The sequence below is a fragment of the Amaranthus tricolor genome, chromosome 3, assembly GCF_026212465.1.
Source record: "Amaranthus tricolor cultivar Red isolate AtriRed21 chromosome 3, ASM2621246v1, whole genome shotgun sequence".
Lineage (NCBI taxonomy): Eukaryota > Viridiplantae > Streptophyta > Magnoliopsida > Caryophyllales > Amaranthaceae > Amaranthus > Amaranthus tricolor.
This window is the reverse complement of record NC_080049.1, coordinates 26,395,232-26,457,602: the sequence shown is the minus strand read 5'-3', so window position 1 is coordinate 26,457,602 and position 62,371 is coordinate 26,395,232. Positions and strand designations below refer to the sequence as shown.

The 62,371-nt window shown below is 34.3% G+C and overlaps 8 protein-coding genes and 1 non-coding gene across 11 annotated transcripts; 4 read left to right on the top strand and 5 right to left on the bottom strand.

Moving 5' to 3' along the window:
* The first annotated feature begins 8,103 nt into the window (after positions 1-8,103).
* Positions 8,104-9,575, top strand: LOC130807894 (protein ACCELERATED CELL DEATH 6-like). Its single transcript, XM_057673276.1, has 2 exons — positions 8,104-8,244; positions 8,917-9,575. Exons 1-2 carry the CDS (start codon positions 8,181-8,183, stop codon positions 9,360-9,362), a joined length of 510 nt encoding a protein of 169 aa, XP_057529259.1. The 5' UTR covers positions 8,104-8,180; the 3' UTR covers positions 9,363-9,575.
* A 6,323-nt stretch (positions 9,576-15,898) lies between these two features.
* Positions 15,899-18,043, bottom strand: LOC130807893 (UPF0496 protein 1-like). Its single transcript, XM_057673275.1, has one exon. The coding sequence runs from the start codon at positions 17,554-17,556 to the stop codon at positions 16,357-16,359; it is 1,200 nt and encodes a 399-aa protein (XP_057529258.1). The 5' UTR covers positions 17,557-18,043; the 3' UTR covers positions 15,899-16,356.
* A 156-nt stretch (positions 18,044-18,199) lies between these two features.
* TRNAD-GUC (transfer RNA aspartic acid (anticodon GUC)) lies at positions 18,200-18,271 on the top strand. The gene has a single exon. It is a non-coding gene; the product is annotated as a tRNA-Asp (tRNA).
* A 334-nt stretch (positions 18,272-18,605) lies between these two features.
* Positions 18,606-20,682, bottom strand: LOC130807786 (geranylgeranyl pyrophosphate synthase, chloroplastic-like). Its single transcript, XM_057673119.1, has one exon. It carries the CDS (start codon positions 20,346-20,348, stop codon positions 19,209-19,211), a length of 1,140 nt encoding a protein of 379 aa, XP_057529102.1. The 5' UTR covers positions 20,349-20,682; the 3' UTR covers positions 18,606-19,208.
* An 826-nt stretch (positions 20,683-21,508) lies between these two features.
* On the bottom strand, positions 21,509-31,980 carry LOC130807785 (dolichyl-diphosphooligosaccharide--protein glycosyltransferase 48 kDa subunit-like). The gene is made up of 13 exons (XM_057673118.1): positions 31,581-31,980; positions 31,328-31,467; positions 29,296-29,421; positions 29,125-29,178; positions 28,902-29,015; positions 28,031-28,086; positions 27,887-27,928; positions 26,727-26,802; positions 26,562-26,633; positions 26,360-26,485; positions 26,157-26,261; positions 21,987-22,070; positions 21,509-21,901 (listed from the first exon to the last, which is right to left on the bottom strand). The coding sequence occupies exons 1-13, from the start codon at positions 31,888-31,890 to the stop codon at positions 21,854-21,856; spliced, it is 1,353 nt and encodes a 450-aa protein (XP_057529101.1). The 5' UTR covers positions 31,891-31,980; the 3' UTR covers positions 21,509-21,853.
* Positions 31,981-34,637: 2,657 nt separating this feature from the next.
* On the bottom strand, positions 34,638-35,586 carry LOC130808628 (GCN5-related N-acetyltransferase 1, chloroplastic). Its single transcript, XM_057674082.1, has one exon. The coding sequence runs from the start codon at positions 35,378-35,380 to the stop codon at positions 34,784-34,786; it is 597 nt and encodes a 198-aa protein (XP_057530065.1). The 5' UTR covers positions 35,381-35,586; the 3' UTR covers positions 34,638-34,783.
* Positions 35,587-37,419: 1,833 nt separating this feature from the next.
* On the bottom strand, positions 37,420-42,236 carry LOC130808627 (uncharacterized). 2 transcript variants are annotated; one of them, XM_057674080.1, is made up of 4 exons: positions 41,801-42,236; positions 39,798-40,406; positions 39,211-39,386; positions 37,420-38,268 (listed from the first exon to the last, which is right to left on the bottom strand). In XM_057674080.1, exons 1-4 carry the CDS (start codon positions 41,803-41,805, stop codon positions 37,649-37,651), a joined length of 1,410 nt encoding a protein of 469 aa, XP_057530063.1. In that variant the 5' UTR covers positions 41,806-42,236; the 3' UTR covers positions 37,420-37,648. The 2 variants fall into 2 exon arrangements, with proteins under 2 accessions (XP_057530063.1, XP_057530064.1); XM_057674081.1 differs by having other exon boundaries at positions 39,798-40,498; positions 41,801-42,198.
* A 1,164-nt stretch (positions 42,237-43,400) lies between these two features.
* Positions 43,401-44,915, top strand: LOC130808503 (uncharacterized). Its single transcript, XM_057673970.1, has 2 exons — positions 43,401-43,620; positions 43,705-44,915. The coding sequence occupies exons 1-2, from the start codon at positions 43,401-43,403 to the stop codon at positions 44,913-44,915; spliced, it is 1,431 nt and encodes a 476-aa protein (XP_057529953.1).
* A 3,859-nt stretch (positions 44,916-48,774) lies between these two features.
* LOC130807859 (pentatricopeptide repeat-containing protein At2g01390) lies at positions 48,775-60,026 on the top strand. 2 transcript variants are annotated; one of them, XR_009040670.1, is made up of 4 exons: positions 48,775-49,074; positions 52,880-53,721; positions 54,995-56,170; positions 56,295-60,022. XR_009040670.1 is itself a non-coding variant. In XM_057673232.1 (3 exons), exons 2-3 carry the CDS (start codon positions 52,953-52,955, stop codon positions 55,996-55,998), a joined length of 1,773 nt encoding a protein of 590 aa, XP_057529215.1. In that variant the 5' UTR covers positions 48,775-49,074; positions 52,880-52,952; the 3' UTR covers positions 55,999-60,026. The 2 variants fall into 2 exon arrangements, 1 of the variants encoding a protein (XP_057529215.1); XM_057673232.1 differs by having other exon boundaries at positions 54,995-60,026.
* The last annotated feature ends 2,345 nt before the right edge of the window (positions 60,027-62,371 follow it).

Genomic DNA, 62,371 nt, shown 5'->3' with positions numbered 1-62,371 from the left:
CTTATTTGCAGTGTAAGCAGTTTCTCACGAAGTACCTTGGAATATATATAGATGGTGTGTATATAAATAGGTAAAATGGAGAAATGTATTAGCAATTTCACCAATATTACATGTAAATTACAAGGTCTTTTCTTTTATAATTAATATTTTTAATTACATCATAATGTCTTGCATCACAATTGTACTTTTTTAAATTTTTGATCAATTTCAAAAAAAAAATTATTTAACCATGAGAACTCAAGATTAATTAGTTATTAGTCTTTAAGATAATATTATTATGCCCCATAATTCAAACCAACTTAGAATCTTGGCCTAAGTTCTTCTCCGCTACTCATAAATTCTGTGATGAGTTTATTGATTTATTGACCTAAGGTCTTTACTTTACTTTTATAATAAATATTATATTGATTATTTATAGGATATTTTGCTAACATAATAAGTAAATTGAAGTGATAATGAAAATTATTTGTAATTTAAACTTTGATCTTTTGGTAATGAAATTTTAATTGTTATTGAGTTTTTTTTTCCCAATTTTTATTATTATCTAACATCATCTTACAATATGATGAAGAGAAGTTATAACAAATTTGCTAATGTGGCATTTGTTTGTTATGGAGGTGGAGGAGTTTTTGTATTGCTTGGTGAAGTATACCTAATAGATCATTATCCTAATTATATGGTATTGTATGCATTTTCAAATAAATTTTTAATTATGCAATAAAACTAATTAAAGTATAACAAACACTACCATTAAATTTGTTAATATCAAAATTACATTAGCTTTCTACTCCTATTATATTTCAACAATAACCGAGAGAACTTAGCTGTATTTTATTCCCTCTGTTTTCATTTTTCTTTTCGCAAAATTAAAAGTCAAATAATTTTAATTGCAAGTTTTAAAAATTTCTAAAAAGTTAATATTTAGAAAATATATATTGAGACGAATCCATCAAACTCGCACATGAATGTGTTTTTTTCATATAAATTAATGAGAAATCATAATCAAAATTTGACTTTAAACTTCATAAATTTTATTTGTAAACATATGAAAATGGAAGGAGTACTAATTAATGTTCAAATTTTTGTGATATATCGTATACCATAATTTCATTACTACACAAGGATTTTACAATCTATGTTTACTTTTTATTTTAAAGATTAATTAAATTCAAATTTTAATAGTTATAATATATTGAAATGTTATAATTTATGTTAATTTATTTTGAATTTTTTCACAAGGATTTTGCCAACTGAATAATTTAATGTCATGTAATTATATAAAATTATATAAAATTATATAATATTTGCCAAATTTATAAAGAGATATCATTTATTATTTTATAATTTTTTTATTATTATTTATGATTCGTCAATCTATTCTTTTATTTATATAATAAAATCAATATTAACGCAATTTTATTACACGTCAATTTAAATTAAGTCAGTTAGCAAAAGACACGTGTCCATTAAAAATAAATGCAGTTCTAACTCCCAAGTTTTAACGGCGTCTAGGTGATGTTTACTTCAGATCTCCTACGCTTAACACATCATTTTAATCTGTGAAGGACTAATTTCTACTGAGGTTGACTTTGACCAGCTTTATGATACTAGTGCTGGTATTCTTTTATGTTGACCTTGACTTAAGTTAATAATAGTCGAAGGAATAATCTATTTTGGTTTGGTAAATATCGAGTTACGTAAGCTTTGGTTTCGAATTTGTATTTACTATTTCAATTGGATTTATTATGGATTTAAATTGAATTCGGTCAAAAAGAACTTGATTGGTAATTCGTTTATGGTTGTCGGGTTGTTTGGTTCTTAACTTTTTGATTAGTTTTTGTTTTTTGGTTTATTAGTTGGTTAAACAGTTAAAAAATATATTTGGTAAATGACTTTTAAAGTAATTTTTAAGCCAAAATAAAAAAGTTGTTCCAGTTATCTTTTGTGGTTGGCTTTTGGCTTCTTGACTTACTTTTTCACTAATAAAGTACTAGCAGCCAATACTTAAATTTACCAAACATCTCCACAAATAGTTAATTTTTTCAGCTAACTTAAAAGCCAAAAAAACAGTCAACATTTTCAACTGGTCAAACAAACTAATAAAAAAAAATCAACAGCCAATTGCCAAACACCCCAAAAACATATTCTAGCCGGATTCAAAATTATGAGTCTATGTTATGTGAAAGACTTTGAGTACTAATTTGGTTTATGCTAAATAGATCAGTAGTATCATTTTCAAAGACAACACTCCAAATATAAAGGGTAGTCCAAGTCTTGATATATATAACAATTAACAAATAAATATTATTAAAGATATAACTAAAATATTTTGGTTACAAATCTTAATTTAAATTAAATTTTAATTAGTTTATGAACTCGGGTTAGATTGGATTCATATCGAATAAATTAATGGTTTGGATCACTTTAAGCATATTGGTTTGAGTTAATTATACGTGATTACTTTTCTTTTGATTCAAGTGTCTAATTTTTCTTGTCACTATTAATTCAAGTAGGTTCAACAAGTAGTTACTTGAATTAACTTTTTGATTAATTCTCGAATAACAAACAATTGAATTGTAGATTGAAATTCAGGTCGGGTCCAACTCAAATTTATACAACTTTGACAATAAAGATATTTTCTTACAACATCATCTTCATCAGAAGCATCATCGAAAACAGTATATCTCATTCTATACCCAGAATATTTTTTACAACATCACAACAAAAAAATAATGTCTTCCAGGATATTTTTTTTTTCTCACTAGAAAGTATTAATACTAAGAGGATAGAAGTTTTCTTTCATCTTAGATTTTTCAAGATAAAATTTAACTTTTGAACAAAAAATAGAAAATAATTTCTCTAATTGTACATTTTTCAAATAATAAAAGACGACCTAATTCATGAAATAAAACAATGGTCATAAATATCAATTGGAATGCATGTAACCCCTCAATTCCTCTTAATTTACACTTGATTAGAAGAAAGTAAGAATCTTCCACTAGACATGACCCTCTAACCAATTTTGTTGTTACTTGATTTTTTCTTTTATCTAATTTAATTTTATGCTTTTAAATTTTTTGATAAATTTGATGTGAATATTTTTTAAAATAATTATGTAAATATCTCTTTGCTAGTTTAACAACCTACCCCATCCATTACTCCAAGTTTCATTTTCTTCATTTCACACTATTCGTTCTATAAAAAAATATCCTAAATCTTTATTGCTACTTATTCTCTCATATATGGGTTCATTTGGGTCATCGATCATTGGGTCAATTCGGGTCACATGTTTTGCATTGATTTAAAATCGAATTTTGTGTTCACGTTGATTTTTACATTATTTTAAATTTATTTTGAAATCGGGTCAAGTCTAGTTCGATTTTAAGATCCGATATACATATAGTGAGAAGATTTAAACATAAATTTTATAAATATAAAAAGCTAAAATATATATTTATATGACATCAGATTATATATATTTTTTATATTTTTATAATAATATATAAAATGTACTTATAGATATAAAGCTCAAATTATACTTTAATTCTAACCTAAATCAAATATAACCAATATTGCGAAACACATAAAAAAATCATTAGAAAAATCAAGGCAATATAGTACTTTAAGGAAAAAAATACCATCTCATCACATTAAGTTGACCATGGCTTAGCTTGCTACAGAAGAGGGTGACTTCCCTTCACGTTGAAATTTAAAAAGAATTGTAAACTTTTTATAATTATACAAAGTTTAAATTAGAGTATTTTACTGTAAAATTATTTTTATTGAGCTGATTTAATATACATATATTATCTTAAAGTGATCACTTATAATTGTGGAGTTATCACTTATAATTTTAAAGGTAATTATTTATTATAGAGTTAAAGTGATCACTTATACCTTTAAAGTAATCACGTGACGCTTATAATATTAAAAAGATCAAGAAAAAGGAAAATTGTCATGAATAATCTCATGTGTTTTTCATCTGTTGTGAATAATCCCTACTATTAGTTATTTCTAGATAATCTAACTTTTTATACTTTGTGTTGATAGCACCCCTTGCCACATTTTAATCGGCTACTGTAGGTACCTACCACCAAAGAAGAGTGGGGGTAGACCAATGAAGAAACATAAGGAGAAAAAAAAAGTGAGGGTAACGGCTAGTAGGTACATAAATAGCGCGATTAAAATGTGGCAATGGGTGTTTTCAGCAAAAAAAAAAAAATACTCCACAAAGGTTGGATTATTTAGAAATAATCAATAATAGAGATCATTCACATCAGATAGACGATAGGTAGAATTTTTCAAGGACAATTTTTCATTAGATTGAGCTAATTATATGGAGATGTTTCATAGTGTGTTTTTTTTAATAATGCATGATCTATTAATAAAGAATCATATAACATCTACATCAAAGTTAAAAATTAGCAAATACATAACAACTTTAATCAAATATAATTCAAAATTAACAAAATTACGATCGTTGTATATGTGATCTGACAATTCTGAATATTCTCTTCCACATCACCGTTTGATACAACCTTTTACGAGGGGGTTTTTTGATTTGTTGTAGTCTTGAGATAGAATTGAATTTGATGTAGTTGATAGTAATTGTAATTTGGTGTCTGCTGCATTTTCTCTTTAATATCTACCAACAAATCAATTATAGACCAAAATTCATAACTCCAAACTAACACAAGGGGAGAGATCAAAACCCATATATGGTTAGAATCAATCCAATGAATGAGTAGAATAGTTGTTTTGTAGGGAGAGGACAAATATTTATTATAATCATATTCAAAAAGCTTAAAACGGAAAATTAGGGGCTTACCATCAACCAAAAGTTTGATAGTAGCCCCAAACAACTATAGAGATTAAGAGTTGATTAATAGTGTGTAAGATGATCTCATACGAGACATGCTAAATTCACATTTACTTTTCTCCTTCCCTGTTTTTTTTTCTTCTAAATTGCAACTTACATCGTCATATTTTGTAAGCCTACTTAAGTGTTTAGCACATACACTATAGTAGTTTTTTTAACTACATATATTTGTACGTACGTATAAACTGATTTTAAAATAAAAAAATACTAACATAAACTCTTGTGAAAGATCATCTTTAATTAGGTCGGCTTATAATAAAAAATATAGAACCTTAAGAATACTGTAAGTAAGCATTTAAAGTATTATAAGTATTATAGGCTTAATCAGTGGAGATTAGGTAGGTGATAATAAAAATAAAAATAAAAACCATGTGTTGATGACCTTGTAGGATTGATTCACAAATATCATTTGAGTACGTTAAAATAGTGGTCACTTTAATTACTTGTTTTTAGGAGTACTTAGAATAATGGAAATAAGTCATAAAACTGTTCGGTGTTTGGCTTAACCATGAAAAATTTTGATATTTTAATTATGTGTTGGACGAAATTCCTTATAGTCCATAAAATTAAATTTATGCTGAACGCATAAATAATTTTGAAGTTTGTGTTAGAGTGTTACTAGTCATGAAGTCAAGTGTGTATTCATAGAAGACTGCTGGTTAAGCGTTTGTATCGTGCTAATTATTTATGGCCATAGGAATTGCGTTTTGGCCATACGTAGGTCTAATTGGGATCTTAATGCATGTGCATTATCTACATAAAATGCTTAGTTCGTGAAGTATTGATCATCAAGTAGCAGTTGTAAAACTTATTAATACTTGACTTTAACTTATAATTTTAAATAGTAGTGGTATAAGTTAAGTTAAATCAAGTATTGATGATCATTGATCAAACAATAGTTAAATCAAGTATGCGATAGTCAGTATTTGTGTTTAATATTTGCAAGTCATTTAATAATATTAGTACTTTTATACTTTTAACGGATCGTTTGGTTCGTTTGGTTAGTGATATTAAATGGTGATAATGAGAATGATCTATAACGTAAAATTTCATTAAAAGTTCTATATCATTCCAATGGTAATGAAACTTTGATTACAAAAAAGTTTTTTTGTTTACAAATTTCCATTACCACCTAAACCAACTCTACCAATGGTAATGCATTGGATTAAATTTTATGAAGAAAATGAGATGATTGAAGTTGAATAAATATGGTCATTAAGGTAGCCAAAAGATTTTTCAACCAAAATTACACTAGTTTTTTGTTTCTATTTCCACCATTTATTATCATCTACCAAACAAACCATTAGGTGTCTAGTAATTTTCTTCAACAATTATGTTCAGAATATTCGAATCAAAGGAGTGATAGATTGATTCAAAAATACTAGTTATAGTCCAAATAGTGATTACTTTAATTGATTGTTTTGAGGAGTATTTTAAATAGTGGAAAAAAATTGTACCTAATAACGTGTTCATTGGACACCGAGTTAAGACCCAAAAACAAATAAAAGTGTTGGGAATAGGCTATGATATTTGATGAAAAATAATGAACAAACTAATGTAAAGTAAACACCTAAAAACAAAGCAAGTAACAACAATGGCAAAACACAAGAATATATGAGGTATCTAATGATACTTCCCCCTCAAACAAAGTATCTTATCATTAATATAAGCAAGAATACATTAATGACTCATCTTACAAAGCTTTAAAAACAATCTCCCAAAGCAAAGATTGAACCTTTACTTTAATCTCTCACACGTATGAAAATACAAAGAGGAAGAACTCTTATGGTGTGAACCCTAGTTTTACTCTCTTGTATATGCCTTACTTAATCCCTTAATGATGCTCTAAGACTTCTTATATAGCCCTAAAACATATTAGAATAGCCTAGGGCAAAAGTTAAAAGCCCAAACAAAACCGGATACAAAACAGAATCGCGAACTGTGGGCTGCTGCACATTGCTCGACCCAAGCTATATTGGCTCTACCAGTCGAGCGCCAATTCTGAGCTCACTGGACAGCTTCTGTTTTGTGGCTCGATCGAGCTCTTCATGCTCGACCACTCGAGCCACCTTCGAAACCTTCCATGAGCACTCCCTTGCCTTCATCAAGGCACACAAAGCCTCCCACTTTGATCACTTCATCAAGTGATCCAAAACATAAGTTTCCATACCCCTTTGCATACACACTATCACCCTCCAATGTGTAAGCCAATGAATATGCTACGAAGTGATCGAACTCACCTCTATCATGTTGAGATTTGAGGCTTGACTCAACAAAAAGGAATAAAAGAAGTCAACTTAATTGATTTTAAAAGGAAGTTTCCAATTAATTGTATTTGGTGTGTTTGTTTTATGGCTTTTTGCTTAATTTTTTTGATTGTCTTCTGACTTTTGATTTTTTAGTTGGTTAAACAATCAAAAAAATATTTGGTAAATGGCTTTTAAGCTAGTTGAAAAGCCGGCTTTTAAGCCAAAATAAAAAAGATAACCGTTAACTTTTTTGTTGGTTTTTGGTTTGTAGACCCACTTTTTCTCTACTAAACAGTCAACAGCCAGTACCTACATTCACCAAACATCTCCATAAACAACAAGCTTTTTCAGCTAGCTTAAAAACCAACATTTCCAGCTGACCAAACAAACCAATCAAAAAAGCCAGCAGCCATCAGCCAATTGCCAAATGCCCCCGAATATAATATATTATGTGGATTCAACTATCAGTAAGCTAATGGTTCACACCTTAAGCATAGGAGATTTTGAGCATGTTTAACCTATTCAATCGCACAGAGCCTTGAGAAATTAGGGGTCTCAATATTATATTGCTTAGTATATGTTAGGTGTTTAAAGATACAAAATTGTTAGAAAAGTATTATAATTTTTAAAATTGCACATGACCTTCATGGAATTTGTTAATTTTTGCTCCACCGCTGACCCCAAGATATATTATATCATATGAGGGGGGACGTGCTATAGTGTATAACATATCTTAGGGTCTCAAGTCTCTACCATCAACGTAAACTTTTAATTGAGTTGGTTTTTTTAACGGTCTTAAGCTTAAGTCTTGACAATATTGATTTTATATTTAAGGTTAGCATTTTTAATGTAACTTCCAGTGCATTTCTCTCCCTTGACAATATTGATCTTATATTTAAGATTAGCATTTTCCATGTAACTTCCAGTGCATTTCTTTCTTTTTTAACACTGCTATTGCTATTGCTATAAATAAAGGATTATATCTTATGAGTAAAACAACACTGAGAATTCGTAGTAGTACTACAACTAATTAAGGGAAATATACCAATCAAATGGCGTATTCAAACAATGGAGCAAACTCAATTGTATATGAGGCAATTAACAATCGAGATGAAGGTAATAAATAACTTGCTCCTATCCTATGTCATACAATAATATTATTTAAATATTCGTTTGGTTGTTTGGTTCTTAATTCGTAATAATAAGAATGATTTATAGTTTAAATTTTTATGAAATATATGTAAAATATCATTTTCATGGTTATTAAAAGTTGATCATTAGAAAATAAGATAATTAAAGATTAAGCGTGACTATTAAATTTGTCTAGAGTTTTTTGTACAAACACAAAACTTTCGACGACTATTCATATCATTTAAGATCAATTACTGTTAGAGTATATAACATATCATGTGGCCTCAACCACAAGCTTAAGCTTTAGTTGAGTTAATTCCTTGACATGGTATCAGAGCCAACGTGACAAAAGGTCACGAGTTCGAATCTCATAACACACCCCTCATTTAAAGTAGAATATTCAACGCAAAGTATGAGAAAGGCATGTGTCGCATCCACACATCTAACTCAAAGGTCACTCTTGTAAAGGGACGTATTAGAGTATATAACATATCATGGGGCCTCAACCATAAGCTTAGGCTTTTAGTTGAGTTAGTTTCTTGACAACAACCAATTGGGTAGCGACAGTTTTTAAATAATCAAACACAAAAAACTAATTACTTCTCATTTACATTTTTAGTGGATACATATGTTAACCAACTGCTTGTCAATTTACAGGAGGACTACAAAGCATACTAGAAAAACAGCCTGATTTACTCAAGTCTACCGATGAAAATGGATTAACTCCTCTATCTTATGCTGCCTCTAAGGGTTATGTTGAAATGGTTGTCTTCCTTCTCAAAAGATTTCCCGAATCAAAAAAACACCTAAATAAAGATTATTCATATCCAATTCACAAGGCATGTCTAGGAGGTCATATTAACGTCTTAACGGAGTTCTATAATAATTCCGGCAAATCGATATTTACTTGTGATGGACAAGGGCGAACAGTTCTACATTTAGCAGCTAAAGAACGCGGTAATAAGTTGAAGGAAGTAGTCATCTACTTGTTGAGTCTTCCGGAGAACAAACAACTTAGGCTCATACGAGATGAAAACTATAAAACTCCCTTGGATTTGGCTATAAACAGTGCAAATCATGTAGTGGAACAACTTTTTAATTAATAGTGCTATCTAAGTTTTATTATAGAGCATGTTTTGGGTGTATTAATCTTTGTTGCTGGTGTTTTTGTTTTCGTCTCTTGTATGTTTTATTTAGTGCTTCCACTATTATTAATTAAAAAAAATTAAAAAATAAGATTGTTGTTTTTAGCCTGTTTGAAAGTAAGAATTGAAGAAGTGATGCTCAAATGCATCAAAGCGTTAATTATTTGTTTTGATGGTTTAAATTTGGATTTTGAGATTTTAATTTGAAGGAAATTACGCGAGTTGGAATTTTGATTAAATGGAGATTGAAGAAAGTTGTATTTTGATCAAGTATAAAAACTAGATATGAATAGAACGACGTGTAAAGAAGAAATATATTCGATTATTTGATGGGACGCAAATTAAAATTCCATGCTCATGAGAATATAAAGGTAGGATTTACTAGAGATTAAGTATGTATTTTAATTGTGAACTAAAATAGGTAGGACACAAACTCTGGGAAGGCTCCTTGCCCCTTGGAGAAATGTTACTTCACAAATAGTGAAGATTTGAAGATACTGGTATTTCTGTTTTATGAAAAATTACAATTGTTGTGTTGTATTATGGAGTAACTCCTTCTTTATATATACATAAGTACTATTCTATTTTAGGAAACTAAAAACATCAGTTATTACTCATGGAGATAACTGTCTAATATAAGGTAACTGTCAATATATTCTATAACTGAGTGATAAACGTCTTCGTTCCAATACTCCCCTCAAGTTAGGTCGAGGAATCACCGATGCCTAACTTGCATAAAGTGCTATTGAAGACCTCTGATGAAACGACTTTTGTGAGAATGTAAGCTAGTTGATCTTTCGATCTAACAAAAGGAAGACGAATGACCCTGTTTTTTAGTTTCTCCTTGATAAAGTGTCTATCAATCTCTACATGTTTCATTCGATCATGTTGGACTGGATTCTCAGAAATGCTTATCGCTGCTTTGTTATCACAATATAAAGAACTTACCTGTGTCTGGTGAAAGCCTAGTTCCCCTAGAAGTTTTCTGATCCACAGAATCTCTGTAACTCCTTTTGCTATTCCTCTGAATTCGGCTTCTGCACTGGACAAAGGAACTACCTTTTGTTTCTTGCTTTTCCAAGTGACTAGATTACCCCCTACAAGGGTGAAGTATCCTGAGGTAGACTTCTTGTCGTCCCGATCACCAGCCCAATCTGCATCTGTATACCCAATAAGATCAAGGACATCATTCTTTGAGTAGAAAACGCCTTTATTACTGGTTCTCTTTAAGTATCTCAGGATCCTTAGGACTGCTGCCATGTGTTCCGCTTGAGGTCGATGCATGAACTTACTTACAATCCCTACTACATAGGCGATATCAGGTCTCGTGTGAGATAAGTAGATCAGTTTCCCAACCATTCTTCTATAACGATCTTGATCTGCCTCTTCTGCCCCTTCAACAATTTGTAGACCGTGATTAGCTACCATGGGAGTCTCTGCTGGTTTGCAGTCTAACATGCCTGCTTCTGCTAAGAGATCTAAAATGTACTTTCTCTGATTGATGAATATCCCCTTCCTTGATCTTAGGACTGCTATTCCAAGGAAGAATTTCAGTTGTCCCAAATCTTTCATTTCAATCTCTTGGAATAGCTTGCTCCTGAGTCGATCAATTTCCTTAGAGTCATTTCCAGTAATCACCATATCATCTACGTAGATCACGAGACATGTAATTTGGTTTCCACTCCTCCTGAGAAATAAGGTATGGTCTGAGTTGCTCTGTTTGTAGCCAAATCTCTTCATTGCTGTAGTGAACCTCCCAAACCACGCCCTAGGGGATTGTTTCAAGACATATAGAGCCCTTTTAAGTCTACACCCCTCTCCTTGACTAAACTTATCTGAGTACCCGGGTGGTGGCTTCATGTATACCTCTTCTTCAATCTCTCCATGTAGAAAGACATTTTTTACATCAAATTGAAATAGAGGCCAATCTTTATTTGCTGCTATTGAGAAGAGATTTCGAATGGTATCAATTTTAGCCACAAGAGAGAATGTTTCTGCTATGGACAGGATCATAACATCAATAGCCCTTCTGTGTAGTGCCATACCCAAGGAACACACATTTGACTGCCCAGGGTTCAAATTTTGTCCGAACCCGAGATGGAAGGTGGACGTACACAACACACCCAAATATGCGAGGAGGAAGGGAGTGAGAAGAGGGAACAGGAGTAAAGGTATTGAGGGTGGCAAGTGGAGTCTGGAAGTTGAGGATTTTAGTGGGGAGTCGGTTTGTGAGATAGGTGGCAGTAGCAATAGCCTCAGGCCAAAAATGGGCAGGTACATGAGTGTCAAACATGAGAGCTCGGGATATCTCAAGAAGGGTACGGTTTTTACGTTCAGCAACCCCATTTTGTTGCGGAGTGTCAGGGTAGGTGGTTTGATGAACAAGGCCATGATCAAGAAAAAATTGTTTCATTGCATTAGAGATATATTCACCACCATTATCTGAGCGAAGGATTTTTGGTTTTGCATGGAATTGAGTGAGAATCATGTTATAGTATTTCACAAAGACATCAAAAACCTCAAATTTGTGTTTCAAAAAATAAACCCAACACATTCGAGAACAATCATCAATAAATAACACATAATATGAAAAACCATGAAAGTCAATATGTGGGGCTGGGCCCCATACATCAGAATGCACGACATCAAATGGTTTTGGAGCACGAGTATTACTAGAATAATAAGAATGTTTATGACTCTTAGCTAGTACACAAGTTTCACAATCTAGGGATGTAGTACAACTACTAAGAGAAGGAAAAAGACGTTTTAGATAACCTAAGGATGGATGTCTTAAACGACAAAGCCAAGTCCTCAATTTGTGAGCAGGAGATCCATGAGCAAGCATTGCACCACTATTTTGAATCACCTCATCGACATAGTACAATCCACCTCGTTCAGTACCATGCCTAATGATCTTCCCCGTCTGAGCATCCTGCACAATACAATGGTCAGAGGTTAAAAGCACAGTACAGTTTAACTCCTTGGTTAACTGACTAACCGACAATAATTTATGAGACAAACTGGGAATGAACAAGCAATTTTTGAGATGAAGGGAAGGAGAGATATGGACTGGTCCAGCTTGGTCAATTGGTACAGATTCCCCATTGGCAGTTTGGATGTGGAGTCGGTTAGAATGATGGGTGAATAAAAGATCACGAGGTCAAAGGTCATTGTATCCGTTACCCCGCAGTCAAATATCCATTGAGAGTGACGTTTGTGGCTAAGAAGACTTGTGGAGATTTGGTGATGTGGGCTTGAACAGGTATTGGGCTTTATATTTGGGTTTAGGGTTCCTTGATAATAAAAATTTGGGCTTGGGCTTAAGGGTTTTGGGGGTGGGTTGAGGGTTGCTTGATTATAAATAGGGGAAGTATTTGTGTTTGTGTCTCCCTCCCAGACGGCTAGACTTTCTCTCTCTTCCTCTTTCTGATTTTCGTCATTGTAGTCCATCCCTTATGTGGCTACTGTTTCTTTAGCTACTGTTTGTCCTTCCCCTTTGCACCAGTCACCTCCTTTACCTGATTTGCTACATGATGTATCGGGTTGGTCGGCAGTAATTAGGTGGGCCTTGCCGCCGGTCCGGCTTGCCGGTACCTTGGTGGCGGCCCGCCGTTTCTGTAGATCGTCCCACCACTCAGGGTATCCCACAATCTTGAAGCATCCTTCCTTTGTATGCCTTGAACCACCACAATGAGTACATTAGAGCTTTCTCCGATCATCTTCTTCTCGGCTTTTCTGGAAGGCTTTGTTTCTTGTGGCCAAGCCCGATCCAATCTCTAAGGGATTTGTTCCCAGTGATGAGACGCCGTGCATAATCCTCCGGCGTGCTATTTCCCGTCTAATTGCATCATATGTCGTCTCCATCGTTGGTAAGGGTTCACTGTTGAGAATTTCTCTCCTTTCTTTGTCAAGACTATCATGAATCCCAGTAAGGAATTGGTAAAGTCGTTGTCTCTGTATGTATCTATTGAACTCTGTTATGTTGAGCATGTCATGGGGTTTGGCATTCTCCGGTCAATCTCTTTCCACAGCATGTTAAGTTTACCATAGTAAGCTTCTATAGTGTCATTATCTTGTTTCATCGTCGCTGCCTTGGAACTGAGATCAAAGATCTGAATTTCATCCCTTCCACATCCCAAAAGGCTTTCGATTCCTAGCCATAGACTTTGTGCTGTTGTATGATCCAGGAACTGATTGACAATTTCTCCATCTATATTCTCAATAATCCATGATAGGATTCTGATGGGGGTGGAGGGACGGCAGTGAAGTGGCTGAGCCGCCCTCGACCTCGATGGCTACGTGCATTAATTTGCACCATTTGTTTTATTGAGTTTTTGAAACATTTGAAACATTTGTTCCAACTGTTCCATGGACATTGGGGTATTGTGTGTTTATTCTTCTGGAAAATCGGCCATTTGCAGGTAAGATATGGTAGATGATGAGACATTCCCGAATCTAAACCCTAAGGCTCTGATACCATGAAGATTTGAAGATACTGGTATTTCTGTTCTATGAAAAATTACAGTTGTTGTGTTATTATGGAGTAACTCCTTTATATATACATAAGCACTATTCTATTTTAGAAAACTAAAAACATCAGTTATTACTCACGGAGATAACTGTCTAATATAAGGTAACTGTCAATATATTCTATTACTGAGTGATAAACGTCTTCGTTCCAATGATAGAGCCACCAATTTTGTGTTTCAGATGCTGTAGCTTATTTCATTTGGATTTGCAAGGAAAGATAGAGGACGAGAGTTTATATCGACAGCGACATGATCAATTACGAGTTATGACAGTGGAAACTTCGGCTACCTGAGGAATTTAGATCATGAAATAGATGTATAATAACTGACGAGGAAAATATGTCACGAGCAGGAAGGCTTTGCGAAAATCTTAGGTACGGAGCAGGAACTTGCAGTATTTTCGCATCCTGCAGTTTGCACATTCATAAACATAAGAAAAATTTAACGATGTGGCCGGATGATCAGTTGTAATATGTGGGTTTTTACGAGTGTCTTGTAAGGTGTTTGGAATATGAACAAAGCTATAGAATTTGAAACATAATACCGGTGTCTGGCTGAAACTGTTAAATGGACTATACGGAAATGAACTAATCGACAGTGCCGCATCGAACTGAAACTGATTTAAGTATAACTTTTCCATCGACGCACTTGGGGAAATGAGACTACACAAACCGAGAGTGGTTTTCTGTTTTGGATGCTACAGCTAATGCACACTGTGAAAACGATGTTATATTAGAGTTCGAACAATGTGTTTCAAACTCCAATATTGCCAAGATCGAATGTATGAGGTTTTGTGACAAACAAATTAAACTATCAATGATATCGATGTTTGTAGGAGAAAGAAATGCAATAAAACGACAAAAAAATTTAACGAGGTTCACCCAACTTAGGCTACGTCCTCCGGTGTGTAGTATCTCTTATATTATCAAAGGAGTTCAAAGAACTCTCAAATATGGAGAATTACAATAGAGAAGAGATATAGGCTAGTGTTTGACTTGGGGTGTATTTTGTGAATCATTCTTTATGTGTGAATGAGAGCTCTCTATTTATAAGAGAGATCTCACTAAGTAATATTAAGTATATTAAAACTATAAATAAATGATAATGAAACATCCCCAAGTACTTGAAGAGTCAAAAACAGCATCCTAGGAGCATCAAGAATTAAACTTTTACACTTCTTCATTAAGTCCCATAACTCCAATGAATAACTCGTACTTCATTACCTCATTAATCCATACTTTTAATCACCATCATAAATCACAATCATCAAGACTCAACTTAATACATCTCCATTAACATACTCATTGGATTTCAAACCCAAGAGTAACACATGAATGCACACACCAAATGTGCACTCAAGTCACACCATTTATAACACACTGAAACCCACCATACAACAAGCCCTTCTACATCATCTCCAAGCATTACATTACACAGCTTCGGACAGCAAATTATGTGCACTTTGGTTTATGTGAAGCTGCACAATCTTTGCTACCAAGGCCAATCTGATATAACCTCTTTATTGTTACAAACAAGAGTAAGATTGCGTATATCAGACCCCAAAACCCCGCCCTAGGCGGCAGCCACTTAATGGCGTTGGGGCAATGAAATGGTTCTTTCATCTTTGGGCAGCCAATTATGTGCAGTTTTCAAGCACTTAATAAGTTGTATTTTCATCTTGCAAATAATTGATGAGAGGGTTTCAATGGAGTCCGGACGCTCACATCACTCTACTGCCCCAACTTTACTCCATCAGCAATTACCTATAGTATTATATGCTCTCCGATTCCACCCTACCAAATCCTAGGAAAGAATAACACACTAATCGACCAAGAACTTGGGGACAGAGCCACTTCAAGAAACTTATTGGCAAAATCCATTGCATACGAAGTGAATATCAAGATAACCCGATAGTTCCTCTATCCTATATATATAACAAATCGGAAAGTAAAAAGAAATAATAAATTTACTAGATAAATCAATTCTATGATTGTTTTATTCAGAAAATTTTAAACCCAACTCCAAAATAATGAAACATTTTTAGAGCCAGAGAGTTTACACTTTACAGTGATACAAAAAAGCATCACATCTACACATAATTGTATTCTTGAACCACTCCAATTGAACATATTGTTATAAGCAATTGAGTAAGCATGAGTATAATTCAAACATAATTATACAACTATGCATCAACAAGAATGGATAGCATTGTACCAAAACATATGCATACCAGAGACAAGCTGCCTCACTATCCTCTTGCTAGGTTTGTACCAGCAGGCAGCATAAACGCGCTCACTTCCCAAAATACTCTCACTGTCAACCAAATTTCTATATTTAGAAAAATATGACATTTTTCCTGGATTCCTGCTTAATCTGTGTAAAGCGTTGAGCTTTTGAACAACCCATGAAGCAAATCAAGTTACTTAAATAGGTGCACTAGGATACTTTATAATTCTATGCAAGATCACAGTCCTAGCCTGTCTAATTCCCCTGCTATATTTATCAGAATGAGCTGTTATTTGATCAATTCCTTCCATAAACACATTCAGTTTGTTCTTAATATCATCCATCACTAATGTCAAAGTGTCGGCATCCCTTATCGCAAACTCAGCGTTCGACAATAATGAATCAATCACAATCTCCAACCTCTCGACCAAAACCCGAATGCTATCCAAGTCCTTAATAGTTATATATGTTCCAAGCTGCATTTCAATGATCCAATCCTTTTCCTCTTTCAACTCCCTCTCGTACTTTTTCCATAACGAATTGAACCATTTCCCCACCCCTCCGATTGGGGCAGAAACAGCGGCTGCCAACGCCGATGCCACAGGCGGCGCAGCAATTGCTGCAGCAACAACAGAACAAATCACAACAGCTACAAAAGCAGCACCAAAAATGATGTTACAAACCTTCCTATAAACCTTAACTGACTTCATTTTCTTATCGAGTTTTCGTTTTCTAAGCTGTAATCTCCTCAACATTTGGACTTGTTGGGTATAAACAGAATGAAATATTGTGAAAAATTCCTGCCCAAAAGGATCCCCAGCCTCCTTAAAACTCCTCAATTCCCTCAATGTATTGCAGAACTTATCATTAGCATCATTACAATCATGATTTTCCCTCATTTCATCCTCGAATCGTCGTATAGCAACTTGCATAATTAAATGGCGATCACGAGCCCTTTTGAGGCATTGATCAAGGGCAGTGAAAAAGTCTAATGTTTGAACACTATATTCAAAGTAATCCTCAACAAGTGAAAGCAATTCCTTGTTCTTCCAAATATCCTTTTTGCAATCAAGAATAACTTTAACAACCTCATGATTCATATCCATAAGACTACCAGTAACTTGTCTTAGGGAGTCAAAGGAGAGAGAACTAACCTGTTGACCAAACCCACTATTTTCAGAACCAGTAAAAGTGTTGATAACTGCAGTAGCATGTTGTTGTAGCTTAGAATCAAAGATTTTCACATCTGGGTCATTTTGACAAGCTGCTAAATAGAAGTTCAAATCATTGCTTGTTACTGAATTCGATCCACTGCTGCCATTGCTGCTGCTACTATTATTGTTGGATATTGATGGGGTTGTCGGAATTTTGGATCTTTTGCTAAATTTGGCACCCATTAATCATAAAACCCTAAAAAATGAATTGGGTGCCAAAGATTTCAGCTTTCTTTCTTACCCAATTGAATTGGGTAATTATTTACACTTGGGATTGCTTTCTGATGCAAAAATAGATCTGAAATTGTGATTTTTAAGTGAAATTTAGCGTATAGAAACTTGATTTGAGAAAGTGAAAAGTGGGAAATGATCCAGAAAAGAAAGCAACAGATGAACAGCCCAGTAATAAAATAAAGGACTAAAGAAATGGATTGGTAGCAAATGTGTTAAAAATGAAAGGTAATGAAGGATGAGATTTTTTGAACATGATATGGGTGTTGAATGTTGAATGTTGAATGTTGAATGAGATTGTTGATTGGAACTTGTAAGGTCAATCAATGTTTGATTAAAGAATTGGTCTAATATTCTAAGAGGATGATAAATCATAGAGTTTTGGATTGTTGTATAAATAGAGCATCAAATTATTATCACTACCATAAAATGGTAAGAAAAGTCATTAAAAAATTGGAGTTTAGGAATTGCAATAGTAAATTAGTAGAAGTATAAAATCCAGTAGTTGTTGACTGACGGCTGCACGTTCATTCAAGAAATATCAAACATTTTATCGTGAATTTTATAAAATCTGAATAGCACTATTAACAAAGAAGTCGTTGTAGTATAGTGGTAAGTATTCCCGCCTGTCACGCGGGTGACCCGGGTTCGATCCCCGGCAACGGCGCTTTTTGTTTTTATGAACTCGTTTGTATGGGAAATTGATGATTGAAAAATAATGATAATTGTGAAGAGCTTATGCCTTATGGGATAGAGTATTCATGAAACGCTTTTGTTGAATAGCATAACTTCAAAAGCAACAAAACTTATCAGATATATCAATGATGATATACAAACAATACTTTTTCTTACCATGAAGGTATCAGCTGGATGATGAGATGAAATCAATGGCAAATTTGATAAATATTTTAGACACACACGGAATTTATATTGGACCATTATAACATTCATATAATTACAAATGTTTATATACATGATACATTCTATATTTATAATTTTGTGAAACGCTTGCTCCTTACCTATACATACTAACACTCTAATTTTTTGAGCTCAGTGTCTCGATACTTACTTCCTATCTTTTTGTAAGCACACTTCCATACAAGCATTTCAAGTTGTATTTATAAACTTGTTTAGTAGATGCATGTGTTATCATCCTTTTCTAGTTTTCGTCATCCTTTTCTAGTTTTCTTCATCTATAGTTCTCTAGATTACTCTTACTTTATCTTCCAACTCCACATGGGGCTGGCAGTGCTCAGCCTCTACGGCCTAGTTTGTCAACCCCTAAAGATTTTTCGATTATATAGTGATAGCATTCTTCATATACCTTGTCCCCTCAACTTTGACTTTCTAATTTGGCTTATGGATGAGACCCAAGTCTACAAAATAATTTCTATAATTAAACAAACAATGATAATATCCACTATGTATTAAAATCAGTAAGAAAGTTAATGCTTGTACATTGGAGATTTCATAGCAATTGTATCCTAAATTGAGCATCTAATTGTTCCTCTTTTCTAAACAAAATTAGTCAAATTTACTACAACTATAACAATAAACAACTTCTTCCATAAGTTCCAAAAAGACTCAAATTTAAATATGTTCAATCAGTTCTGTCTATTAGCAATATAATCAGCAAGAGCAATCAATGGTTTTGCCTTCTCTAGATCAAACCCAACAAGCTGTTCTTTGGCCTCTTTAACCAATCTTTCAGCATACTCCTTTGATTTTTCAACCCCCATCAATTTAGGGAATGTTACCTTATCTGCTACCAAATCTTTCCCTGCAGTTTTCCCCAATTCCTCTGTTGATTTAATCACATCTAATATATCATCTACAACCTGAAACAACAACCCAATTCTAGTTGCAAATTTCCTTAGCTTCTCCACCTCTAAATCACTTCCACCACCAATAATAGCTCCAATTACAACTGAACCTTCAAGAAGCTTGGCAGTTTTATGCATATGGATAAACAAGAGCTGATCGAGGCCGACATCGACAGCCCCTTCAGAATCGATGTCGACCACCTGACCCGCCACAAGCCCTTCTGCCCCGATAACCCGAGCCAGTTCGCCTACAGCGCACACTATCTGTCCCGGGGAGACCTGGCTCAGTGGGGTGGCTGTTGTCAGGTGCTCAAAAGCAAATGACAGGAGGGAATCCCCTGCAAGGACAGCAACACCCTCACCAAACACTATGTGATTGGTGGGTTTTCCCCTGCGGAGATCGTCATTGTCCATACAAGGAAGATCATCGTGTATTAATGACATGGTATGAATCATTTCCACAGCACAAGCGGCAGCCATTGCTGCCGATTGATCCCCTCCTACGAGCTCGCAGGCTGCGATACAAAGAATTGGTCTGACCCTCTTTCCTCCTGCAAGCAAAGAATATCTCATTGCTTCATGGATTTGTTCTGGGTGTTTTAGGGTTACAGCCATATCCAAAGCTTTATTCACAGATCTGGCTTTTTCAGCCATGTATGACTTGAAATCAAAGGGGGAAATTGTTGGCATTTCGTGGGATTTTGTGTTATCAGATGGATTATGAGCAGTTTCTTGTTTTGTGAGGATTGAGGAGATTGTGGACATAATTTTGGGAGTTTTTGATGAGGAAAAGGAAATTGGGTTGTATAAGGAAGGGATAATAATACTAAGATTTGCTTCCTTTATAATCATTCTCTGATAAGGATGATCTAGATCTGGAATTAGTATTATATACTGAAAATGCCCAGATTCATAGTACATCTAGTGCAAGATATTTTGTGCAGAGAACAGATTCATGACATAACTAGTCTAGTGCAAGATATTTTGTGCAGAGAAGAAAGGCAGTGACAAAATTTTGAAGGTAGAATTTTTGTTCTTTCTGCTATTAGTACACAAAAAACCCGACCTTTTTTTCTTTATTCTTCAGGGATTGTTTTGACAAAAGAGAAGAGGATTCGCGAGACTTGGCATGAATGAGATTTGGATGATAACTTCAAAACAAATGTCCCTAATATTGCTCGTATATTCATTCGATTCCGAGATTGCACCATAAAATTTAATCATACCAAAATTTGTAAGTTTTATATTGTAAATTTGAAGAGACAAAAGGCGTAATATTTTGGACATGCCACTGCATATAATACCTAGATAAAATTCTGGTATAAATTATTTATCTCTTCTATATTAAAATTTATATTTTACTTCACCAAAGTCGCCTATACACGGTATACCGCACCAAATTAGACATTTTCTCTTTTTTTGGTTTATGTGCAAACTTCTAGAAGAGCGATCTTAGGAGGACAAGACTTGAAAGAGGAATATGTCATTTTCTTTAATTTTTATGTCTCATCTCAAATATTACCTTTTCCAAAACATTGTTGGGAGACTTATTTATACCGATTTTTAAAAATTTACATTCGAATCGATTTTTAGATGTTAGCCACGTGTGGATTAATTGAACACCATAGTTGTGAAACATAATATTATGCACACTCGCAACAAGAAAAAATTACGTGGGGTTTATGCTAATATTAATCGAACACAGCATCAAAGAATCACAATTAAAGCATATAAGATGAAAGGTTGGACGCCTTTGGATCACTGCCTCATACAACGGTCAAGCAGGTATGTGTCGTGGACTAATCCGTTGGCTCTTCATGGTGAACCTGTTAGTAGGTTGAGAGTTTTATGCTTTTTATGGCTGATGGCTCCAACGTTGTAGGTAATACTCCCTCTATCCCTAAGAAAATACACCTAACACTTTTTTGATGAAATTTAATTAAATGAAAAATTGGATTAAAGAACAAGACAAAAAGCAAGTGGAAGATAAATATAGGAGTAATTATTAAAATTGAGAGAATTAACAAATTTGTAATTGAGATTAAAAGAAAGAGAGTTGGACCATTACTAAAAAATAAAAGGGCACAAAATAAGTGGAACAAACTAATATGAAAAGTGATGCAACTGAGAGGGACAGAGGAAGTAATAGAAGTACATAATAAAGTCAACAACCCAGCTTAACAGCATAACAAAATCCTTGCATTCATTAATACAGCCTCTTTAAACAGTTATCTTCAGATGTTTCTTGGATCAACTATTTCTAGGGACCTTGGCTATACAGATAATTCTGCCTAGCCCTGTAATTACCTAAAACATCATGTTGATGCAACGGAAGGTGAGAGGATTGCGAAGAAATCCTCACAGCACAAATAGTATGCAGTATTGCGAATTAATCCTCACAGCACAAACAGTATACAGAAGGGCCTCTACTTGTGATACAGGTAAAGAACACTGAAGATAAAGAAGGCGGTCATCTGCAACCATTCAAACAGACAATCAGTTTTTCGAGTATCAGCATATAGTTTGAAAAGACGTGTCGTGAAGGAAGTTTGAAGATACCGTTGAAAAAGAAGCTCCATAATAAGGAAAAGCCACTGGTATAAATCTTTCATATTCGTCATGCTTGAATGGTCGTACTGGAATCTACAGTCAGAAAATAATCAAGTGATTACCAGATAAAAACACAAGATTTCTTAAATCATTCAAATTTTCAATACCATATCCTTAGTGTCAGCAGATTTCACACATCATTATGTGAATTACGTCTGCAGGGTATTTATATTGTTGTGCGACAACGGAAGCAAGATCGATAAACAATAATGAAACAATAAAGAAATTCAATGCAAACAATAAGAAAATGACACAAGAGATTTAACATGGTTCACTATCAATGTGATAGCTACATCCACCAGCATCGAGATCAAATATTTTCACTATGATCGCAAAGAATTTACAAGATAATTCACAATAACACTCACAAATAATAATGGCTCCCTAGTGATCTCTCTCAATTTGTGAATAATGAACCCTAGTACTAATAAATGGAGTATTTATAATAAAGCCTAAATGTAAGATACTTGGGTACCAAGTAATCACCAAAAACCGGCCAAAATAAATGGTAACCGTCAAAGCCCATGAAGAAAACTGCTTCGCGTTTTTCCCGAATGCACCGCCGACTCGGCTTCGTCTTCTGGATCAAAAGCAAAATTAGACAGAACCTGCCGCCGAGTCGGCTGTCCTCCACACACCATGGACGCTGACTCGGCGTTGGCCACTGTCTCCCACACATCAATATCAGCCCTTGACTCACCTTACTCCATTGATGACACTCACGTTCGAGTCACCATCATCAACATATATCAAACAAAAAAACCTTGAAACACAATTACTGTACTGGTATTCTTGGTAATCTATCACTAGATCATGGCTAGATTGAAAGTAAAAAGTAATTAAAGAAATGAAGATGAGTATAGGTCAATATGAAGGAATTTATACGGCAGCAAAAAAAATGTAGTTAAAACGATGTAGGAAACTAGATTGTTTCTTCCTCGTTTAGGGGGAACAATCCCCCAACTCCTACTAGGGTAAATATTTACCCCTAAGGGCTTGCTTGGATTTAAAGTAAATATTTAAAATGTAAAAACTAATATAACAAAAGTAATTAGATATGCAAACAAAGTAATTGAAATAATTGTAAAAGTGGTAGAATGAGAGTAAACTTAAAAAGATGAATAAAAGAGGAGGAGGATTTCCCTCATTTGGAAGAAAAGATTTCCCCGCCCTTCTCTAGGGTAATTTATACCACAAGATGAGAGAACTAATTGCTATTTTATCCAATTTTCATTACTTTTTAACCAATTCTTCCACCTCTCTAACAATCAAATTTCTTTAATCATCTCTCTAACTTTGTTTTTCTACTTTGATTTTATTTACCCTTTAAATATTTACACTCGATCCAAGCGTATCCTAAAATGAAGAAATTATTTCTCTTTCTTCTCCTTTCCTATTACTTCATTTTGCAACTCTTTTTTTCCTTTTCCAACTATCATATAAGCGACAGCGAGTAAGCACTACATCTGTGACAAATTGGCGTTCTTTCAAAAGCAAATGTTTTGGCAAAATGGTTGGGCGAATGCAGGTTAGTTTTGTTTCCAAGAAGTGAGTTGTGTCAAATTGTTCCTTTTGACGTAGAATATTCCATCTTTCATGTTGCTTTGCATTTAAGTCCCACTTTGGCATTATTAAGCAGTTTTTGGATGACAATTAATTGACGAAACATCAGTTTCTTTCGTGGTTTTCTTCGTGGTTGCAAGCAAAAAAAACATAACCATTCGTGAGAGTTGTAAATTTGTAATTGAAGCAGCAATCTTGTACGTCCAAATTTCCTAGTTGTGAGTGAAGCATTCGAGATTGAATTGAAGAGGGTAAGAATTGAGTGAGAGCTAATCACATATAAATCATTCTTGAACCGTTCATTTCGAACTCCAATGTTAGGAGTTGAGTATTCCTTCTAATAAATATCCTAAAGGTTATTTCTCTTTATCGAGTACTCTTAGCCTTAGGGGTTATAGCGCATCTTGGTATCAAAGCTAATTCGAGATTTCTTGGAGGAATTTGTGCAAAGTTCGAGTTTGTAGAGAAATTTCATAGTTTCAACAAACAACAGAGGGAAGCTCGTATGACTGGGTAATTTTGGTATAGCCTTGCATCTTCAAGGTAAACATCATGAACACTCCTTTTACTTACTAATAATTGATCTAGGCCATCTTTTTTCGACATACATTTGAGGGGACTGATGGTTTTGAAAAGAGATGCAATGTGGCTTTGAAGTTGAAAGGACAGTATAAGAGGGATACTGGTACTTCAAGAGCATTAAATAAGGTACAGAACATGATAGCAGAAACACAGAATACAAGAGCTACTTAGCAGTTGGCAAATTAACACTGGGGGTAGTAGTTTGGCTAGTAGCTCCAAACTAGCCTTAGCTAGAGCCGCAAACAAGGGCAAGCCAGTGGAAGACATTAGTTGCTTCAAGTGTCATGGTGTAGGACTCTAAAAAAATGTAAGGGAGTGGAAGAACGTTTGTGCTACTAACAAATGCAAGCACAATGAAAATACTGAATGATACAGAGGAGGTGGAAGAAGCATGTGATGTCTTGGATGAAAATGGAAGAAGAGAGACATACAGCAGCGGTAAGGAGGAGGTTGAACGCACCTATCCAGAGGTTGTGGGATTGCTGAATCAGCGGTACTATAATACAACTATGATTGAGAAGTCTAACAATCAACGGGAAAACATTTTTCGGAATAAGCGTGGGATGAATATGAAGTGTGCAACGTAATCATTAGTTTGGCAAGAAAGTGTTGGAACCTACAAATGAGATGTCCAAGACAAGCAATGAAGTCATTAAGGCATAGGAAGCTTGGGCGTACACCATTTTAGAGAGGGTGATCTGGTTTAAGTCTGTATCAAACATGCTAGTTCAAAGAGGAAGCATACACGGTAGTCGGTATCTATTGATGAGGGTGGGAAAAGTGGTAAAAAATGCATACAAAGTGAAGATAAGGTGGTTGTATGGTGTGTTGACGACCTTCAACGTTGATGATTTCCCTCTTTATTTTGATGACGAGGAATTGAGGGAGATTTCTTTCAGCAAGGACTATATTCAAGTTCAAGCAACATCTATATGCTATAAGTTGGCATATGATTTTCTATGGTTAAATATTTATGTAGTAGTGTTATGAGTTCAAAGTAGTTGCATGAAAAAACTCTGCTAAAGCATCCGCTGTATATTTCAGTGAACAGTGATGGCAACGAGTAGGCTCAGTTATGGTATGGGTCGACATCAAAGTACATTTGTGCACAGCAATACATTAGCTATGACGAGGTGTTACATCCATGATGATACAACTCTTGTTCTAGCTGAAGCATGGCATTTTAGCGCAGCGGTTGGGCAAACTACAACATCAACAACAATGACAGAGCCTTAATTCCAAAAGATTGGGATCACTACTTACATGAACTAAGATATCAGTTCTAATGGTCATTCAAATGGATTGTTCTTCTCCATTTATTCAACCATTTCAATATGTAAGTCTGTATCCTTGATATCATTTTTCAATCTTACCCTCCAAGTCATTTTCGATCTTCCTCCCCCTTTTTAAGTCTCCCTAAGCCCCAACTTTCCATCTTCCTTATCGGTTCGCTAATAACTCGTATTTGCACATGCCCAAACCATCTTAAACGATTCTCTTTCATTTTTTATTCAATATTTGCAACTCTAAAACCTTATCTCATATCTTCTACTCGAATATTATCCCTCAAGACATGCCGATTCACCCGGTGAAACATTTGCATTTCCACTACTCCCATCATCTTACCCAGATTTTTCTTAAAGCCCAACATTATGAATCATATAGTAGGGCTAGTCTAATGGTCATTCGATAAAAGTTGTCTTTTAGCTTTAAGGGAACACCTCGATCGCAAAGTATTCTAGAGGCTGCTCTCTATTTCTCTTAGTCGAATAATCCTAAGGCTATAAGTGCACTGAACAGCCAGTATAGCCGCTGGACTCATGTTGTGATGTTATTTCTATTTAAAAAATATTATCAGAAGGCATTTATTCACTATCATCCCAATGATTAAATTAAGAAAACTTAAGCAGTGAAAAACCTTGGAAGTCATCCATACAATGAAAAATATCAAAACTAAGATGGAGAGGCGATCACCTGTTTTGAAATAGACAAGCTTGTATAACCAAGTCTCTGATACTCAATCTTGAATTGGAAAACCCCATAAACATCTGGGACCCTAAATGATGTATGATATAAACCCTGGAAAACAAGAGTACCAAGTAACATTAGTGAAGATTCAATTATGAAAAAATCAAAAGAAAAAAATTCAAATCAAAATGTGTATTATGTGAGCTTACCCTCTTATCATTGGATAAGGTCTTCAATACGTAGGGGCTCATCATGTAGAATTCTACTTGTACATCATCGGCTACATAAGGCTCCCAATTAGTTCCAGACCACTCATATATCTCTACAGAGTATTCCTGAAACAAAAGTCGACATATTCAGAGCTTTTGCCTCTCAAAGAATCAAAATAAGATAACTTTAAACAGCCATTACCAGCTCATCATTGATGCGATAGATGGAAGGTTCATTTGATTCCCCAAATTTATGATGTTTGACATTGATAGCCTAATTTAAGAGCCAAAGCACATCAAGATCACAGCCAAAACATTTAGGCAAATATTCAACACATAAGTTGATCCAAAGTAAAACAAGGCTTACTTTTAAATGACCTCTCTCATGAAATATCCATTTACTCAACTCCATTAAATATTGTTCATTACCAGATTTTTCATACCTGTAGCATATGAACCGTGAACACCATATATAAACTTCTTGATACACGAAAACACCATTTACTCAGTCAGATGCTTATTCAAATTTGACATGCTACAACAATCCAATGAACCCAAAACATGTTACTTACACATATAATTAGTTATTCAAAGTAGACATGGCCATGGGCCGATTTATTCTTTTTGAAACGCAAATCAATTCCAAAAAAATCAAATCAACCCGAACTAGTCAACAATGGTCAATCAGGCTTGGAACTGCCCGAACAGATAGGAACGAAATTTTGGGACGATTCCAAAAAATGTTCAAATCGATTCAAAAAGCCCAAACCAAACCAGTGAATACAAAACTACTAGGGCACAAAGTAGGAAGCCACTGGATTCCAAGTAAATTCATGCAGACTGAAAGAACATGAACGGGAACCATTGGTATACCATAATATCACCTATTCCATCATGAAAGATGCATTTAATCTATCATGCCAACAAGGAATAACAAGACCTCAACATCACAAAATAAGGAAATATGATGCCAGGAATTGACTAGAGAGTGATATAAAGAGCATTGCATCAAGACTCCATAGAGAACATAAGCTTGAAAGGCTAGAAGAGTTGGGTAGAGCCTTAGAGAAGAAAAAATCTCATCATAAGAGTATAAATAGAGCATTAGGAAGAGAGATAAAAGAGCTATCAGTGTAGCTTTTTCCGGCTCAGTGTAACTTGATACACAAATCCTAAGAAGTGTGAATTGCAAAATGAGACAAGTGACTCATGGTCTATTTTGGGTTAATTTTTCCATTTTGGGTGAATTATATATACATAAGGTGAACTCAATGACAATCAGGGATGTCAATAATTCATCTAGATAACAAACAAGATAAGAAAACAAGATTTCTATGTATTTCCTCAATGAATAAGTTACTACTCAACTACTAAAAATTATTAGCACTACTAGCAGAAGCAAATATATTGGATACTCCTTTTGTTTTCTCACAAAGCATGGCCACAATGGAACTAGAATAACAAAAGAAGACAAGAAATGTGAACTATAGACTCAACATCTATAAGTAAACATAAACCATGGCTTACTTCAGTGAGGTCCCAATTTTTTGGACACTTGACCTTAAAAACCTGTACCAGAAAGAAAAATATTTACAAATTACGAAAAGATTGAAAAAAAAAAAAGAAAAAAGAATAGAAGCATCACGAGATGCAGAAAGTACAAACACATACCGGTCGCTAAACATATCTAAGGATCCAGAAATTAGAACTCGAGCATTGTTTCTAGCCTACAAATTTTGCATTAAAAAAAATTAGAAGTTAATGTAGCTCAAGAAATAAATCAAAAGCAACAGAAACCACTAGTTAAGCATGCATACATACTACAAGAGGAAAACTGACATTCACCCAATGTGCAACTAATAGCTAAAAAGTGACTGATGACGTATCATTCACTTGCCATTGGATATTACTTTCAGACACAAGTCACTCATCATCAATCAAAATATGCCAATACAAATCCATTTTGGATAGAGTCGAGGTTACTTTTGAGAAACAGTCTAGACCTAAATGGGAACATCTTAAAAGATGCATCACCAAAGTTGCAGATATTGGCTAATGTAATTAAATGAAACAGAATCAGCAACCAATACAGAAGATAAAGAAGCGATAAATTATCAACTCCATTCACACTAAACATACACCACAACAGCTCCTAACGCATATCCTACATGTGCTCATTCAATAGCGTCAACATGCATGTGGATTGTAGCTTAGTTCATTACAAACAAAAAAAAAACTAACAAGTGGCTAATTAATAGGTCAACATCTGAACATGACAAAATAGGATATAGAAATACAAATGTCACAAGAACTTCAATACTATTTTGTCCATGAACCTGATTAAATGGCTGAGAGTCGATACATAATATTACATAAAGAACAAAGATAAAATAAGCAGTCTCTCATGATTAATGGAAGCAAAATCATGAAAACTACAATACCATATACAAAAATAAAAACAAAAATACAGTCTTGCACAATAAGAGTACTTTATAAATGCAACAGAAACATGGCAAGGCACTATGAGAGAGGGGGGTCTAACCTGGAGAACCGAAACAAGGGAGATGGAAGTGCCAATCAAGGCTGGAGGTTTTGAAAGCATGGAATTTGGGTTAGCAGAATATGCTGCTGGAGAAGCTGAGAGAGCCTTCAATACCTGATTGAAGAGTAAAACTTGTGAGAAATGTGATTATTCATTATATACCTTAGCTTTGAGCTTCTGAAACTGAAATCATGAGCCACAGCGAGCGGTTTCAATTGCTTACCAGGCTACTACCAGCATTGACAGAGTGTGCGATTCCCCTAAACAACACAGGAGCCTAATAAATAGATTTGAGTATCAAAAGTGCATACTATTGTAAAGGAAAATTGAATACCAACAATGGTTTGAACATTTACTTCTAGAAAGAAGAAAATAAGTCAAAGAGCAAACCGACCTGAATCTTCTCTTTCCCCAATATGGCAGCAGATTTTATGAAATTATCACTAGCAATTAACGAGTGATCCCCATCAATTTCTGATACTGAAAAGCTTGTGTGATCTATAACTACAGCTTCCGTATCCTACAACATTAAATTCGAGAACAAAAAAATGAAAAATGAGCGACACAATCACACACCAAGATCAATATTTAAGGAAGAAAATGAGTGTCTATTGAGTGCACAATGCTATGAACCAAATATGCAAGAGTATTATGAGTGGCAAAATGAAGAAAACAATAAACAACACAATATTGAAAAGGTTCATGTTCGTGCAAATGCCAAAACTCGTAACAATGACGATGACTTTAAACATATAATCAAACATGCTTTGTCATGTACTTTGGAGAGGAACGATGAGGATGTGTCGAGTGTAAGTGAATTGAGGTTTGGAACGATGAGGATGTGTCGAGTGCAAGTGAATTGAGGTTTGGAACGATTGATGAGGTGTTTAACATGGAGCGTTTGAGGATCCATTAAGGTGAGGAGTCATGCCTTGAACGAGGCAAGGCATAGGATGAAATGTTGCTCGATCAAAGCAACAATAAAGAATGAAACAGAAGGCATCAGTTGAAAGTTCTCGTTCGAGCAAAGAAAGAGCTCGTCCGAGCAGGAGCATCAGAATCAGACAGTAGCTCACTGACCAAGGCGCTCGTTCGAGCAGCCCCTTGGCTCGTCCAAGCGGTTTGCCTTGGATGCTATCTGGTCTGATTTTGGTGCGTTTTACTGTATTGAAGGTGCATTACTTCTTGTTTAATTGTTGTTTATTGTAATGCTTTATGGCTATGTTTATTATCATCGTTAATTAGGGTATTAATTGTGTGGTTTAATGGTGATTAATGTGTGGTTCTATAATGATGTACTACTTACCTATAAAAGGATACATCATTCCTAGAACAAATCCCCACAAAAACACACATATTGTGTGAGAGCTTTTTTCATTGTAGAAACTTGAGAGTATTCTTCATTGAATTAGTATTTGTAATCTTGAGGGATTGTTCTCAAGATAAGAAGAGGTTTATCCATATTGTATTGTTGAATCTTTTATAAATAAAACTACATTTGAGAGGAGGTATCTAAGATACCTCATAAACATTTGTGTTCATCTTTTCTAATAATTCTCATCTTGTTTTTTTTATTGTTGAACCTCTTAAAGCTTTCATTTCCAGTTCACCAACTAAAGGTTACATCCACTATATCTAGCTAGGATAGTATTACTAATGTGTTTCAAAGGACAAACAACAAACTTAAAGGAATTTATAGTATAAAACAATAGGGCAGATAGGGCATGAGTATGAAACAAGGCAGCAGCACACAGAGCATCAGAAGGGCTCTAGTACTTGCTCGTTTGAGCATTGTGCCGAGCACAGATTGCTGGCAGCCTCTGGTTGGTCCCCAATGCTTCCTCCTATGCCCCTACACATATCCTATGATCATTGCTTTTCTTGATGCCCAAGGTTTGCCTCAATCAATGAATGCAAAGGGGAGTGCACATGATTCTCCCTTGACCAATCTCAAGTATACTTGGGGCCTTCTCTTACCATACTAACTTAATTTATTACTTTAAATAAGTCCTAATTACTTGTGAACCAAATCACCTATAATCCTATCAAATAAAAATACTTTTCTTATCAATTTCTTTTACATGATAAGTCCAGTAGTTGTTTCCTCTTATCAAATTGTTAACTACATACGAAGGGCCAAAGCTAACGCTAAAATCAAATTTAGCTACTGCGTACTCTGAATATGCGCCTCAAGACCTTAACGAATCTCTCAATAAGTACAAAAATCGACTGAAATCAGGTTTTGAATTAAATTAAAAAAATATACCTTAAAAGATAAAATTGAACCAACTTTTCAACATATTCAATACACAATTCTATAATGCCCTAGAAAACTAACAGAATTCCAAAAACTGAACAAAAAGTATCACTGACAAAATTGAAGCCAATGCTGTTAGGGTGAAAAAATGCTTGTGATATATTCTTACTTCCACAAAATCAGCACCACATTCTGAAGCAACATTACGAATGAAATTAGAAGCATTGACATTAGCAGCAAGAATCAAGTCATGGCCAGAGTCAACAAAGTCCAAAATATCATCCAACTTCAACGATCCGTCTCCAATACCTTCAACCACAAACAATAAACAATTATATTGGATAGCTTCAAACAATTAAAACAAATGAATCAATATAATTGACATCAAACCAAAAAGGAAACAAGGGAAGGAGCTAACTTACTATCAGCAGAAGGAGAAAATAGAATGACACCATCGTATAAGTAATGTCCATAGCGTTGAAGAGAGATTTTGCGATCATCTGCAAGCTTGAATTCGAGGTTGTATCCACGAGATTGAAGAGATTGGAAGAAAATGGAGTGAGAAGATTTGAGAGATGAATCGTCCAAAATGACGAGGATTCGTCGATCGGTTGGATTTTCAGGATCAAAGGCGAAGGATTGGAAAACGAGGGGAGATAAAATGGTCACAAGCAAGAAGCATATTGGGAGTGAGACTGTCGCCATTGAAAGGGTTTTACGTTCAGTTCCCATGGAGTACTATAGTTTCGTTATAAGTTTCTCGTCCCCGGCTCGATCTGGTCGTCTTCGAAGCAGTCTTGGTCAAAATTAGTCCCTCTCTTCATTATGTAGGAATTTTTTCTAGAATTGAAAAATATTATATATATTATTTTTATTGAATAATAAATTTGATAAAGGAAAACTGAATACTAAATAGTAAAAAAGTATTAAAAGAAAGTTAGTGAAATTCATGTGAGGGCCATAAAAAATATAAAAATGTTAAAATAAAGTTAGTGGAAGATATATAGAGACCATACGTATTATTAAAATATTAATTTTAAGGATAAATAAGTTTTTTTTTTTCAAAATTTATGGTATAAATAGAAGATTTATAATGGGAATAACAAATAAAACTCTTAAAAATGATAAATGAGAACTTTTTAAGAAACAAGAGGAATATTTATTAGTTATTAGTTGTTTAATAAAAAAATTGTTAACATTTAAAGTACATGAAAAAAAAATTTAAAAGTAGTATTTAGCTTTGCCCTTGAAAGTTAGCTTTTACAAAATATGTGTTTATGGTTGTTTAATCAATTAAAAAGTTAAAAGTCAACCATAAAATCATTAAAAAAAAATACAATTTTCAAACACTGCTATAAATTAGAAGAAAGTTTGTTATAGCTGAACTCGACTTTGTTGCTTTCAATACCAATAAGTTGTACTCAAACTTTATAGACTATATAGACATAGATACAAATATAGATCTAAATTTGATTTTTACATCAACTTAGATTTAAAACGCTATCCAAATCCTACTCTTGCACATCTTCTTCTAAGACTTCACTTTCAATGTTGGCATCCATAGTTACCCTCCCATCCTTCATTTTCGGTATATGGATACAAGTCCTACACTCGTACTACACCTCTTAATAACAAAATGATAATATTTGTTATTGTAGATTGGTGAAAAAGGTTTATGTTTAATATCCACGTTGTATCACATTTTAAAAGAAGAAAAAGGAAGTAATGTCTCTAAGTTTTAGTTCATGTAGTTCGTTGTTTCTAGATCTTTTGTTACCAATCGTTTTAGTTTTAGCAATTTTGTTTTATTTTCTCAGCGTAAAACAAACTATTTCTTAGTGTAAAAGGAATAAAGTTCTAAAAATAGTCATAGTCGATATAATAAGAATAAATCTAGATCGAAAAGATTAATCACGCATCAATACAAAATTAGCAACTCAATTGTGTTAGAATTATCATTCATCCGTTCTATATGACACTTACAATACAGAAAAATAGATTATGATCTCTATTACGGGGTCAATGGGCCCCCAATATGATGGGCCAAGTCAACAGGCCCAATGCTTACCCAGGTAAGTTAAATCCCCATAAAGCCCATTCACAGGGAAATTACCAAAATATAGGTGACCTAAATCAACTCAACCACCCCACTATAAATACCCTTATTTATTTCCAAATCAGGTAAGCAATTACTAGCCGCAATCCTCTCAACCATTCACATTCAATTCTTGTTTCGTATTTTCGATCACTAACTTGAACGTCATATAGGCTTTCTGGAAAACAACCCCCGGACAAGTAACCCCCTGTTCGTTTTGCAGGTCTCCGTCAAAACCCTTTTCCACCTACACTCAAGTCCAGAGTAGCGGAATCCTTTTTCCTAAAAACCTTTCCCTTCTAAATCAAGTTTTTACCAATTTTCAGTAGAAATAATCTCGTTCAATCATATCATCATATATCAATCATCAATCATCATCAATCAATATTAAAATACAAAAATAAGGTTGCCACGTGACATTCTCTCCTACAATATTTTACCACTTAAAACCAATACAGTGCAAGCATTGCTTAATTCAAAGTCTTGCTTCATACTCTTTTGACTTTTGACTTTTGACTAGACAAAAAGTGATCTAGCGATTAAGTATATTTTCGATAGTACTTTGTAGTATTCAATTTCTAAAATATCGTACAAGTCACACATTAAAGGTTGTTAATTCTTAACTTACTTTATTGATTCATATATTTTAAAATATATGTTTTCTTGCATTATAGATGTTCAACAATTATTGTTGTATTCTTATTTTGACATCTATGAGTTCCTATATTGTCCTTGTAGTATCAAATTGGATGGACCGACTTAAATCCACTTCTCTTTCCCACTTCTTCAAATCGTTGTTCTCAAACAATTGTTCTTCATTGGAGCACCAACAAAAAGGCATCACAACATCTTACGTCACTCAATAGAAAACAAACAAACTCACTTCATTCTTGTAACTCTATTCAAATAACACACATAAGGAATTCAACAATTTAATCTTTCATCGTGGCCATCATCAAGTAAAACTTAATTTAAGGCTTATGAAAGGATCACTTGTTCTTTCAATTGGTTGCAAAAAATGACGAAATTGGGCAATTTGTAAGTCCTTACGGATAAATTAAAGTAAATTAACTTTGTAAAGTTTTGAAGAATTGGATTGAAGATAATTAAGACAATTTCTATTTTGTGGTAAAGTTATCTTTCTATTCTATTAAAAATTTTCTTTTCCGTTGAATTGTTGATATTATGATTTTTTTGAGTGAACTGAATTGAAGATAATTAACGCAAGATCTTTTTAATTAAAAACTTATTTTATTGTGATTTAATTATTTAAGTTTTGGAAAAAAAAATTGTATTTCTTTAGTGCTACGGAAAGTAAAATACTATTGGTGCTAAGCTGTTATGGATTTGTTTTTTTAAATGGAAAATTAACATATCATAAATGAATAATAATTAATTTAATAGTCATATAACAAAATTTTGGGAATTTTGTTAACAATGTACATTTAAGTAAAAAACTCTACAAACTACCCATCTTATCTTTTTTCTTATATGGACACCAATACACATACATCATTCATAAAGAAAGCATCAAAATTTCTTCCTATTCTTATTCTGTTTCCTAGAGTAAACCATACCAGTAATCCCATCAGGATCCACAACAAAACCCATGGGTCTATAAAACCCAAGAACCCGAGGCTCCGAGTAAAGCGCAATATTAGTAATCCCTTTCTGCAACAAATCCTCCAACAATCTTTCCATAACAGCTTTACCCAACCCAATTCCTTGAAAAGTAGGGTCCACAACAACATCCCAAATAATAGCATTGAATACTCCATCCCCTGTAGATCTAGCAAAAGCCACAGGCCTTTGTGTCTTAACATTCTCAACCCATACAAGAGAGTCCGTATGTTCGAGGGCGACCCGTATTTTATCCGGATCCCGCCTAGGGAAGCCGACCGATACGAAGACTGAGTTGAGATGGTCGAGGTTTAGGGTGGAGGTGGTGCGATGTAGGACAAAACCTTGGGATTGGAGGGCACCATCGGAGATAGTGTAGGAAGGAGGGATTTGTGATTGGGCTGAAATGATTTTATGAGGGTGGGTATGTGATTTGGTTAGGCGGAGGGAATGAGACGGTGATGGGGATTGAAGAGGTGAGAATACAATCCCAGAGCGGAGGAGCATTGTATTTGGATTGTTTATGGTTCAAAGTGTATGATATTGGATGGATAGTCTTAAAATTATGTCTGTTGGTGTTTGTAGAAGTATGATAGGAGGAAATTGTGGTGGCTGGTTATTGTACGTGTAGTTGGGATATTGTGAGCAAAAATTAATGATTTGTAATCACTACGAAAAGATTCAAAAAAATAATAATAAAATGAACAAAGTTTAAAAGGATAAATTAAAATAACAAAATTTTTACTCTATAAAATTAAAAATTTAACATGATAAATTAAAATAACCAAACTTTAATCCTATTAAATTTTACTATATAAAGTTGATTTGTTAACCTCACAAATAATTATTATTTACTAAAACCTTTTCGTTTGTGAGTGTGTTTGAGTTTTTTTAAAGGTAGTTTGGTTTTGGACAACTCAAAAAGAGATACCAATACGAAGTAAGTTGTCTTTATTGTATTGTTCTTGCTTTTAATTTCTGTATTTTATGTTTTTAAATTTGTTCTTATGTTTGGAATCATTATTTATTTGTTTATTTATTTCATCTTTTTTGTCTAAGAACTCTAGTGAGTAGATTTTTGTATGTAGGGTAGAGGGATTAAATTGAGCTTATTAATTTTGAATTAAAATCTCTTTGTTAACCTTATTAATATAATGGGAGTTTGAGACTAGGAGTTAAATTCTAATTTCCTTTCAATAAAGTTTAAATTCTAATAAGTTTAATCAATATAATAGGAGTTCGAGATAGAAACAATACCCACTCCTAATCTGCCCTACTAGTCTTAGTCACTATTCACTTATTACTCTTAATTTGTATTTTATTCTTAATATATAAGTTAAAATATAGTCAAGTGGTCAGATTCGTCTCAATACAAAGGAATTGGGGCATTATTATAGTTTGCAGCCTTTTTCATTTTGTCGCCACCCTTTATATATTAAACTTCTAAGATTGCCCCTAGTTGCTTTTCAAACTTTTAATCTCTAATTTCTATTTAAGAAAACTCTCTAAACTAAAATTCAATATCGAAATACTATGGCAAATGAAAATAATCACTAAAATGATTCGGTAAGCCTCGATAACGATTAATTTAAAAAAAATACTTTTGTTGAAATTTGATGTGTTCACTCTTTTGGCTATAACTTTTAATAGGAAAATCACATAATTGCAATGTTTACGGCATTAAAACCAAGACTTCAATATCTTTCCAATGATATATTATATGCCTAATTCTGATAACTAAGTGAGAAATGACAATCGTTTAAAGTTTGTTTGTGCTGAAATTTGATACATGTTCAATTTTTTAGGCATAACTTTTCATAGAAAAATCGTATTAATTTAAGGTTTGCGTCATTAGAAATCTAGACTTCAAGTGCTTTTCAACGATATATTATATGCCCAATTCCGACAATTGAGCGAGAAATAAAGACTATTTAAATTTTGCAGTGATTTTTAATATAGAGTTGCGCTCGCGCGACCGGACTGCGGTATGGTCGCGTAAAACATACGACCGTACCGCAATATGGTCGCGTAAAATATAAGACCGGACCGCGGTGGAGTTGCGCGTTTTACTCGACTATACCTTTTATATAAAGTTTACAACATTTATCTTCCAATTTTTTGTAGTTTAGATGCAAAATTCCAATCATAATTATTTGTTCACAACGTGACATTTAGAATAGAGCAAAAATAATTAGTCTAGCTTTTTTGTGTTCCATCAGTGAGCTATATTGCGGTGAATAAAATTTCACATCACACTCTATCTAGGACCGGGCTTGAGAGTAAACAAGGGAAACAAAAGGCAATTTTAATCTGCTTTCTACTTTCTAGCTGTGATGAGCATTATAAAATACAACCAAAACAACCAGAAGCATTAAGAATAACAGAAAAAATGAAAGCCAGAGGTCTAGATTTTGGCCTCTATGCAAACATAAGTGATGCCAAGTAAAACCCAAGTCAGAACCAGTAGAGTACTCCATGCAATGGACAAACTGCAGTCTGCATAATGTAAGTGGCTATGTGCAGCAACCTTAAGCAAAGTAGAGCAATTTTAGTCAAGAAAATAATGATTTTAGCCTCGAACAATCGATGCATTTAAAGTATAACACAAAAGTGGCATTCTACATCATGTAGCTAAAGTGGAATCTCATGCTCAAGTGGATATCTGCTCCCTATAACTCGTTAGTCGTATGGTGTAAGCATCATCATATGATCAACGCTTACTTGACCTAGCTCTAAACAATAACTGTAAACTGTGTTTTTAACAAAAAAGATGAATCAGTCTTTGTCCATTGCTAGACTAAGACCAACTTCTTCCTTCAAACTAGCTTGCCTAGCCTTCTCACGATCGTGCTTAAATACGCAATACAAAGGCGAGTAAAACAACGCACATAATCCAAATGGAACTGCCATCATTGTAAAAAGTCCCCGGGACAAAGCATAGGCCTCTTGTGTCGACCCTGCACCAAAGTGAACAGATTTTGGGTTGTACCCATATATCTTTTCGGATAGTATTCCAACCAGTGGTGCAGCGAAGGAAGAGAATGAACCCTCAAATGCACGGTCAAATGAATAGATCATAGTCCTGTGTTTAGCGGGGACAACCTCAGCAAACATTGGTTGATTGCAAGCCGCACCATTCCAACTGATGGTCAGGCCCATAAGAAACAGAGTGGTTGCATAAGTGAACCAGCTGTTTACTGACTGAGGAATCACGGTCAATAGGAACCATGAGAATGGGATGCCCATGGATGCACTAAATTGAGCACACATTATTCTGCCCGAATGAGGATACGAACGCGTTATCCTGTCTGCAATTGCCCCACCAAAGAGAGCACCACTTGCAGTTCCAAGTGCAAAGAGACTAAGGAGTGCTGCTGAAGCATTGTGATCAAAACCTGAAGGAGCAACAAGGGAGGTAGTGAGTATGATCATTGAATATTATGATTTAAATTTGCAATATAATGTTGTGCTCAATGTAACATAATTCGCTAGCTAACTCGCTTTTTGAATTTGCGATTCGCTCAAACTTGCCCAAGAATAGCTGAAAACAGACTGTAATTCGCTTTTCTGGATTCACGATTTGCAAGGAGATTGGCGAATCATTTGACATTGGTTGTGCTTAGATTTGTGCAATGGGCGGGCTCTACATTAAACGGGCCGGGTACCAGCTCTTACAAAACAAAAATGGGCTTTAAACGGGTCGGACTTGATGGCCCACACCATCCCACCCCGACCTGCTTATTATAATTCTTCAAATTTTCTGTTATTGTTTGGGACATCGTCTGCATGTTAGGATCACTTAACAAGTCAGAATACCTCTTGCTAAGCATTTTTGCTAAACATTCATCTTCAAGGACAACATTATTGTCCTCCATATCTCCATTATCCACATTAATGACTCCCTCATCCTTTACATCTTCTATGAAATTGTCCAGGTCTACTTTACGTTCTTCGAATCTTCAATAAAGTTTGATTTGGTTCTTTGAGATCAATGTCTGGTTCATTATAGGCCTCCACTCGATCAATATCCATTGGATCCGTAAAAATTCCATAAGAGTAAAGCCCGTTTAGGGCCCGTCAAAAGCCCGTTTAGGACCCGCTCCGTATATAGTAAAAGTTGACCCTTTAAAATTCCAGCCCATTTAGATCCGACAAATTGAAAGCCCATCTAATAAAGGGTCGGGCCCGGGCCCGGGGCCCGATGAGCCCCCGGCCCGTTGCACACCTCTAGTTGTGCTAAATGATATCTATGAGACTATGACTATTACATAGAAGATCGGATTAGATACTTAAGTTAGGTTATGGACACTGTTGAAAAGTTCTGCATACATGCTCACCAATTAATTCGAACCACATGGTAAAAAACACCATGGCTGTCCATGGAAGTGAACCCATCAGGCCCTGCAACACAATAACCCGAAAAGTTGGCACCTTTATAACAACCTTCATTGCCGTCAAGGATTCCCTCCAAATGGATGTTGAACCTGCATTGTGTTTTCCAATCAAAGCGTTCCTAAAACAATTAAAACAGGTGTCAGTAAGCTCTCTAAGTGGAATCATCAGCATCAGAAATCCGTGGTTTTGGTAAAATTATAACCGGAGACAAGTCTTAATGTTAGAGTATATTATATATCCTGAGGCCTCAACCATCAGTTTAAGCTTGGGTTGAGTTGGTTCGAATCTCATCCACCCCTCATTTTCGAACTGGAATATTTCGCGCTTGATATAAGGAGAGTCTGTGTTACATTCACACTTTTAGCCGAAAAGGGCTTTCATGTGAGGGGGCGTGTTAGAGTATATAGTATATTTTGAGGCCTCAAACATCAGTTTAAGCTTTTGGTTGAGTGTTCCTTGACACTTAACACTTTGGTAGTTGAACACACACAAAGTGCATGAATTCACTTTCGAGAAAGTCATATATTACCTTTCAGGAGCATCAGTAGATGAATAGTTTCTCGGGTCTACAACAAACAGGAAAACAAGTATGCCTATCAGCATACTCAGACTAGCCATCATAATGAAGGCAACTCTCCACCCAGGAACACCCCAGAATTCATGACCAGCCATGACAGTGGCCACAACACCACCTCCAATGCCACCAAAACAACCCACGAAGCTAAGCAGACCAAAACCAGTTCCCCTCACACCTTCAACATAGCTATCGGCTATAAAAGATTGAAGTGCAGGTATCACAATTGCTAGCCCAAACCCATTGACTGCCCTCCAGAAAGCAACTTGCCCGAAGTGCTGACTTGCACCCACTGCTGCAGTTGATAATGCCCAGAAGAAGGTTCCCGTGGCAAGTATTGTTGGCCGGTCATAGCGTACAACAAGTATCCCAGCTAAAGGTGACGCTAAGCCCCTAACAAAGTTTCTCATAAATGTCAGATACCCGAGATCAACAGGTCCAACATTGAAGGCTTGACTAACTTCCTTGTAGACAGAAGGAAGTAGATTTTCATCAGCTTTTTCCATTACAGCGGCCATATTGATGAGAATAAGGGACAGAGAAACTCCAAAGATTTTTCTTCCCCTGCATTATCACAAGTCTTAGCCACAAGAAGTTTTTTAAGGCACATTATAACTAGCTACTGCTTTCCTCTGATTGCATCTTAGTATATTCATCTGCTTTTATATAGAATAATATTACAACTATGCCCAAGAATACAAGAGTAATTATTAGAAAATTTTGCAGGATATGATCATTGACAAGAAAATAACAACATATTTAAGAAGAAAGATTCTCATAATTTGGTTTTGTTATGTTTCCTTAATAAGATTCAAGGCTGGGGACAAGTTACATTTATATTTAAAGCTATAAAAGCGATTTTCTTAATTGAAGCCTCTCCAAGATAATTCTACATACAATTACCCCAACGCCATTATTAAGTGGCTCCCACCCAGGTAGACTTTGAAGGGATCCGATATACGCAACCTTATCCTTGTTAGTGACAACAAAGAGCTTGATTTTGATTGACTCATGATAAGCTGGTAGCAAACATCGAATGCAACTTCACATAAATAAGAAATGCAAGTATTTTTATATAGTCCACTACAATCCGAAAACAAAGAATTATAAATCTTTTCCCACATCCAATTAAGAGACATCTCCAAGATATTCAAGTGAGATGAAATATTACTAAGGACAACATGAAATTGAATGACTATTCTTTCGAACCAGCTAAGCTAAGCCAACCTAGCCTCATTTTTTTTAGGTTAACTCTCTTGTTGACCCAATTTTTTCAATGAAACAACCAACAACCCATAGGCCACAATTAATTTCACCAACATATCTACTTCAACAACTGACTTATATAGTTACCTTAACGACCAAAAAAAATAGACAATGTTACTACAATTAAATCAATCAACAACCAAACAACTAACAACTAATTGTCATGACCTTCATTTTTTTCCCCAAAAAAGCACAAAAGAAGGTTGTGTACATAATTTTTTTCGCCCAAAAACTATCTAAGTTACCACATTTCCCCAAACATAAAAGTCCATGATATACTTTACTTCAAACTAAAGTGAATACATATAGTGAACATAATCATTGATGTACATTAGTTTCTACCCAAGAGATTTTTATCTTCCTCTTGTATATTGTATTTTGTACCCAATATATATGAATATATGATTGCTCGAATGTAGCTCCCGCATTTATTAAAAGTATTAAAATTCAACTAGAATGGTATAAACAAATGTCAAAAAATTGACCAATGAATCTAGTTTAGGGATTTTATTGCCAAATTTATATCACAAGATATAAATGAAGGTCAGAACTTTGGCAATTAAATGGAACATATTACAGCGAACTTCTTTCATTTGGGTCAAATTACACATAGATTCAGAGCATAATACATCTAACGAATGAAGAATAACAGTGGGATTTCAAATTCAAAGAAAGAAAAGTTATGAACTTACTTCATGGCGCCCAGATTTTGAGGAAAAAGATATAAAAAATGGGGAAATGTGAAGATCTGAACTGGGTTTCTTCGACCAACTTGTAGTTGAAGGAGATCAAAACTCAGTCGTTTTGATCTCTCTACATCCACAAGATAGAGGAAATGATATTTTAATTCATAAGATTTGAATATTTGGGAAATTGCAACAGAGTAAACAAATAAAGAAATTAGGATTAGTTTATGAATGAAAATATGAAAGAAGAAAGTTTTGTGTATCCTAAGATATTTGATGAAGGATGATGATGATGATGATGATGATGGAGATTGGAGAAATTGTTGTGAAAATGTGTTTAGATGAAAATGGACAAAAGTCGTAAGAGAAGGTACATTGACTTAATCTCGTTGGAAGTCGTTGTCCCGATAAGCGCGCTATTTGGAAGCTTGTTAATACAGGCATCACTATTTATTTCTTCATGTTTCAAAATACATTTATTTTATGATAGTACACTTAATTAATAGATAGTGAGCTCATAGAAGTAGTGTTTAAAATATAAATAAATAACTAATGAGTTTATGATAGATGGTTTTAAAACTGTAATTAATAATTTTAAGGTTATAAATAATTATTTTAAGATTATAAAAAATAGTAACATTTTAGAATTATAAGTGATCATTTAAAGTTATAATTAAGTCATTTTGATATTGTAAGTAATCACTTTAAGACTATAAAATATGATTAATTTAAGGCTGAAAAAGTAATCATTTTAAAACTGTAAGTGGTCCTTAAGAATTACTCCATAATTTATCACTTTATGGTTATAATTTATCATATTAAGATTGTAAGTGTACATAGAGTTGAACTAAATTTGTTCTAAACCGCAATCAAATCGGACCCAACCTTAATTTTAGTATTTAATCTGGTTTATGGTCTAAACAGTCTAGTCATATTTTTTTAAAAAAAATTATGTTTTATCATCATATTCATGTCTTGTGCGGAAATTTAACTATAACTTATTACTTATGTATAAATAATACTCCCTCCGTTCCTATTTGTTCTTCCTATTTGGGTATTTCACAAAGATTAAGAAAAAGTGAATCTTTGGTGGTAGTGGGTATTATTTTAATTATATAATAGTGAGAAGTAATGATTGTATTGGAATAATGAGAGAGCAATTAATTGTAGATATAATTAAATAATAAAAAAAAATCTGATTTTATTGTAGAGAGAGAAATTACATGGAGGGAAAGTAACCACTTTCCAAATTGGGAAAGTTTACATTTTTGTTTCTAATAAAAAAGGAGGGAAAGTTTACATTGTAGAGAGAGCAAAATATGTCCTTGCATTGGCCAAATTAGAAATACATGGATTACTAAAATGAATAATTACAAGTATAATCTCCAAAAAAATGACCTTACAAATTCCTAATCATCTTATTTAAGCTGCTGATTTAAGGCTTGAAGCATAAAAATCAAAACAGCAGCCTCACAGTACATGGATTACTGTCCAGCAAACCAAACAGCCACGATATTATTGTCCAGCCACGATATTAACCCAAACAGCAGCCTCACAGTACCAAAAACAACTGTCCAGCAACCTCATTTGCATCATTAGCCTTGTAATGGCTTCAAATGATGACGATGAGCTAGAGGGGGCTTGGTATTTTGGATCAAATGCATACGATTCACAGTCAAGCTCCAGTTCTGACGAGGAACCACAAGAAATTGATGCACAACAAATAGAACAGCAAGATCAACGTAAACCAAGGCTCACAAATGAGTTGAGGCATGTCATTTTACATGAAATGTTGTCACTTAAAGTAAGTGACTCACTCCCACATGGTACATTCGTACGAATAGCAAACAAATACGGTTACGCACCAAGATCAATTTGAAACTTATGGAAACGTGCAATTGAAACCAAAGAAGAAAACAAGCCTTATGTTGTCGATTCAAAGTACAAGAATTGTGGAAGAAAAAGAGTTCAAGTGCCACCAAACGTACTTGAATCAAAACCAATGGGTGAACGTACATGCATAAGAGATATTGCAACATGCTTAGACTTGGCACCAACAACGGTTTGGCGATTGATACGAAGGGGGGTGATTAAGGCACATTCAAATCCATTACACCCTTATTTAACGGATGCAAACAAGGCAAGTAGGGTTGAGTGGATTTTAAGTCTCATTCAAGAAGATACAATTCATCATCATCCAATGTATAAAGGTATGTATGACTTCATACATATTGATGAAAAATGGTTTTACTTAACCAAGAAGACACAAAGAGTTTATCTAGCACACAAAGAAAAAATTCCATATAGGGCGGGAAAGTCATCAAAATTCATCCCAAAAGCCATGTTTTTAGGGGCGGTTGCAAGGCCTACATGGAATCAATATGGCCAATGCACATTTGATGGGAAAATCGGAATTTTCCCTTTCGTAAGTAGGGTTGCAACACAAAGAAATTCAATTAACCGTCCAAGGGGGTCTATAGAAATTAAACAAACTGATTCGGTTACTCAGGAAGTTTATAGGAGCATGCTCATAGAACAATTAATTCCAGCAATTCTTAGAAAATGGCCAAGTGATGGTCCATCGATAATTTTCATCCAACAAGATAATGCAAGGGTTCACATAACAAATGATGATCCAATTTGGCAACAAAACAACAGGCAAGGGGGCTTTACATTCATTCTAACTCAACAACCACCAAATAGTCCCGATTGTAATATTCTAGATTTGGGTTTTTTTAGGAGCATACAATCACTTATGCATAAGAAAATGCCAAAGAACATGAATGAGTTAATAAAAGCAGTGGAAGATGCATTCGAAGAGTTACATCCAAAGAATTTAACCAATGTTTGGATTTCATTACAACACAACTTAAATGAAATCCTAAAGGTTAAAGGGTCTAATGACTATGTTCAGCCACACCTAGGGAAGAAAGTTCAAGAAGACAATGGAAGGTTACGAATACAAGTGCGAGTACCATCAAAATTGGTTAGGGAATGTGTACGTTTCCTTAACCCAAGCACAAATCAGCAAGGCACACAAACAGAAAATGAAGATGCTGCACAACATAATCAACAAATACTTGAAGCATATGATGAAGCAGTGGAAGAATCTCAAAGATGATTATAAATTACAGCCCCTCAGTTTATTTTTTATCATCATCAAAATTGTTTCTATAAAACTTAGGAGCAACTAATTATGAAATCAACATCAAAATGGAAATTTAAGGTCATGCATATGTATTTACGTCATTATATAATGATCATTTCAGTTTTTGTGCCCCCTGATTCATCATTGAGGTCTTTGTACCTCTCAGCTTTTTAAAATTTCAACAAGAAATGACGCAAATTACTGTACATGAAAAAAAAATATCATATGATGTGTCGATTGTACACAATTGCTACTCAACCAAGTAATTATAGATAATTTTTCAGATTTTAAGTCAAGTAATTGCATAAACACATCACAGGGGTTTAAAAAAAAAATTCAAGAACAGACTTCCAAAAAAAATAAGACGAAATCAAAAAGGTTCAGAACAAATCCAACATCAAACATCACAAAATCAAACAAATCCAACAGCAAACATCACCAGCACTTATCATGAGTGTACAATTAAAAGGAAATTCAAGAAAAAATTACATAATTCACGTGCGTTTTTTAGGGTTTTTTTTCCCCCTTGAAGCAATAACTTCCTCAGGAGTGTCAGGGACAACCAAATTAACTTGGTCTTCATGAATCTTAGATGGAGTTGAAGGATTAACATGACATGGAGACTCCAAATAATACTCAAGAACACTTTGTGGTAATTCTTCTTCAACATTAGGAGAAGGGGTAGAATCACGAAACCTAGATGTAGCATCATCCTCCATCGCCTTTTGATATGCCTCAAGATCTTTTTTAGTCCATTTAAGAATTTCATTTGAATAAGAGTGTGACCTCCCATTAATGGAACAAGAACAAAATTCTCCACGGTCACACAAACCGTCATAAAGGTATGATGGTATGGTCGAATCACTCTTAGATTCGACGGTTGTCATGGACAAACAAAAGTTTCAAACAGTAACAATGGAAGTCGAAGAAGAAAGCAAAACAGAGGGCTTGAAAAAATCAAACTCAACCAAAATTCACAAAACGAACATCAAAATGAAGACCAAATTCCGATCTACATTTTAATGCAGTAAAAATGGAGTAAAAATGAGGAATGAACAGGGGATAAAAGCTAAGAAAGCCATGGAAGAAACTCAAAGAAGAGAGAGAAAGCAACGACTTCTTTTGGGGAGAGGAAGCAGAATATATTGATGAACATAAATGACACACGCTGCTCCCAAGGGGAGTAAAAGAATCCATGGGTTAAAATAGAATTATCTAGGGTAAAAGAGGGTATTTGAGGGGTATAAATGGGAAAAAAACTTTCCAAAAATGGAAAGTATTCTAAAGTGGAAAAACTTATGGAACTACCCGTTTTAGTAAGGTGGAAAAACAAAAAGGAACGGAGGGAGTATGAATTATTTTAAACGAAAATAATGGAAAAATTTGGATTCAATTGTCAACTGTTCCTATCGGAAATTGAATTGATGGTGGATTTGAGCCATAGCACACTTCTTGCTCAAGTGGAATCAGTTTCATTTAGCTCTTGACAGAGAGAACTCTTTTTCATATCTTCGATTTCCTGCTATGAAAGTAGTTAGGCTTGGTTTTCTAAATCCAATCCATAACTTACTCCACATAATTTTGTAAAGACGTTTAATATACGATGAATAATGTTAAAACCTAAATCCTAACATATTGGTTCAATTATATACATGAAATAAATTAACCCGAAAGATAATATACGTTACAACAAGTTTATAAGGTTAATAAGCGTTAAGCTTTAAATGATTTTTCTTATATGATGATTAATTTTCAAATGTGGGGCTCTCGTAGACCCTGAGTGGGCACTCATTTAGTTCACTTCAAAGACCCCTTTGGGAAGGGGAGGGGAGTTTTTCTAGCAAGATAATTTCAGTATAAATTTTCTTCTTGTTCTAATTAAAGTGAGGTTGCACATTTAGGGCCTTCATCAGATCCTTTCAAGTATTGACAAAATATGGTTTGTTATTTTAACTTCTTTTTACTTACACATGATTTTCTATTACAACTTAGAAGTGAGAGTTGGTATAGTAATGTTATTCATGTCCAAAATCATCATATTATAATAAAAAAGATTGTTGACTAACAATGAGTCGCATATTGGTAAGGGAAAGAGAATTGGCTACTAAATAGGTATAAAACACTCAAATTGCATTAAAAACAATCGGCAAAAAAAATTTGAACAGATCGTCAATAACAATTGGGAACCACTAAGCCTCAGCAAGTCACTATTCACGGCTAGAAGAACAGGTCTCCAGCAGATCGCCAGATTCTAAATTTAACATAACATCCATATCATGTAGTGTGTTTAGAACTTATGTTCTCATGTAGCTAGAGCTGTTCAAAAGTGATCTGACTCGAAAATTCGATCTGAAATCAAAAGTAAACTGACCTGAAAATGTGTTTCTTTTTTAGGTTTATCGAACCGACATTACCCGACTCGAAGCTATATATGAACCGGTTGATAACCGAAAATGGGAAAACTGAACCTGAGCTGTAACCGATTTTTCTAACCGACACATAACTGTTAACCGAGATTACCCGAACCTAATAATGACTGACCCCAGTCATATCCGACTCGAATCATGCTCAAAACCGAACTCGATCAGGCTAAAACCGACTTAACCCGAACGAAGTTTAAATCGAATTGCTATAAACCCGAACCAATATTTTTTACATAAAAGTATGATTAACTCATATCAATCATCTGTTAGTTATTCTAATAGTCATAAATATTTTAATAAAATAAATTTTATAAATATATGTTTTCATATATTTAAAGTTAATAATCAACGGTCAATGTTTATTTAACTACTTTTAATCGAATTAGATGAAAATTGATAGAACTTCATAATTTTAATTTTCGGTCAAACAAGTAAAAGTAACAATATAATGATCACTAATTGATTTGCATTTTCACTATTTTTCTTTAAGTAAAGGAACCTTATCATCAATTAAAAAAATGACTAACAACTTAATCTGATACTGATTCGATCAATAGTAATTAGTAATTCGCAATTCGTAGCCGAATTCTACTTGAAAAATACCCGACCCCGATCTGTACCTGGTATAACCGAACCAATTATTAACCGATGACAACCCGAGACCGATTGAAACTCGACACGAACTTTAACCGACACCGACCTGATACTAACCCGATAGTTCGAATAACTGATCTTCAACCGAACCATGACTAATCGACCCGACCCGAGTATGACCCATCGCAACACGCATCTGAAATACATCCGAATCGAATGACACCCGTCCGAAACCGACCCGATAACCCGAATGAACACCTCTGCATGCATGCAGGCACGTGCCTAAAGAAAAAAAAAGGAAAAGAAAAGTCGTGCTTTGTCTCCCCTCCTTTTTAATTTTAAAAAACAACATGCTGTTGCTGACAAAAGTCTGAAAACTACAAAACCCAATTCAACCCTCTTGCTCGCTGGTACTAGCTTGCTGGTCCATATATACCCCATCGGCATCCGTCCATCTTCCAAGCTTCCACAATTTCAGTCGCTGGAGAGTGGAGTATTGGCTTGAATCGACTCGCTTAACTTGATAGAAGTTTTTGGGCGCAAGCGAAATTTGTAGTTAGACTAAAATATATATTGTATTATATTTATTGAATACAAATATTTAATTATATCATAAATTGTACAACAATATTTTTGATGGGACATTTATTCCTCATCTATACACTTTTCACTTATACTTTTATTTGAGCTCATATCTCACCTATCTCTCATAAATCTCAAACAATGATATTTTAATGTTGTGGTATAGCCTTTACGTGGCTTAACCCATTTTTTGTGTTCTTTGCGTATGTTTTCTTTCTATGTAAGCTAGAATATTTATAAGCATTATGTTGATAAATAACACTTTTTTACAACTTTATAGTATATTCTTGCTTTTTCTTAGCATAGTTTGTTTTAAACATTTACTAAAGTATCATATTTAGATTTTTCAAAATTATTTAAATTTTTTAGCTTATTTTTCTAACATAGTCGCCGCTGAGAAGGCCTACAAGCTACAATCCTACAATCAACTCGCTTGAGCCTGGAGAGTGGCTTGGTGCTGCCGTTCCCGAGCCGTGTTCCCCACCACCGACCAACGCGACCTCCACCAGGCCACCACCTTCTTTCAATTTCAGGTATGATTTTAAGATCCCAAAAATTAGGGTTTCTTGATTTAAAAGTTGAAACTTCAATTCAATTTCAGGTATGGATTGATTTATGATTGCAAATGTGTTTAAGGGTAAAGTATTTTGATTTTATCTATTAATAAATTTGTGCTTTGTGATTGTGAATGTAACAGTAATGGGTTTGTGAAGGTGTTTGTTGATGTTCTTGTAAGAATTATCTAAATAATGAAGAGAAAACAAGAGAATGCTTTTTTTTTTTTTTTTTTTTTTGTTTTTTTCTCAAAACGTACAAGTAGAGTTTGGAAGTGTAATAATGAATAAAAAAATTATATTAGTTGGGCTCAATTTTATTCTCTCCAGTCTCCATTGTTTACTTGTTAGACTTTGATAATTGTATTCAGGGGTTCGACTTTGGTATTAGTTTTTTCATTGGGTATTATTGGTTGCTGTTTCTTAACCTGCAAAACCCATTTATGTGGTGTTAGGGAGTTAGTGAAGGGGCAAAGGGAAGCAATTTGTGGTGGTGCATTGAGGTAGGGAAGTGGGCAGCAGTCCACAGGTGAATTGCTCTTATCGTTGTTGGGATGATGTTTCCTTCCGCTTCAGTTAAGGATTGTCCATTGAGCCACTGAGTTACTTAGAGCATACATATTAGGACTTAGGAGATAATCTTGTTGGGGTGATCCAAAAGGTCCTTTTTCCCAAGCTTAGGATAAGGTACGAACTTTTTGATGCGAGACACACAGTTTCACTAAAAAGCTCCAAAAAATTTTATAACATATTTAATGCATAAAACAACATGAAATTCATATTATAATAGCATATAAGTAAGATAAACACTAATTTATCACATAAAGTCATATGAGATAACATAGTCTCGAGTTAACAAAAGAAATAAAACCTAAAACAAATACAAAGCTAAAGAAAGTAAACATTGGTTCTTGATACTTGAAATGCTTTGTGGCACACTTAAACAAACACTAAAAATCTAAATGAGAATCATTGTCCTTATAAGCGTCTTCATCGTCTCTTGTATAGTTCTCATCATTACTAATATCCTCTTCTTCCTATTCAGTATCCGCTGAAACAAATTTTAAAAAATAAAAGAATAAGCTACAATAGATATTTAACAAAGGAACAACGTTTACTCTTTTATAAAATAAATCAAAACAAAGGGGAGAGGGAATAGAGGGGAGAGATCGAAAGAACGAAACCAAAAAGAGAGAGAAAGCAAGAAAGAAGAAAAAAAGAAGGGAGGAGACATTACATGGGCGGTAAGAACGTCGAAGATGGCGACACTTGAAGGTAAAGCACCGACTTTTACTCTTTTGTTTATCACTCCTTGATAGCTTTAAGGCAAGAAAGTGGGGTATATTTTGCTTTCCATTCAATAAACAACTAAGAATTCAGGGTTATTTAAGTAATAGTAGTATTAAGCAAAGACATGCTATTTATCAAAAATCACATCTGGCATACACGAAGTGCAAAAGGCATGCAGGCACCAAAAAGGTGCGTCTTTGAAGAGCATCTTGTATAGTGTTGTGCTTAGACACAAGGAGGTGTTTGATTGTCTTTTAGCGCCTCACACCCAGGCACACCTTGGGTTAACTTTTCAAATCACATGTTGACTATTTTGCTCAACCCTGAACCCAATGAATTTTCTAAGTCCACCCTGGAATCACAGCTCACAAGGCCATCTATTGTGTCGAGCACATGCTCCACTTCTATGGTCACCACATTTCGCCAAACACTAGGTACTTTTCCTTTTTTTTTTTTTTTTTGTCTTTTCCCTCTTTTCTCCATTTCTTTCGTTTGTCTTTGTCCTCTCTGTTGCATCTTCGAGGACTAATCAACTCTGATACTTGTCGTAATAGACTAGATAGTCATTGTTCCAGACTATTAGTTCATAAGCTAAACAATATTAAAATGACAAGAACTGTGATTAATGAGTGATTTAAGAGAGAATGTAAATGGATATGTATTTCTTTAATTCAAGATTACAATAAATTGTAACTCTCCTAAAACATGAGCATTAAACCTACTAAATGTCAATACAAAAATCAACAAATGTTTTGCTACTCACTTTTCTTATTTATATTAAACCAGTTTTTTCTTTTCTTAACTAACTATCTAATACCAAAATACCCAATATACCCTTTTAACTAATATATCACAGCAATATGCGCATATGATCCACATACTAGTATGCTTGCAAGTACAAGAAATTAATTAAGCACTCGGCATTTCTAATTAAAATTATAAAATCAAATAAGTTCATAGTTTTTTTGGTATGGGTAGAACCTGCGGCCACTAGTCTTCTAGATTGTGCACCGGGTCGATCAGTGACCCTAATCGACAAAAAACCACGAATGGGTAAGCCAACTGAGAGCTAAAACCCAGATGGTCAGGAGGTGACATTTTCAACCTCTCCAAAAGGCCAAGTCCTAAGGGCCAAGGGATCTAGGAATAAGGCAAATGCCTCTCCCTTGTTCCGAATCCGCAACCAATGATTGGGGATGTTGTGGATTGTTTGATTTGGAACTTCCCTACGAGGTGAGGATGACTTTAATTTGGAACTAAAATCATAGCCTAATATTTCTTTCCTATATTTTAGGAGTTTCTTTGCTTATCCTAAGTGAAGTTGGCTAGGACTTTGCATAAATCTTGATAAGTAACTTGCCGCAAACGTAATATCTTGGCAATAAGATAAAGCATATTGTTTATCAAGATTTTGTTGATCTCATCGATTTTCTCATTTCCGTCATTCTTGCACAAATTTTCATTTCATTGAAACTCTTTCTACAAATGGTTCTTTGGATGAACCTGCAGTAAATATTCTTGAAAAAAAATGGTATTACTTATTAGTCACATTTTGAAGGATCTGCTAAACCTACCACTTTCCAGTATTTCCAACAAATCTCTGGCTCTTAGACCAGTTTTCATTTTGTCACTCCAAAAATCATAATTCTCTCCATTGAAAAAGGGAATTATATTTTGGATTAATGTTTGAGATGTTGAAAACCAAAAAGCCATGTGTTTGAGTTTTTTCGTGGATATATGTGACATTGAAGCCTAGAACTAAAGGCTGAGATTTCGGCAATATCATATAATCAATTTGTTTGTTTGTTTGTTTGTTTGTTGTGTTTTCACCCTACTGTCCAAATTTGAGATCCTTCACATAGGGAGGACGAGATATTGGAGTCATCAACATTGGTAGATTGGTATCTTCATTCAAAGTCCCATCAGAACCATATTGTCCACAAATTGCATGCAATCACTTAACTGACCCAAGTGATACAAGACTTGTAAAATACAACTTTGAATTGCCAAACACTCTACCCAAATGCAACTCAAAATATGACTAATGAGTAATAAGTGTATAAAATAATACATATCACTTTTCTTTAGTTTATTGATTTGTTATTGTAAATTCATCAAATTTGTGGTGTAGACGTGTAGTTGCTAATTAAAAACGTCATTTTTGCCGATCACAATAAGTAAATATTGAATTTTGTACGACTAGGTGCCTATAACAGCAACGGGTTTCTCATGGGCCTGGGACCTCAAGAAATTTTTGTGTTTCTTTATTTACCTCTTGTTTTAGAACTTTGAACAGTCATGAAATGGGGAACTGAACTGTAAGTTGTCGTTCAACTAAATAGTTTCGGTCAAAGCTCAATACTCGAGTGTTTCAAGAATTAAAACACTTTCTTTGGCAAGGTTTGAGGATGGTACCAAACCCATAACTTGCCGCTTAAACCCCTCATGCATTCCTTATGATAAATTTTGTTTCATTGTGTTTTGTTTTGTGTAGGATAATGTGAGGCTTAGTTTTTTCAGTACTTATATAGATATGAACCCTTGGTTGGAAAGGTTACTTGTCATTGATGAATCTACACTATGCTTATGGAGGAATTGCAAGGAAATTTATTTTGGGCAAGTCTTTTTATGGTGATTGCCATTTATGGAGCTTGGTAATATTTATCAGAAATGATCACTCCCTTCCACAACGTAATTATAGATATCCCTCGGAGGTGCCTTATGGAGGCGTGAACAGAACAAACAAACAAGTGGAGAAGAAAAATGTAGACCGAAAAGTATACATGAGAGATGTTGTTAGAGAGATTTCAAACATTTTGAGGTATAACTCATGGGATTCTGCTCAAGCCCAACTACATAGGCTACATATCAAATGGGATTCCTTTACAGTCAATCAAGTTTTGAAAACCCACCCACCAATGGAGAAGGCCTGGTTGTTCTTCAATTGGACTTCAAAACAGAAGGGTTTTAAGCATGACCAGTTTACATACACAACAATGTTGGATATATTTGGAGAGGCACGGAGAATAAATTCGATGAAGTATGTTTTCCAGCTCATGCTGGAGAAAGGGATTAAGATTGATGCCTTTGCTTACACATCGATGCTGCATTGGCTTTCAAACAGCGGTGACTTTGAAGGAGCGGTGAGGATATGGAAGGAGATGAGATTCAAATGTTGTCATCCAACTGTTGTTTCTTATACAGCTTACATGAAAGTTTTATTTGATAATAACCGAGTAGAGGAGGCTACTGAGATTTACAAGGAGATGCTTCAATCTGGCCTTAAACCCACCTGCCACACTTACACAATCTTGATGGATCATCTTATCCGTTTTGGTGAGCTTAGCACTTGTTTTTACTTCTCTGTTAGTTGCTCAGTATTATGCTTCTTGCTGTGTTTATTTTTTAATCGTTGGCTAGCATACTCAGAGTGCTTACTTCCATGGACACTATGGTCCTCACTTTTTCAAAAATTTACTCTCCAATGCTCAAAGACTCTGCTAGCAGGATGAAGTTTGACCCTTTAATATTTTGGATGTGTATACATCCTTGCCCTTGGTTATTATCTCTTATCTAACACAAGGTATGTTATTATGAGGAAGTATTGTAATTAGGAAAAAAATTTCACCAAGCTTCTCAAACATTAAATGAGGTCGGACAGGTCAGTTCTATCCTAAAAGCTAGAAGATAATATTTATGGATTTAAATTTTGAATCAAGTGGTGCTTTAGACTTGTAATCTCCAGATATTAAGAATCCTGAAATTGATAAAGCAATGATTGAAAAATTTAGAAATTACATTGCTGTTTTGGATTCAAATGGCTCTACCATAAAGGCATCATGGGAATTCAGGCCATACCCTATAGCTCTTGTTTGAGGAAGTTTTTCTGCTTCCATTATTCTTTCCTTAAAGTTGTCTGTTTACCGAGTAATTGCCATTTCTGTCATATTCCTGGGGATGTAGGTTTTACGACCATTGTTTGATATACATTCTCGGTGATGGTAGTCAATAAAAGTGTATGGAAGAGGGGAATTTTTGTGAACAACCACAGAAGTTGAAATCTTGGTTCATGTGGCCAACGTGTTTGTTTGCAGTTAAGTTTTTGGTATCGTTGCTGTTGTGGTGGCCTTCTTATAAAGTTTATGGATGATGCTTAAAATTTTGAAAAATCAATTTTCAAGTAGAATTTGGTTATGATACTAGTACTATGTCAGTTTTGAAACCAGTAGAATGGAAATGTTGATGTATTATGAACTTAACAAGTCATACTTATAATAATCATGTTGCTTCAGACATATGACCTTTAAAACTAGAAGCTACTTTTTCCAGTATCACGGTGCTTGTTTATAATTTCCAAAAGAACAGAAAGAAAAGAAAATAAATATAACAAAACCAAGTTTTCACAACGATGAGGAACAGTTCTTGGCTTTAAAGTTTTTTTTTTTTTTTTTTTTTTTTTTTTTTTTTTCACTTTGTTATTCTCCTTGATATCGGGGTGATTGAGATACTTTTTTCAATGGGTGGCTTTATGTGATCTCTGTGGGTTTTTATCGACATTTTGATAGACCTTAAAATGTTGGTGGAAAATTTAATCTACGAGCTGTTTCAGGAAAATGCAAATCAGCTCTAGAAGTGTTCAAGAAAATGCAAGAGACTGGGGTGCAACCTGACAAGGCTACGTGCAATATTTTGGTAGAGCAATGTAGCAAAGCAGGGGAAGCATGGGCAATTATACAAATTCTTTATTACATGAAAGATAATTCGCTTGTTCTTCGCTATCCTATATATCTTCAGGCATATGAAACTCTAAAAATGGCTGGTGAGACTGACTTCCTTCTTCGCCTAGTTAATCCCCATATCTCTGTTAACTATGATAACGCTGAACCCATGGGATCAACAGAAACTACATATGATATGAACAAAAACATAGATGGGGGCCTTCTGATATCATTTCTAAAAAAGAAAAACTTTGCCGCCTTTGATCGCCTAATTGCTGGAATGATACAACAGAATTTGTTATTAGCCCCTGATCTTGCTTCTAAAATCATTACATTGAATTGCTCTTCAGGCAGGATACAAGCAGCTTTTTTGGTCTTAGAGTATTGTAATAAAATGGGAATTCGCATTGAAAAAGAATCATTTCTATCATTAATTGGAGTTGTTCTTAGAATGAAAGATTTGTCAAAGATTTTTCTGCTCTTTGAGCAAATGATTAAATTAGATTTGTTTCCGGAACCAGAATTTGCACCCCTTTTAATTTATAGGCTCGGGCAAGCCAGACAACTTGACATTGCTGTAAAAATATTCAGTTTGTTTTCTGAAGAGAAGAAGACCACTACGTTATATACTGCTTTAATTAGTGCCTGTTTCTCGGCTGGAGATCCTGATAAAGGAATCGAAACGTTCAAGTCCATGAAAATAAGAGGAATTCCGGGTACTTTAGGGACATACGATATGATCATAAGAGGTCTAGAAATGTCCGGTAGAGTCGATGAGGCAAAGCACTATAGGAAGGAAAAGAAAAGCTTGCAGAGGAAAGATAGTATCTCAGAAGCATTTGTTATGGATGAAAAATTATGTAATGCTTTGTTTGCAGGGTATCTGTTACCATGATGAAGTGACATTACTTTAGAAATGTAGAAAAGTTTATATTATTTTCCTCAGGTGGTGGAATGTTACTCTGAATCCCAAAATGGGTGACATGCTTACTTGGCACACCAATAAAATCATGTGGCATTTCTAATTTATGTTTATTTGCTTGCTGACTGGAGACCACTAAACCTTGGTGAGGAAATTTTTTTGTCTGTGTTCATTTCTGATTCCTCCTCTAATTGCTTGATGTTCAGTGATTCGGCCCCCCTTAAGAATATTTTTGGATGCTGACTTTGATTATTGTTATGATTGTCTAGGTGACAAACCTATTAGCGGCGCAAGTTACTTGGGAATGTCCTACAACCAACGTGTGGATCGATAAGTACTTCTTGAATTACTATTAAAGAAAAATTGAGTATTTTTTTTAATGAAAAATATGGATATTTTAGTAATAAATGAAAAAGAGAATATATTATGTGGATGAAAGTAAAAGATAATTAAGGTACATGAACGAGATTAAAAGAAAGTGGTAAATTATTGTCCAAAAATATTTTAATAATCATTGATCTTCTAGAGTAGAATTGATACATTGGATTGTAGTCAATTTTTAAAGCTTCTTTTCCTTTGACAATGTAAATCATTTTTTAAATTGTTTAATTCTTTTGATCTATGAGCTTTATATTTCGTTCCAATACTCTTGATTTCTATTTGCTTCCATGGAATTGGATCATCTGTTATTTTTGTGTTTTCATTCTCAAGGAATTTAAATGTTTGATATTGTTGTTTGTAGGTCAGATCTAATTGCCTATTTAAGTGAAGAACAGTAGTTGTTTGCTGTATATGAGTGTCAGAGGAAGAGTGAACAAACCTAGTTGGGGGGAGGAATAAGAAAGGAATCTGTCATCTGTGTGCGTCAACATGACTGTTTCTTGGATGTGAGGTGTTTTGTAGTAGAATGATTTTATGATTTGAGGATCAATAAGTTAGTTTGCTTGATTACACTAAGAGTACGTAGATAGTTTTTATTTTCTCTTTCAAATTGTGAAAAGTCAAAAATCCTTTGAACTTCTAAACGTATTCCTCAAACACTTATTTAGATAAACGATTGACCCTTAATTTTATATTTGAATATGAAGTCAACCTTTGTCTAACGGATAACCCCTTGAAACATAGGATGAATTAGGCCCATGTGTTTTATTAGACCTTCTAGAGGATCTACCTAGCCAATTCAATTTTCCCCCTCATACCCTTATTAATTACAGCCGACTAGGTGCACCTATTGCTCAAGGCCCACTTTTTAATGAACTCCTCTTTAAGTTTTATAAATATAAAAAAAATAATTTTTACTAGTTCTCTTTTAAGATGTTCTTTTTCTCTATTTAAAGTCTCATTATTCCCTTCATTCTTATGAAAATGCACCCAAATTATTTTGGGTCAAATTTAGTGAAAAGTAAAATTGAATTAAAGACTAAGACAAAAAAGCAAGTGGATGGTAGAAATGAGTGGTTAAGATGAAGAGATAAAATAAGTTTGTAGATGAGAGATTTAAAGAAAAAAAGCGGGGTCATTGCCACAAAAGAAAAGGGTGCAAAATAAGTGGGATAAACTAAAATGGAAAGAGATTCAAATTAAGAGGGACAGAGAGAGTATTTCATAAACGTTAATTCAATCCTTATTTTGCAATAGCTATACTTCTCTTAAAACGCTTTCACATAAAAGAAAAACAGAAAAGTATAGCAATTAAAAATAGAGGTTGATATGTTAACCTTTTTGATTTTGGAATTTGGACTAGAGAATATCTACATGCAAAGAAGAGAGATAATTAACGATCACTATATGTGGTGAGAATCAAGCCTTTGTCGTGAGGGTGAAAGGAAAGGCCTCAATCACTAGGCAACCCATAATTCTCATCTATGTTAAGCTTTAGGTAAAATTATCAATAATAAATAAACGTTTGCTCGATCTACTAAAAATAAACTCACCTATTATTTATTTCTAAGTAAACCGACTTGTTGAAAATCAATTCGCATATTATTCTTTACTAATTATACTTGACTTACAAAAAAGGTTATAAACAATAAATGGGTTGAGTACATCTTGTTTGAGTTGGAGCAAGTAACGCTGTCATGGATGAGAGGCCCAAGCCCATCATTAAAAACACATAGGGATGATCATCGATCTAGGACCCTGTTGGACCCGTTCCGGGCCCGCCTCTTTTTTAAGGGTCTGGGTCTTAATTTTTGAGACCCATCGGATCCGGGTCGGATCTGAATCCAAAAAATATTTGACGAGTCCAGGTCCGGGTCCTAAGATGCAGACTCAAACCCAGACCCAGACTCAGACCCAGACCGACTACCAAATGAGTCACAGGATGACTCACAGAGTACCCGTGCAAACTTATGATATGAGTTTGAAATTGATTTGGATCCATTAAGATCTTATGATTTATGATGAAAAATGAGAATTTGAAATGACTATAGAACCATTGAACTGGGTTTGAATGATAATATGATTTATTAAATGAAAAAGCATATTTCAAAATGAATTTACTCAAATCAAAAAGATTTTAATAACTTGTTTGACGAAAACTAGTGTGTTTATACTCAGCCTTTTTGCCGATACTATGCTTTGTATGTTTTTCCAATTGTTTTGTTTTTAGAGCAAACCCCTATGGCACCTCGACGGAGAATGGATATGCGAGTGGAAGATGAACCCGAGTTGGAGTATGACTCCCCTTTTGTTTAGATCTCTTTATTGTATCTGAGAGACTATTAGTTTAGTTGTTTAGATTTGGACTTATTTCGATTTGGTTGTAATTTTCCTTTATTTTGGACAGTTAAAACTTTTGTTATATTGCATTGGTTTCACTTTTAAGTAAATTTTTAATTGTGTTTCCAAAATTAAGCTTCCGCTTGATTAATAGTAAATTCCAGTTAGTGTTTGCCTTCATAATTCGAGGCGGTTACAGGTCTCCCCCCTCTTTGATTCGTGCTAGGAATAACACAACAGTGGTGGATAGTTTGGAGCAACTCTTACGGGAACGTGATGCTATTGTGGATGATTTACATTATTACTTAATTCGTGCTCAACATCATATGCAAAAATGAGCAAATATGAAACGCCGAAATGTGTCCTTTGAGGTGGATGATTTGGTGTACTTGAAACTTCAACCTTACCGGCAACAATCTCTCGCTCGTCCACCGTGTGACAAGCTTTCAGCACGATTCTGTGGGCCATATGAGGTGGAAGCTAAAGTAGGGGATGTTGCTTACAAATTGCTCTTACCCGCCGGGAGCAAAATTCATCATGTTTTCTATGTCTCACAACTGAAGTTGGCTCATGGGGCTTCCTTCAATTCAACCCCCCTACCACCCCAACTGTCGTCTACTTTAGAACTGATGGTAAAACCTGCGAATGTTCTGGGAATACACAAAGATCCTGATCAACCACTGTCCACTGTTTAAGTGTTGATACAATGGCAAGGTCTTCCTATTTCAGATGCTACTTGGGAATTATATGGGAACATAGCCAAACTATTTCCTGCATTTGACCTTGAGGACAAGGTGTCTCTCGTTAGGGCGGGTATTGTCATGGACGAGAGGCCCAAGCCCATCATTAAACACACATACTCAAGGAAAGGAAGAAATCCAAAATAACAAACAGTAATGCATTCACTGTGGTGGTTTTACAAAAAGATGTTGTTTGTTAGTTTGTTATAATATTTGTTGAGCTGTAGTATTTTATATTCTAGAAGGTAGTACTTGCTATATACAGAGGGAAGGGAGGATAGATTTGATTATGCTTGTAGTACTAAATTGGTCTTGTACCGTGGGAGTTATCGAGCCACTTGAAGAGCTCGAGGGAGTACTTTGCTCTCTATATTGAATAATACAAGCATTCCACCTTCTGCTCTTCTAATTCTTCTTGATTTTGACTCTAATTCTCTTTTTCTTGCTTATTCTGTTATTGTGTGTTGCTAGCTGCTGACCACCATCACAACAAACGCCTTTGTTAGATAAGGTCATGGATCAAATCTCACCTAATTCTCCCCTTCTCTCGGCCTATTCTATAATTTGAAAAACAATTAAGAATAGGCCTAGACCCAAACTTAAACCCAAACTCGCTTATATTTTTTAGACACAAAATCAAATCCGAATCTACTAAATCTCAATAAATTGAATCTAAACTCTAAACATAGGAATAGGTCTAAAATGAGCCAATAAAATTTTGTACTCATGACCATCCCCACCCACCAATATTTTTGAGGTTTTGAGTTCATATAATTTTTCATTTTTTTTTATCTCAAATTTTTTTTTTTTATATTAGATATTAGATTTATCCTAAACATTTTCATTTCTTTGAGATCTCTTCTATCTCCAACTTCGAGTCCTCAGACGTCACTAATTAAAACAAAATGTCTACCTCAACCATCCTACAAAATACTAATTAATATTCTTGGTTTCCAAAAATAATTTTTAATTTTATGAAATGAGAAGCTTGTTGAAATGGACATGTACGGAGTGGAAAATAATGCATTATTTATCGTTTACTTTGTGTATGATGTAATGAAAATACAGGGATAGACAACTTGCTTAGCAGCATTGGTCAGCTAATTATGAATCTATTAATCCTTCTTTTTGCTAATGATTCAGCATTCACTAATTATAAATAATATATGTTCCTTCTATTATTGTCCATGCCCCATTACATATTTTTTTTTATTAGTGTAGCTTTTGTGTTGATTGTCACTTAATTAAAAGCTTTTCTATTATGACATAATCATCATCTTTGCTTTTTCTGAAATTTATTCTGATAAATATGATTCATATATTATATGCTCAAGAAATTATATTAGGATTTCTATAGAAAGATTTGGATGTTGTTGAAGGATTGGAATAATTTTGCATTGATGATTGTAAGGTTTGCCCTTATCAATTAGGAATATGCTCATGTCATTGAACCTCTTCCTTATCATCAATTTCTTCAACTATTGTATGGTCTAAATTTAAACTCTAATCCTCTCCATTATTTATGTTTATGGTATATTTTCCTTAGGAAGTATGTCTAGTCATTTTTATATTGATCTCTTTGTTTTATTTTTAAACGAAAATAAAATCATAGGTTAGTCTACTGGTTGACAGCTTTTTTTCATTCATATGACAAGGGTTTAATTCTCACCATACACATAAAAGGTTAATTTGCGCTCCTCTTTGCCTTTAGGACTTATCTAACTGACCTCTTTTTCGGTCACATTTAGGGGTCGTTTGGTACATCAAATTTGAGGTTGAGTAACGAAATCAATAAACCATTTGCGTTACTGAATGTTTGGTAAGGTATATTCGATAAACCAATCAATCCCTTACTTTGGGATGATATAATTTGGTATTTTGATTCCATTTCTCATGGAGTGGTAATAGATCAATCATCCACCTTAACTCAGGTGTTTTCATTGCATTGTTATACCAATACAACCATTAACAATAATCCTTATCATTCCACTTATGCCTCCTTTGAGTTTCTTTTTTATTCTCTTTCCATTTCTCATACCAACAAACACCCCCTTAATTTTATCGTAGCTAAAAAATTTGTTACCAATACCTATTCCTTATGTTTCGAGTATTATTTCAATCTTACTTCCCGTTTAGTTATGTCCATTCCTTTGACTTTTATATTCCTTTGACTTTTATATTTAGAACACTTACGGCTCGTTTGGTTCATGATAATAAAGTAATGGGAATGAAATGTTGTAATGGCAATAGTAATGAAGGAATGGATATGAGAATTGGTAATGAAGATTCTTTTGTTTGGTGTACATGACTAAAGAATGGTAATGGAAGATAATATTCCATTGATTGCATTTGGTTGTTAGTAATAAAAAATGGTAATGACTCTTAGTTTCATTATTGTATATTTGTATCTAAAAGCATTATTGTATCTAAATTATTCTATCTAATGATTTTTTTTAATAATAATATTTTTTTGTATAATTACATATATTACCTTTTTTTTTCAGTATTTTTTTTCTTCAGCTCGAAACAACATTACCTTATTTTATTACCACAGTAATACTTCATTATCATTACAGCCTAGTACCAGGTTGTTTGATGGTAATAAAATGGCCCTTTTTGGTAATTTCATTATCTTATTTTATTACCATCCATTACCATTGAAGGCATCCAAACTACCAAATTTTTTATTACTTAATTTTATTACCATTACCGCCCTCTAATACCATGTATCAAAGGGGCCGTTAATGTATCGTATTTGTGATATTTAAAATTAAGTTAAGTAGTGATAACCTAGTTAATAAGTAATAATGTCAAATTCGCTCATATCATTATAGTAAAAGTTTGGATTAGTTTAGTGGTTAATTAAAGAAATTACGTCAAACTAT

What these genes read in the sequence shown, in the direction of transcription:
- LOC130808628 (XM_057674082.1), bottom strand. Translation starts at nt 35,380, where the DNA reads ATGCTCCTCCGCTCTGGGATTGTATTCTCACCTCTTCAATCCCCATCA.
- LOC130807859 (XM_057673232.1), top strand. Translation starts at nt 52,953, where the DNA reads ATGAATCTACACTATGCTTATGGAGGAATTGCAAGGAAATTTATTTTG. An exon ending in GGATCATCTTATCCGTTTTG is followed by an intron (nt 53,722 to 54,994) that starts GTGAGCTTAGCA and finishes GAGCTGTTTCAG; the next exon opens with GAAAATGCAAATCAGCTCTA.
- LOC130807893 (XM_057673275.1), bottom strand. Translation starts at nt 17,556, where the DNA reads ATGGGTGCCAAATTTAGCAAAAGATCCAAAATTCCGACAACCCCATCA.
- LOC130808627 (XM_057674080.1), bottom strand. An exon ending in TCTACTGATGCTCCTGAAAG is followed by an intron (nt 39,387 to 39,797) that starts GTAATATATGAC and finishes TAATTGTTTTAG; the next exon opens with GAACGCTTTGATTGGAAAAC. An exon ending in CATGTGGTTCGAATTAATTG is followed by an intron (nt 38,269 to 39,210) that starts GTGAGCATGTAT and finishes TTGCTCCTTCAG; the next exon opens with GTTTTGATCACAATGCTTCA.
- LOC130808503 (XM_057673970.1), top strand. Translation starts at nt 43,401, where the DNA reads ATGGCTTCAAATGATGACGATGAGCTAGAGGGGGCTTGGTATTTTGGA. An exon ending in AAGTGACTCACTCCCACATG is followed by an intron (nt 43,621 to 43,704) that starts GTACATTCGTAC and finishes TTGAAACCAAAG; the next exon opens with AAGAAAACAAGCCTTATGTT.
- LOC130807894 (XM_057673276.1), top strand. Translation starts at nt 8,181, where the DNA reads ATGGCGTATTCAAACAATGGAGCAAACTCAATTGTATATGAGGCAATT. An exon ending in AATTAACAATCGAGATGAAG is followed by an intron (nt 8,245 to 8,916) that starts GTAATAAATAAC and finishes GTCAATTTACAG; the next exon opens with GAGGACTACAAAGCATACTA.
- LOC130807786 (XM_057673119.1), bottom strand. Translation starts at nt 20,348, where the DNA reads ATGTACTATGAATCTGGGCATTTTCAGTATATAATACTAATTCCAGAT.
- LOC130807785 (XM_057673118.1), bottom strand. Translation starts at nt 31,890, where the DNA reads ATGGGAACTGAACGTAAAACCCTTTCAATGGCGACAGTCTCACTCCCA. An exon ending in AAAATTGGGACCTCACTGAA is followed by an intron (nt 26,803 to 27,886) that starts GTAAGCCATGGT and finishes CATATGCTACAG; the next exon opens with GTATGAAAAATCTGGTAATG. An exon ending in ATCGCATCAATGATGAGCTG is followed by an intron (nt 26,486 to 26,561) that starts GTAATGGCTGTT and finishes CTTTTGTTTCAG; the next exon opens with GAATACTCTGTAGAGATATA.